The sequence below is a fragment of the Triticum aestivum genome, chromosome 2B (assembly GCF_018294505.1).
Source record: "Triticum aestivum cultivar Chinese Spring chromosome 2B, IWGSC CS RefSeq v2.1, whole genome shotgun sequence".
Classification (NCBI taxonomy): domain Eukaryota; kingdom Viridiplantae; phylum Streptophyta; class Magnoliopsida; order Poales; family Poaceae; genus Triticum; species Triticum aestivum.
In genome coordinates, this window is record NC_057798.1 from 774,151,542 (window position 1) to 774,221,252 (window position 69,711).

At 45.4% G+C, this 69,711-nt stretch overlaps 5 protein-coding genes and 1 long non-coding RNA gene across 24 annotated transcripts; 3 read left to right on the top strand and 3 right to left on the bottom strand.

Moving 5' to 3' along the window:
• The first annotated feature begins 9,430 nt into the window (after window positions 1-9,430).
• Window positions 9,431-12,412, top strand: LOC123042650 (uncharacterized). Its single transcript, XM_044465065.1, has 7 exons — window positions 9,431-9,574; window positions 9,981-10,266; window positions 10,981-11,161; window positions 11,266-11,485; window positions 11,644-11,780; window positions 11,884-11,919; window positions 12,254-12,412. The coding sequence occupies exons 1-7, from the start codon at window positions 9,502-9,504 to the stop codon at window positions 12,335-12,337; spliced, it is 1,017 nt and encodes a 338-aa protein (XP_044321000.1). The 5' UTR covers window positions 9,431-9,501; the 3' UTR covers window positions 12,338-12,412.
• Window positions 12,413-13,651: 1,239 nt separating this feature from the next.
• LOC123047302 (probable disease resistance protein At1g61300) lies at window positions 13,652-18,236 on the top strand. Of its 2 annotated transcripts, XM_044470816.1 has the most exons (3): window positions 13,652-13,784; window positions 14,294-14,423; window positions 15,097-18,236. In XM_044470816.1, the coding sequence occupies exon 3, from the start codon at window positions 15,101-15,103 to the stop codon at window positions 17,885-17,887; it is 2,787 nt and encodes a 928-aa protein (XP_044326751.1). In that variant the 5' UTR covers window positions 13,652-13,784; window positions 14,294-14,423; window positions 15,097-15,100; the 3' UTR covers window positions 17,888-18,236. The 2 variants fall into 2 exon arrangements, with proteins under 2 accessions (XP_044326751.1, XP_044326752.1); XM_044470817.1 differs by having other exon boundaries at window positions 13,697-14,423.
• A 9,119-nt stretch (window positions 18,237-27,355) lies between these two features.
• Window positions 27,356-29,637, bottom strand: LOC123042651 (50S ribosomal protein HLP, mitochondrial). The gene is made up of 4 exons (XM_044465066.1): window positions 29,415-29,637; window positions 29,207-29,271; window positions 28,506-28,609; window positions 27,356-28,000 (listed from the first exon to the last, which is right to left on the bottom strand). The coding sequence occupies exons 2-4, from the start codon at window positions 29,238-29,240 to the stop codon at window positions 27,626-27,628; spliced, it is 513 nt and encodes a 170-aa protein (XP_044321001.1). The 5' UTR covers window positions 29,241-29,271; window positions 29,415-29,637; the 3' UTR covers window positions 27,356-27,625.
• Window positions 29,638-29,737: 100 nt separating this feature from the next.
• LOC123047304 (OVARIAN TUMOR DOMAIN-containing deubiquitinating enzyme 7) lies at window positions 29,738-34,180 on the top strand. Of its 3 annotated transcripts, none has more exons than XM_044470818.1 (12): window positions 29,738-29,908; window positions 30,003-30,109; window positions 30,204-30,279; window positions 30,452-30,601; window positions 30,789-30,853; window positions 31,015-31,099; window positions 31,243-31,392; window positions 31,501-31,641; window positions 31,749-31,866; window positions 32,923-33,065; window positions 33,186-33,283; window positions 33,666-34,180. In XM_044470818.1, exons 1-12 carry the CDS (start codon window positions 29,840-29,842, stop codon window positions 33,799-33,801), a joined length of 1,338 nt encoding a protein of 445 aa, XP_044326753.1. In that variant the 5' UTR covers window positions 29,738-29,839; the 3' UTR covers window positions 33,802-34,180. The 3 variants fall into 3 exon arrangements, with proteins under 3 accessions (XP_044326753.1, XP_044326754.1, XP_044326755.1); XM_044470819.1 differs by having other exon boundaries at window positions 32,941-33,065; window positions 33,666-34,122; XM_044470820.1 differs by having other exon boundaries at window positions 29,755-29,908; window positions 30,197-30,279.
• A 1,024-nt stretch (window positions 34,181-35,204) lies between these two features.
• Window positions 35,205-39,052, bottom strand: LOC123047305 (calreticulin). 4 transcript variants are annotated; one of them, XM_044470824.1, is made up of 14 exons: window positions 38,831-39,052; window positions 38,053-38,160; window positions 37,755-37,947; window positions 37,419-37,677; window positions 37,284-37,340; window positions 37,002-37,049; window positions 36,832-36,918; window positions 36,688-36,745; window positions 36,506-36,573; window positions 36,329-36,424; window positions 36,189-36,236; window positions 35,717-35,755; window positions 35,555-35,626; window positions 35,205-35,453 (listed from the first exon to the last, which is right to left on the bottom strand). In XM_044470824.1, the coding sequence occupies exons 1-14, from the start codon at window positions 38,931-38,933 to the stop codon at window positions 35,442-35,444; spliced, it is 1,248 nt and encodes a 415-aa protein (XP_044326759.1). In that variant the 5' UTR covers window positions 38,934-39,052; the 3' UTR covers window positions 35,205-35,441. The 4 variants fall into 4 exon arrangements, with proteins under 4 accessions (XP_044326759.1, XP_044326756.1, XP_044326760.1 ...); XM_044470821.1 differs by having other exon boundaries at window positions 36,506-36,745; XM_044470825.1 differs by lacking the exons at window positions 37,002-37,049; window positions 37,284-37,340.
• A 7,572-nt stretch (window positions 39,053-46,624) lies between these two features.
• Window positions 46,625-52,713, bottom strand: LOC123047306 (uncharacterized). 13 transcript variants are annotated; one of them, XR_006422922.1, is made up of 9 exons: window positions 52,408-52,712; window positions 51,989-52,169; window positions 50,431-51,882; window positions 50,171-50,226; window positions 49,355-50,092; window positions 48,811-48,977; window positions 48,672-48,744; window positions 47,605-47,864; window positions 46,625-47,067 (listed from the first exon to the last, which is right to left on the bottom strand). It is a non-coding gene; the product is annotated as an uncharacterized lncRNA (long non-coding RNA). The 13 variants fall into 13 exon arrangements; XR_006422925.1 differs by having other exon boundaries at window positions 50,431-50,896; window positions 52,408-52,710; XR_006422919.1 differs by having other exon boundaries at window positions 50,431-52,169; window positions 52,408-52,713.
• Window positions 52,714-69,711: the final 16,998 nt, after the last annotated feature.

Below are 69,711 nucleotides of genomic sequence, written 5' to 3' on the forward strand. Positions count from 1 at the left end.
TGTGAATTTTGTTCATGAGTTTGGGAGGTTGAATTTCGAGGCTCACAATCTAGTGAATCATACTTTACATTTAGGGTAGGCCGTCATATTTGAGATTAGGCCTACGATCGTTTTTTTTTTTGTCTCTGTAAACATCAAACATCGTGATAATTTAATAAAACTTTGCGAGATTGTGTTAAGAATAAGTTGATAAATAAGGATGGCAATTTTACCCATGGGTACGGGTACCCGCGGATACCGTACCCCCATGGGCAAGATATGTGCACAACTTTATACCCACGGGTAGTACCCATACCCTACCCATTAACTAATGGGTAGGGCACGGGTATTGCCTTGTACCCGTGGATATACCCATACCCTACCCATTTATATTGACCTTACCCGTGAAGTGTGTTGTGAGCTTGTAAAACCTATTTTAAAGTTGTCACCAATTGCCAATTCGAATTGAGATAATTGTTATGCCCTCATCTATCTTTTATTGAGTTGAGAACTTGAGATAAATATTTTTTCTGTTAAATGTGTCATCGATGAATATAAAATTGTGAATAATTTGTGTACTATTTGATCTACCCATTGGGTACCCAATGGGTATGGGTACCCTCGGGTATGGGTACGGGTAAAGTTTCATACCCATGGATACGGGTATGGGTAGAACTTTGTACCTGTTGACTACACGGGTATGGATATGGTATTGCTCTACCCGCCCCATACCCCACCCATTGCCATCCTTATCTTTACCTAATAATAAAGAGAATTGGGTTTCTGCCGTCCGTCATTAGTACTTTTGCATAAAAGCCCTTAAGTTTATACGAATCAACCCGCAGACCAAGGTCAACCCGGAGCGATAGAAAAAAACACTCCCAATCGCACCTCCACCTCCAGCGCGCCGCCACCCCCTGCCGCGAGCCGCCCCCCCCCCCCCCCCCCCCCCCCCCCCCCCCCCGCGCCACCGCTGCAGCCCGCCACCACCGCCTACCCCGCTGGAGACACTCGAGGCCGCGGCCGTTGCCGGCTCCCACACCCGCGGGCCTCCGTCTCCCTTGCCGCCGCCGCCGCCGCCCCGCTTGTCCAGCGGGCCGGCCCCGTCCATGGGGCTACCCGTGCCCCCCACGCCTGCGCGCGCCTCTTCTTCCCTTCCCTCGCGAACGACGCCGCGTCCTGCAGCTCCACGAATACGTCCTCCTCCCTGACCGACTTCTCTGAGCCTGATGCGATCCCGGTGGTAGCCGCGCCTTGCGAGAGCCCCGCCGCTGCTCGGCCCGGTACCCTTCTGTGGCGGGCGCCTGTCGTCGGAGCTCTGGTCGTCGGTTCCAGAGTCGGGCGGTTCCACACGGGGGGCGCTTGTCCCGCTGTGCCACCAATCACTTAATTCGGCTCTCTCGAGCTGCCCGGCTCCGGCGGCGACGATGATGGCGGCGCCTAGGCCACAGCAGCCACATGGGATGAAACTAGCAGAGATGAAGAGGCGGCGGTCGTTGGGAGGAAAAAGGTTGCCGGGAAGCTGGAGGGCGTGCACCAGCTGCGGCTGCTGGACAACCGCTACGTTCAGTACAGGTTGCTGAACGCCCGGGGGCATAGGCGGCCAAGGAAGATGGAGAGGGGCTGGTGGAGGAGAAAGGTAGTAGAATGTTGTCGCCATTATTCCAACCCACATCATTGGATCAGAGATGCGAGTCGGGTTCGTAGGTGGGGGATGGCAGTGACTGGATGACTCGTGGCCGTGTGTGGTGTGCGTGGCTGGCATGTGGAGGCTCTGTCCGGGCAGCGTGGTTTGCGACGTGGTACATAGGCAGGCGGCGAAGCATACTGGCCGGCTGCGTGCGTGTCCCAAGTCGTCTGTGGCGTGCCATCCTTGGCTTCGTGCGGGAGGTTAAGGAGATGGAAGATTAATATGGGCCAATGTGAGAGGCAGAGAGAGCAAGTGGAAGACCACTTAAATCAAATTCTGGTGGCCAGCATTAGCTCCAGAATTAGTTCAGGGTATCAATTCTTTTCCAATGATTATTTTTGTTTTTTAGGTACCAAGTACCTAAATAAACATTAGCTCAGGGTATGGAGTAAATTGAAAGGATTCTCGCCCGCAATTTTTCTAAAGGATTCTAATACACAATATGCATTCAAGTTCCTCGAGGGTATGTCCACCTCAACTATGGGGAGGCACTCGAAGGGATGAGCCCCTGCTCTGGGGAGAGAGTAGAGGGCATGTTGGGCGCTGCTGCTGGAGGGGATTACGACGTGGGCTTGCTGGAGCTGCTGCTGGCTATTCCTGCTAGAGAGAGAGAGAGAGAACAGAGAAGGAGAGAAGGAGAGATGGATAATCTGTAGTTGTTTCGCTCATTGCCATGCCGCAAGTTTCCGACATTGCCGTGCCTGCACATCGTCGACTTCGTCGGAAATCCGTGTGCACGTACTCCACCATCTGCCGGAACTTCTTCTGACCTGAGGTACATACTACAGTCTCATCAATTTGCATCTGTCATCAACTACTAATTGATTATGTATGTTCTTTAGTATATGCTTTGTAAGCTCTGAATAAGTCGATGCCTAAAAGGGTCACGATATTGCTTTTCCATGCCCTTCAGTTTTCTCAATTTAGTTGGCTACCTGAATTTCCACTATGTTAATTCTTTCATGTGCAATTTCTCAGTGGTGTTCATGTAATTACCATGCAGCCTTTATTAGCAGTGCCTAACATTTGATTGATGTGCTTACATAGAACTGGAACTGTTTTGGATTTTGTATGGTTGCAGATAACAAGCCAGTGAGCGCTGATGATTCAGTTAGAACCTGCATTTTCTTGACCTCTTTCCTTGTCTGATAAATTAACATGGGACTTTTCTAATGCGATTTATAAAGTTTTATCAATCTGGTGAGCATATGAGGCTGCATTACTGGGTTTATGCTCAGAAGTTAGACTGCTTGCTGATTAATTCGCGTCAAATAGTAGCAGTTTTCTAATCCAAGTTCATTTGATTTTGTAGGGCAGGGGGAGATCCAATACCAAGATTTATGATTTGACATGAGTGAGTATATTGTTCTGACTTTATGATCCATGTGTTTTGTACAAATATTTCTCATGTTCAACCGGTAATGAGCATATGCTCTTTTCTGATGTTGCATTAATCAATGTTTCGAAACTGATGTATCTGTGATAAAAATATTGAAGTAATGGATATGTCGATAATTTGCTATCAAGCAAAAGAGGTAGATTCATAAGATGATGGTGGTTATAAGGTGTTGTATATTTGTTTTTTTAGTTGAGATTTCATTTCTTTCAATTATTTTTAAGGTATATAGTTTGTATGACTTTGCACAATACAAGATATTTTTTTTGCTATGTGGTCCTCGGTGTCACCTTTGTAAGGATTGCTTCATTTGTAGATATCTACGGCAAAATCGAAGTCGTCAAATCGGAAGTGATGGGTGAAACTTTGTTCTCTGGGCACCAATGTCTAACACTCTTGCCTGATAATGTTATGTGCCGGGATGAGAGCAAACGAGAGATGGCAGGATGTGTGTGCCTAATGAAGAAGGATCTTTGTGCAACACGCCTGATTTCGCTGGACACAAACGGCGCTCACTAAGGAACATATGTTTGTAACCATACGTGTTTGAGATTTGCTTTGGGTGTTGTGTTAGGATTTGTATCCCGGATGTTTTGTTAGGATGTGTATTCCGTTGCAACGCACGGGCATTGTCCTAGTTGATAAATCTTTACCTCTTTATCTTTACCTAATAATAAAGAGAATTGGGTTTCTGTCGTCCGTCATATAAATTGCCCCTGAAGTTGTCCCTATTTACCCACCATGCCACCGGTAAGTAAAGAAAACGATTTTTTTTTTATGTAAAATCACCGTCAAATTTGGTTCTTATAGGACCGTCAATACAAATATATAACAGTTGTAGGAAGCCAGCGCAGTGCCTAAGGCCAAAGCCGTCCGCACGCGACACCAGGGTTCGATCCCCTGGTAGTACCCTTTTTCTCCCCTTTTCTGCAATATACAGGCGGTAATGGGCCGGCCCATACTGACGTCCCTGTTTTTCTTTTGCTTTTTCCTTTCTTATTTTTTTCTGTTTTTCTTTCTTTAAATTACTCTGGGATTGCCAAAAAAACAAATTTCAAGAAAGTTACGAGTACTGAAAAAATATGTAGATACATCATAAAATGTTTGTGAATTCAGAAAACATTTGAGAAATCATAAAAATTTCATGATTTAAAAACAAAACTGTTCGCATATTTAAAAAATTTACGATTTAAAAAATAATAAAATAAAAATTCTTGATTTTTAAAATATGCGTGTATTCAAAACATATTTGGGAATTTGAAAACAATGTCCATGAAATTTTAGAAAATGTACACAAAAATTAAAACTAATTCTTAAATAATGAACAAAATAAACCATCGCTTAGGCAGAGGTTTTATTAGGGGATCTGTAAAGTTTTATTAGGGGATCATAAAATGTTCATGATTAAAAAAATTGTTCGCATATTATAGACAAACATGATTTAAAAAACAATGAAATAAAAAATGTTCATAACTTTTAAAAATATAATCGTATATTCAACACATATTCGGGAATTTGAAAACAATGTCCATGAAATTTTAGAAAATGTTCAGAAAAATTAAAACCGGTTCTTAAGTAACGAACAAAACAAACAATCGCTTAGGTAGAGGTTTTATTAGGAGATCTGTAGAGGTCGTTTTATGATTTTATTTAGTCCCTCACGCCTCGGGTAAAAAAAAAAATTCGTGTTCTCTACAGCGCCGAGCCCAAAAAAATTGACACATCTTGCTATGGTTAGTTTTGTTTTTCTCCCCTTTTCTGCAATATACAGGCGGTAATGGGCCGGCCCATACTGACGTCCCTGTTTTTCTTTTGCTTTTTCCTTTCTTATTTTTTTCTGTTTTTCTTTCTTTAAATTACTCTGGGATTGCCAAAAAAACAAATTTCAAGAAAGTTACGAGTACTGAAAAAATATATAGATACATCATAAAATGTTTGTGAATTCAGAAAACATTTGAGAAATCATAAAAATTTCATGATTTAAAAACAAAACTGTTCGCATATTTAAAAAAATTACGATTTAAAAAATAATAAAATAAAAATTCTTGATTTTTAAAATATGCGTGTATTCAAAACATATTTGGGAATTTGAAAACAATGTCCATGAAATTTTAGAAAATGTACACAAAAATTAAAACTAATTCTTAAGTAACGAACAAAATAAACCATCGCTTAGGCAGATGTTTTATTAGGGGATCTGTAAAGTTTTATTAGGGGATCATAAAATGTTCATGATTAAAAAATTGTTCGCATATTATAGACAAACATGATTTAAAAAACAATGAAATAAAAAATGTTCATAACTTTTAAAAATATAATCGTATATTCAACACATATTCGGGAATTTGAAAACAATGTCCATGAAATTTTAGAAAATGTTCAGAAAAATTAAAACCGGTTCTTAAGTAACGAACAAAACAAACAATCGCTTAGGTAGAGGTTTTATTAGGAGATCTGTAGAGGTCGTTTTATGATTTTATTTAGTCCCTCACGCCTCGGGTAAAAAAAGATTTTTCGTGTTCTCTACAGCGCCGAGCCCAAAAAAATTGACACATCTTGCTATGGTTAGTTTTGTTTTTCTCCCCTTTTCTGCAATATACAGGCGGTAATGGGCCGGCCCATACTGACGTCCCTGTTTTTCTTTTGCTTTTTCCTTTCTTATTTTTTTCTGTTTTTCTTTCTTTAAATTACTCTGGGATTGCCAAAAAAACAAATTTCAAGAAAGTTACGAGTACTGAAAAAATATATAGATACATCATAAAATGTTTGTGAATTCAGAAAACATTTGAGAAATCATAAAAATTTCATGATTTAAAAACAAAACTGTTCGCATATTTAAAAAAATTACGATTTAAAAAATAATAAAATAAAAATTCTTGATTTTTAAAATATGCGTGTATTCAAAACATATTTGGGAATTTGAAAACAATGTCCATGAAATTTTAGAAAATGTACACAAAAATTAAAACTAATTCTTAAGTAACGAACAAAATAAACCATCGCTTAGGCAGATGTTTTATTAGGGGATTTGTAAAGTTTTATTAGGGGATCATAAAATGTTCATGATTAAAAAAATTGTTCGCATATTATAGACAAACATGATTTAAAAAACAATGAAATAAAAAATGTTCATAACTTTTAAAAATATAATCGTATATTCAACACATATTCGGGAATTTGAAAACAATGTCCATGAAATTTTAGAAAATGTTCAGAAAAATTAAAACCGGTTCTTAAGTAACGAACAAAACAAACAATCGCTTAGGTAGAGGTTTTATTAGGAGATCTGTAGAGGTCGTTTTATGATTTTATTTAGTCCCTCACGCCTCGGGTAAAAAAAGATTTTTCGTGTTCTCTACAGCGCCGAGCCCAAAAAAATTGACACATCTTGCTATGGTTAGTTTTGTTTTTCTCCCCTTTTCTGCAATATACAGGCGGTAATGGGCCGGCCCATACTGACGTCCCTGTTTTTCTTTTGCTTTTTCCTTTCTTATTTTTTTCTGTTTTTCTTTCTTTAAATTACTCTGGGATTGCCAAAAAAACAAATTTCAAGAAAGTTACGAGTACTGAAAAAATATATAGATACATCATAAAATGTTTGTGAATTCAGAAAACATTTGAGAAATCATAAAAATTTCATGATTTAAAAACAAAACTGTTCGCATATTTAAAAAATTACGATTTAAAAAATAATAAAATAAAAATTCTTGATTTTTAAAATATGCGTGTATTCAAAACATATTTGGGAATTTGAAAACAATGTCCATGAAATTTTCGAAAATGTACACAAAAATTAAAACTAATTCTTAAGTAACGAACAAAATAAACCATCGCTTAGGCAGATGTTTTATTAGGGGATTTGTAAAGTTTTATTAGGGGATCATAAAATGTTCATGATTAAAAAAATTGTTCGCATATTATAGACAAACATGATTTAAAAAACAATGAAATAAAAAATGTTCATAACTTTTAAAAATATAATCGTATATTCAACACATATTCGGGAATTTGAAAACAATGTCCATGAAATTTTAGAAAATGTTCAGAAAAATTAAAACCGGTTCTTAAGTAACGAACAAAACAAACAATCGCTTAGGTAGAGGTTTTATTAGGAGATCTGTAGAGGTCGTTTTATGATTTTATTTAGTCCCTCACGCCTCGGGTAAAAAAAGATTTTTCGTGTTCTCTACAGCGCCGAGCCCAAAAAAATTGACACATCTTGCTATGGTTAGTTTTGTTTTTCTCCCCTTTTCTGCAATATACAGGCGGTAATGGGCCGGCCCATACTGACGTCCCTGTTTTTCTTTTGCTTTTTCCTTTCTTATTTTTTTCTGTTTTTCTTTCTTTAAATTACTCTGGGATTGCCAAAAAAACAAATTTCAAGAAAGTTACGAGTACTGAAAAAATATATAGATACATCATAAAATGTTTGTGAATTCAGAAAACATTTGAGAAATCATAAAAATTTCATGATTTAAAAACAAAACTGTTCGCATATTTAAAAAAATTACGATTTAAAAAATAATAAAATAAAAATTCTTGATTTTTAAAATATGCGTGTATTCAAAACATATTTGGGAATTTGAAAACAATGTCCATGAAATTTTAGAAAATGTACACAAAAATTAAAACTAATTCTTAAGTAACGAACAAAATAAACCATCGCTTAGGCAGATGTTTTATTAGGGGATTTGTAAAGTTTTATTAGGGGATCATAAAATGTTCATGATTAAAAAAATTGTTCGCATATTATAGACAAACATGATTTAAAAAACAATGAAATAAAAAATGTTCATAACTTTTAAAAATATAATCGTATATTCAACACATATTCGGGAATTTGAAAACAATGTCCATGAAATTTTAGAAAATGTTCAGAAAAATTAAAACCGGTTCTTAAGTAACGAACAAAACAAACAATCGCTTCGGTAGAGGTTTTATTAGGAGATCTGTAGAGGTCGTTTTATGATTTTATTTAGTCCCTCACGCCTCGGGTAAAAAAAGATTTTTCGTGTTCTCTACAGCGCCGAGCCCAAAAAAATTGACACATCTTGCTATGGTTAGTTTTGTTTTTCTCCCCTTTTCTACAATATACAGGCGGTAATGGGCCGGCCCATACTGACGTCCCTGTTTTTCTTTTGCTTTTTCCTTTCTTATTTTTTTCTGTTTTTCTTTCTTTAAATTACTCTGGGATTGCCAAAAAAACAAATTTCAAGAAAGTTACGAGTACTGAAAAAATATATAGATACATCATAAAATGTTTGTGAATTCAGAAAACATTTGAGAAATCATAAAAATTTCATGATTTAAAAACAAAACTGTTCGCATATTTAAAAAAATTATGATTTAAAAAATAATAAAATAAAAATTCTTGATTTTTAAAATATGCGTGTATTCAAAACATATTTGGGAATTTGAAAACAATGTCCATGAAATTTTAGAAAATGTACACAAAAATTAAAACTAATTCTTAAGTAACGAACAAAATAAACCATCGCTTAGGCAGATGTTTTATTAGGGGATCTGTAAAGTTTTATTAGGGGATCATAAAATGTTCATGATTAAAAAAATTGTTCGCATATTATAGACAAACATGATTTAAAAAACAATGAAATAAAAAATGTTCATAACTTTTAAAAATATAATCGTATATTCAACACATATTCAGGAATTTGAAAACAATGTCCATGAAATTTTAGAAAATGTTCAGAAAAATTAAAACCGGTTCTTAAGTAACGAACAAAACAAACAATCGCTTAGGTAGAGGTTTTATTAGGAGATCTGTAGAGGTCGTTTTATGATTTTATTTAGTCCCTCACGCCTCGGGTAAAAAAAGATTTTTCGTGTTCTCTACAGCGCCGAGCCCAAAAAAATTGACACATCTTGCTATGGTTAGTTTTTGTAAACTATATGGAAATGACTAAATGTCTGTTTTGCCTCCATACACAACTATTCTCGTACCAAAGTTCTACTGGTTTTGGAAAACATCGCTACGCTAGGTCAATGTGAGATACATCATGTATCAGTCTAGCTCAGGCAGTTGTCCAACAATGTAGTTTGCTCAACGAAAAAAATATTTTTCGTTGTGGCACCTTAGAAAATTAAGTCATGATGAGACCATCACATTTTCTGTTTTTGAAATGACTTTTTAAATGTCCGTTCTCATCATAACATCACTCAGACATAGTTTGTGAAATGACATATTGAAAATCCTTATCTCATCCTTGCATTTGATTTAAATTTTTTTTTATCTCTATCATATCTATATAATCTAATTGTTTTTCTTCCGTTGCAACGCACGGGCATATTTGCTGGTAAATAGAATAACGGAAACCATAAGACTAACTAATCCCTCCCGGCCGGCCCCCAACCCCAAGCCGCCCCCGGCTCAAGGACGCACCGATCGAACAGGGGGATGCAGCGGCAGTGATGATCTATGGCGCAGGCGCAGCCCGTGCCGGCGAACTCCCCCGGGTCCGGAGACGCCGCGACCCGCCGTCGCCTCCACCGTATGGCTAGGCTACCCCCCTCTATTCGAAATCAGTCCGTCGTATTTGTCGACAGGTCGACCGGCGGAAGAAATTCCTCTGTTTTTTTTTTTTTTTTGCTGGGTAGCGAGGGAGTGTTCGTGTAGAAATTCCTCTGTTTTCTTTTGGGGGGGAGGGGAAGAAATTCCTCTGTATTTTAGTTGGGTTGGTTCATTCATGCCGCGAGTTACCGGAACCTTTCTACTTAGCCTCTAGGAACTAGGACAGGTTCAGGAAGTTCCTCTGTATGTTAGTTGGATGGATTCATTCATGTCGCAAGTTGCCCGAATATTTCTACTTACCCTCTGGGAACTAGAGGTCTGGGAGGGAGCGTTCTGTATTTTACCATCCATTCATTTTTCTGAGACAAGTTGTTATTTCAATTCAGGCACGAGGAGGAGGAGCATCTTGCTGAACCTGCATCATCATCATCTGCACAAACTCGGCACACCGTCCTTGAATGAGTCGCTCAGCGCTTCGGTGTCGGAGGCAGTAGCTCCTGGTTCACCTATTTTGTCCCGGCTACCGCGTGACTGGGGGCTCCAATTCTACATCATGGTGGATCTTTCAGGATCTTTCCACACGTATCCTCATTTGGGCGGGCCATTCAAGAGCTTGCAGGAAGCTGACAATGCTATTGATCGCCATCTGCATGACCGCCGGGTCACCAAAATGTAAGGTTTCTCGACTTCATTCTGGTTCGTATCTCCCTTCTTTCGTGCACATACACATGCTTCTAGGATGTAGGCCACAGAAGATAATCACATTTGTCAAGGAATGTAATGAATGGCCCTAAGCTGGACTACTGAAAAGCTCACAAGTTGATTGTAGGAAAATACCAGGCTGGATTAGTTAGTTAATTAAATTTCGTGGCCACTCAAAGTTAACAGAGCTTCTTCTTTTTTTACTGTCAGTGAGAGAGTTGTTGGTGGTGTTTTATCTGTGAGGTTAGTTTCCTGTGCATAGCTGAAAATTAGCAAAGTGCACTTTTGTACAATTGGTTAGCATTGAGCCAGGCACACTCAAACAGGTCTGTTTCCTCATACTAAACAACAATGATTACAGCCATGACGTTAAGTCACATTAACTAGTCAAAACAGTGTGGTAAGAGCTCACTGAGTTGGGGATAGGGATGCCTTTCTTTCAGGCACAACTAAGTTTATTGATTCAGAGCTTATAGGCATGTAACCAATCCAGTTGTGTTTGTTTTTTGTACCATGAGTTATGCTATAAAGGTAACTTGGGAGCTGTTTGATCCCTTCCTATCCAAGAAAGTTCCATGGAAACTAGTTCACCTGTAACATTGGCAGAGTACTTACATAACATGCCTTGTTTTTTCCAGTACTGAGAAAGTGCAACATACCAACCAATGCTCTGATCTAAACTAGGTGCCCGGAGCAAGGCAGCGCTTCTCGACTGGATAAGGTCGTACAACAATGTCTTTACTGGCCTGATGGCAGAAGGAAGAAGCGTTCAAAATCTCATGTGGTTGAGCAAAGCCATAATCGGATGTGCCTATTGGCTCAAGCTTTAGTAGACAAGTATAACGAGAATCACAATCTTTTGGGGGTCTGCTCACTATCACTCTCTACTTGCTTTTTCTGTCCTGCTACCAGGGTTGCACTATGTCTTTTTGCTCATGTTGCTCATCTGAGTCATGCTTCTCATTTTAGGATCTTGCAAATGAGCTCAAAGACGTTGTGCAATATCAATCAATTTGTGAGAACCGCGTGTGGTACTATCATCTCAATATCACTACAAGGGCTAAAGGAGCTGATGGTGTCCCCCATGGCGTCGACGATCTATTCTTCGCGGAAATTAAACGTGTGCGACAGGGACAACATGAAGAATTGGTGGTCAGCTGTTTCTGCATGCTCAAACCGACTGATAACGGTATTCCATATATATTCACATCTGAAATTAAGAATTGCTTAATGCAATTTGTGGGTTAAACTTGGATTTGCATTTATAACATCTCAAACCGGTTCATGCACTCTTGCTTCTACTGGCTTGTTACTCGTCAGTTAACTCTCTCCTTGTGTTTAATAAAGGTTGCTGCTATGGTTGTACCAACAACGGATCTCCTGATATGAAGCACCCCAGCAGCACTGACAAATACATTGCTGGTCACTTGAAAGTGTATCTGCCATTTGGATGCCGTAGGGAGTTTAGCGACACCGATGATGAGGTATGATATGGTTTATTTCGTGGCGAGCCTAGCATTATTTTTGTTGCTCCAATTGCTAATTACATGTGTTTATTCCCCCCCCCCCCCCCCCCCTCCTCTACAGGAGGAAGCTGAGGCTAAGCTAAGAGATATGTATGAGGTACGGCATGTCTTGCGCTGCATTCTACCATTCGTAGCATCAACTCTGATTCTAATACCTCCGTCCTGGTTTATTGGTCTCTTTCGTATTTAGTGTCAAATTTTGACCATAGATTTAACTAATAAAATGTCAATGCATGTCATAAAAACATATACCATGAGAAACTATGTTCAAATACGAATCCACCAATATAATTTTTGGTGACATGCATTAACATTTTGTTAGTTAAATTTATGGTCAAATTTGACACAAAATATGAAGGGGACCAATAAACCAAGACGGAGGTAGTATATACTTATCGCAATTTGCCTGCTCGTGTATCTGTTCTCTTCAGGGCCTTGATGAACCAGATTTTCTAGAGAAGCTCTTCACATTCCCCACTTATGTAACTCTGAGGAAAGACAGGAAGGGAACCTGAAGCCGAAAGACCGGACTCGAGGGCGTCAGAGCAAAACGGCATTGCGCATTTTATTTATCTTCTGGTGGTTCAATTATAGTAATGTTGTAAGGCCCCCTTCAATGTTTTAGAGTTTGAGGATGCCCTAATTATAGCATGCTACAGTTAAATGAGCAATTTGTAGCTTGTGCTTGCTTTTTGTTTTACACAAATCTGTTTACAAGGAGTTGTGAATAAAACTGAGGTTTTCACAGCTGTCAAAATTGAAACATGCATCAGCTTCAGAGTACCAGTCCTATCTTTTATGACACCGGTGAAATAATTTCTGCTGCATTACACCTGTTTACCCTACTGAACCACCCAAGCAACTTGTTTTAGAGATCCATCTCAAAAGCTTAGAGATCATTTTCCAAGAATATCTGGACCTCAGCGTACATCCAAGATAAACAAGTACATCGAAGGTGTATTTGCTGAAACCAGAGCAGGAACGTGTGTTGCCACCACTCTCTACTTGGAAAACATCTGTAACTAGATAAGCAAGTACCTCAAGAAAATTAACAGCCTCCTCTGGCACATTATACAACCCAGCATGATTCATGGGCTTACACCCATTTCGGTAGTCCCTGAACCCGAAACCCGACAATACCCGGTAAAATAAGTTTTTTTTTTAAATGCACTGATCCATCGCCCAAGCGGCCCAAAGCCACATCGCCCGAGCCCCCAGAGTTGAGGCCCTCGAGTCCAACTCCAAACCAACCCCTCGCAGCCTCGCTCGGTCGCTCGATTCTCAAGTCTCTCTCCCTCCCGCACAGGCTGAACCATGTACTATTGTATTGTGCTGAAATTTGCTCAAGTTATGCTACTGAAATATGCTTCTTTTGCTTATGAAATGCTATTCTTTGTTGCTACTATGTTTACTTAAATATGTCGATTTTCCTGTGGGTTCCCCATGGGTTTAGAAGACCCAAAGGGTTTAGGGGACGGGCAAAAAGTTATCCGTGCGCACGGGGACGGGGACGGGTTTACAATTTTCTCGTGGGGATAGGTTTGGGCAGGCAAAACCCGGTGGGTTTCGTCCCCGTTGCCATCTTGAATTCTACTCCATACTTTTCTTGGCGATTTCAACGCGGACAAACAAACGCGCGTACAGGTGGACCGGTTTACTGGTCCAAGGTACTCGTTTTCAATTGTGTTTGGCAATTAACAACGACGAAGATAGATTTCATTAGGTAGGTTCCGCTGATAGTGAATGGAGCACAATAATACAACCACTCTCTTGTTGACTGTTCAAGGATAAGGGGTTGTTTTTTTTTTTTTTGCTACAACCACTCTTGTTGACTAGAATACTTAAGCATCCCTCTAGATTGCTGGGAGGCCAATCGCAACTGCTGCCATCTCCTTGGTGACCAGAGCTTCATCAGCATCTGAAGAGATAAAGAACCGACTCCCCCAGCTTACCCAGAACAAGGTACTGATTGATGCCAATTCTTCTTCCTCACTTACCTCATCCATACCTGCAAAAACCGTTTTCTTTGACGTCTTCCAAACCAGAGTGCAAAACTGCAAATGTTTTTCCTAAAAAGTTCATGATTTACATATCGATGTGAGAGGACGCACTTGCTTCGTTCCTGCAGCAGACAACAAAATTTTAGTGAGATAGATACCGCATGTTCCCCAAGAACTCGGCTATCCATTCATTTTGGCCAGAAGGTATTTGCCCTTTTTTTCTAAAGAACATTCTGTATTTTTATGAGGTAAAAGCAACTAGAGGTAAGATACAAATTCAAGGCCTCTTTGATTCAAAGGATTTTCATAGGAATATTAGGATTTGTTTTTTCTTTATCGGTTGTTTGATTCGTATGATTGAAAGAAGAGGGGGTGGGGGGAGAGAACCACTCTTGTTGACTAGACTACACAGCACGCACGCATCCCTCTTGAGTGCTGAATTCTCCACTCCTCTTCTTACATCCGGCGCAGGTAGACGATTAACACGCTCGTTTTTGCTGGGAGGTCAATCGCAACTGCTGTCATCTCCTTGGCGGCCATAGCTTTGCCACAAATCTGAAGGCGCGGAGGAGATAGAAGAACCGACTCCCAGCTTCCTAAGGTATTGATGCTGATTCCTCTTTCTCACTTACTTCATCCATACCTTGCCAATATTGTTTTATTTTGATGTCTTCCAAACCAGAGTGCAAAACTGTAAATGTTGTCCCAAAAGTTCATGATTCATATATCGATACGATATGTCCTTCTACGTACGCGACAGGACACACTTGCTTCATTCCTGCAGCAGACAACACAATTTTAGCGAGATAGACACTGTATGGTCTCCAAGTACTTGGCTATCCTTTAACTTTGACCAGTACATATTTCAACAGGAAATACAGGGGACTAAAATACTTAGGATTTTTTCTATCGGCTGTTTCATTCTTATGATTGAATCCTACAGTAATTTTTCATACGGACTTCGTTGCACTATATTTCATCAAAAAAATTGCATCCACTCAAATCTCTTGGAAGGAATCCTCTGTTTTTCCTATGGAGCAATCAAACAAATAGAAACCATACAGGATTCGAATGGGCTTGACAATGCATTTTTCTTATTCCTACATTTTTAGAATCATGCAAATCAAAAGGATGATTTTACCGAGTCTCGATACTTCAAAGTAAACTTACTTAAATCTGCAAGATATATTGCTGAATTGCTTTTTGTTCAATTTCCATAAATAAATATAGTCGTAGCTCCGTTATCGATTACACCTTCATTTACTTGTTTGCAGCTACATGGCTCAGAATGGCATACTCACCCCGATCGCTACCCTCGTTGTAAATGAGTTATGGGAGCCGATCAAGAAGCATATTGGCTACTGTCTGAAGCCTAAAACCAATGTCAAGAATCTAGCCAAAGCTGCTGATGAATTGAGGAACTCCATACATACCATCGAGGAGACCATTCAGTTAGGTGAACGCGAAGGCAAGAGACCGAAGGTACAAGTAACAAAGTGGACAGAGAGTGCTCAGTCTATTGAAGCTGAAGCTTGCAGCATCAGCAATAAGTACCAGGCAAGGACCATACATATCTTTCGCTGCTCCTGGAGTTGTTGGTCTAACTATAAAATTAGCAAATCTGCTGCAAAAGTTAAAGCTGATATTGAAGATATTAACAAGAGATCACTTCAAAAGGATGATATATTAAGTTTGCTCCCACCAGTTGGTTTGGAGTTGCCTTTACCAGCAAACATCGTAGGCCAAGAACACTACAGAAACAAGGTTTTCGGTTGCATTGAGGAAGGCCCTACCGACATCATTGGCATATGTGGCATGGGAGGGTCAGGAAAAACTACTCTCCTTAAACAAATCAACAACTATTATAGCTCTGAAAGGCCTGTATTTGATCATGTCATGTTTATTGAAGTTGGCAAGCAGCTAAACTTGATGGCAGTTCAGCAGAGCATTGCATCTGGACTAGGACTGTTGTTAACAAATGATGGAGATGCAACACACAGAGCTAGAGCTATTTTCAACTTTTTAAAGGAAAAGAAATTCCTATTGCTGATTGATGATCTTTGGGAAATGCTGGACCTAGTGAAAGTTGGTATACCACATGGTTCGAAGAAGTGTTGCCTTCAAAATAGTCAGACTGTGGTGATCACAACACGATCTTTGGATGTCTGTGGTAGAATGCAAATTTTTGAAAACGTTATACAGTTGAAATGCTTGAATTCTGATCATTCGTGGCAGCTGTTTAAAGAGGTTGTTGGTGAAAGAAAGACGGAAGATGCTCGAATTAGGGGATGTGCCAAGAAGATTGCTGCAAAATGTGGAGGTCTTCCACTAGCAATTAAGATAACTGGGCAGGCTATGGCTTCCAAGGTAGCTTCAGAAGAATGGGAATACAGTTTGATGTTAGTAGAAGATTCAGTTTTCCATGAGGTTTCTGGTTCAGATAACGAACTCTTTCCTATACTGAAAATTAGTTATGATAGCTTGCAAAGTGATGTGATTAGAATGTGCTTTCTACTATTTGCGGGGACTACCGCACAACATCCAGATGATGATTGGGATTCTATTGGTTTAATTCACATTTGGATGGGGCATGGACTGCTAGGTGAGGATGATGATATTGAAAGAACTTACTTGATTGGATATTCTATTATTGAAATTTTGAAAAGATCGTTCTTGCTTGAATCCTCTGGCAGAGGGGAGAAACGTGTGAAAATGCACCATGTTGTTCAAGATCTAGCCTTGTGGATTGTAGCGACAAAACAGAACGGGATGCGTAAAGAGAAGTGGCTGGTGGACCAAAGAGAACACACCCAACCAGACGTTTGGAGCACCGCTGATAGAATCTTCCTATATGGTGATGATATTAAGACAATTCCTAGTTCTTGCAGCTGCCCTGACCTGTTAACATTAATGATAGCAAACAGTGAGCATATTTCTGAGTTCCCAGCTGGTTTTTTCTCTGCCATGAAATCACTCAATTATTTGGATCTTTCTGGAATACAGATCCAAGAAATACCATCAGAAATAGGAGCATTAACGAGCTTGCAGTTCCTTACTCTTTCTCGGACACCAATACAATCATTGCCAGAGGAGCTGGGGCAGTTGGAAGATCTAAGGTACTTACAATTGCAGAGCACCTTCCGTCTCAGAAATATACCAAATGGTTTGCTAGCTAGACTGAAGATGTTAAGGCGGTTAGATTTATATCGATGTCATGATTTGACAATTGATTACTCAGCACGATATATCGAAGAACTCAAAAGTTTAACTAGGCTACGGGATATTAGTTTTACAGTACAAGATTCAGACTCAATGTGGAAGATCTGTAACTTGCCCAGAGCCTTTGTAAGCGGCCTCTGCATTAGAGCTCTTGAAGGCTTGCAATCTCTTCAGATATCACCACTGCTCCTTGCAAGTAGCAAGGCTAGATACATGAAAGCTCTGTCACTGGAACACATCAATCTTTTGGAGGACATAGTGATAGGTCAGACAGATATAGACCCAGGTTGGTGCTTGCCAAGGCTAGAAACACTACTTCTATATAGTCTGGTAGCACTTCAGAGGGTTGAGTTTAAAGGTATTGAACCCAACACTTGCCTTTCAGGCCTCAGGAGAATATCCATCTCACATTGCCACAAGTTGATATCCATCACATGGATCACATGGCTGCCTTGCCTCGAAAGTGTATACTTGGGTGACTGTGACTCGATAGTTGAGCTGGTGGGTAAAGATGAAGAAGCTGTGCTATCTGCCACAAGGTCCTTCCCTCGACTCAAGTCCATGGCGTTACCTAATCTGAAGAACCTACATAGCATCTGTGATGGCAGAATCACCTTCCCATCATTGATGCGCTTGCTCGTTTATGGATGCCCCATGCTAATGAAGCTGCCACAGAACTTAGTGGGCGCCGAGAGTTCACCGCTGATATTTGGCGAGCGAAAATGGTGGGAAAGTTTAGAATGGGAGGATGCTAGCTCACAGTCCTCTCTCCTTCCTTTCTTCAGAGAAGTGCCTGCAGGATTCAGAGGAAGCCAACCAGAAGTGTTCAGGGCTTTACGTGCTTAGTTCTTTCAGTGGAAATCGAGACGTCGATCATGAGCCCTTCATCTTTCTTTCTTTTTGCTTTTGAGATGTTGTACTGATCAATTTGATACTGAAAGAGAACATGCCTTCTATTGCTCCATATATTCGTTGTACCATGTTTCGTTCCACACTTGTATATGTCAATTATATGTCCTGTTTTTACTTTTATTTTGAGATAAAACAGAGGTTTGGTTTTGGTACATATGAAGATTGCAAAGTTGAGTGACGCCTTAACAAAAAGAGTGGCATAACTTCACAAAGTAGAGAAATATAAAGTGAAAGGAGTATTTATGTTCTTGAACTGACTTGAACACTGAACTATAATCTTACATCGAACATGAAACTATTTAACCTGAACCTTATCTCGGTTGATTTATGTTTAGGCTGACTTAGTGTTATGACCGGCCGGACCTACAGCCGTAGGAGGCCCACCGGGCAAGCTTAGCCCGCAAGTTATCTTAGTTTTATTTCACGTTATGGTTATATAAACAGATTGTAAGACTATTTTGAGATTTAAGCAATAAGACTATTCTATTGCCCGGCTCCCAAAGGAGCCGAAAACCCTAAGCCCTAGTCGCCACTTGCCTTTGCCGCCGCCGCCGCCATCGCAAGGACGGCGCCTCGCCGCCGGCCGCCGCGCTCCAGCCCACGCCCGCCTCCCTCCTTCCCATACCACCTACGCCCCAGACCCGGTACGGCTCTAGGTTCTACCAATTTGGTATCCAGAGACTCCGGTTCGATCATGTCTTCCCCATCACCCATGCCGCCGCTGCCCTCCGGCACCACCGCCTCGCTGTCCCCTCCCCCCCCCATGACCACCGACGGGCCCCCGACACTGCTGAGGCCGAGCACCACCGCGGGGGCCCCAACGCCGCCGACCCCAACACCGCCGGCCCCAACGTCGCCAGCCCCCGTCACCCCCGCGCCACCGCCGATCGCCATCTTCATGCCAGAGCAGATGACCACCACGTTGCAGCATCTTCTGACGGCAGTCCAGGGCCTCCATCTGCACATGGCAGGGCCCTACGCACCATCACCGGCTGCGCCGATCGCCGCCTACGGCCACCCCGTGCTGCCGTGGCCATCACAGGGCGCTGCCGCAGGCAGCGGCCTCCCGCTGCTACCGTTTCAGGCGGGCCACCCCAGCGGGCCGCCATCGCTGCTGTTGCAGCCTCATCAGCACCCCACAGCGGGCCCTCTTTGGCCGTAGTGGCCCACTACGGCAACCGCAACACTCGTCGCGCCCGTCCACACTCCACCGCCGATGATGCAACCACCGGCACCACCCCTGCCCAGCTCGGGGGCGCCCTCGCAGGCCGGCCTGCCCATCAATCAGGTCCGGTTCCCGCCCTCTCCGTCGCCAATACCAGCATGGGCGGCTGGGTCTTCTCCATCGCCGGTCTACACCGCGGCTTCCGAACAGCCGACCCCGTTCCCGCAGTTTGGCGGCCTTCCGGCACCGCAGGTCGCTACCCGGAGTACTCCGACCAGGCGCCACCGGCCGCCCTGCTCCGCTCCTTCGAGCCAGTTCGACACGGCGCTCCGGCGCAGACACCGTCGCGGTAATACCAAAATCGACTTCGCCACCTATGACGGCATGGAGGACCCCCTCAACTGGCTCAACCAGTGCGACCAGTTCTTTCACGGGCAGCGCACCCTCACATCGGAGCGTACCTGGCTCGCCTCCTACCACCTCCACGGTGCGGCACAGACATGGTATTACGCCCTCGAGCAGGACGAGGGCGGCAATGCCCCCTTGGGAGCGCTTCCGCGAGCTCTGCCTCCTTCGCTTTGGGCCCCCGGTCCGCGGGAGCCGCTTGGCGGAGCTCGGTCGCCTTCCCTTCACCTCCACAGTGCAGGACTTCGCCGACCGCTTCCTGGCCCTGGCGTGCCATGCTTCAGGCGTGATGGCGCATCAGCGGGTCGACCTCTTCATCGGTGGCCTTCCGGATCACATCCGCATGGACGTGGAGCTTCGCGGACCTCGGGATCTCCAGACGGCCATGTACTACGCCCGCGCCTTCGAGTGTCGCGCGCAGGCTATGCAGCAGGCAACGCCAGCTCGAGGAGGCCGACAGGCCGCCCGGCAGGCCCCGGCGCCGGGCCGTCCACCCTTGGCCGCTCCGACGAGTACCACCCCGGCCGCGACGCGGCCCTTTCGTCGGCTCTCTTGCGGAGTAGATGGAGCGGCGGCGCCAGGGCCTCTGCTTTAACTGCGACGAGCCCTATACGCCGAGCCATGTCTGCCCGCACCTCTTCTACTTGGAGACGGCCGACTACATCGAGGAGGGCACCCTGGCCGACACGGCCGACACACTGCCACCCCCAGCGGCTGCGGAGGCCGCACCCGCCGCCGCCCCAGCGACGACACTCGTGGTCTCTCTCCATGCGCTCGCTGGCATCCGCGGTGAGAGGACCGTGCTTTTGCCGGTGATGATCCATGGCGAGCGCTTGGTGGCCTTGGTGGATACAGGCTCCACCCATAACTTCCTGCCCGAGGCTACCATGCGTCGCTTAGGGCTTCAGCCGACGGGCGGGGAGCAGCTTCGGGTCACGGTGGCCAACGGCGATCGTCTCCGGTGCCATGGGCTCGCACGGAACATGCCCATCACCATCAGCGACGAACACTTCTCCATCACATGTGCGGGCATTGATTTGGGCTGTTTCGACTTCATCCTTTGCGTCGACTTTCTACGGGCCCTCGGTCCCATCCTTTGGGACTTCGACGCTCTGAAGATGACATTCTGGCGGTTGGGACGCCGCATCCGGTGGGACGGCGTTGGGGGCACCTCCCAGGTGGCGCCGCAGCTCCAGCTGGCCACGGCTACCTCCGAGGCCGAGCACCCACTGTTGGATCACCTTCTGCAGCAGCACGGCGACCTCTTCACCGAGCCACAGGGCCTTCCACCAGCCCGGGCATATGATCACCATATTCACCTTCTGCCGGGCTCGGCACCGGTGGCCGTTCGTCGCTACCGCTACCCGCAGCTATAGAAGGACGAGTTGGAGCGGCAGTGCGCACTGATGCTCGCCGCGGGCATCATCCGGATCTCCACCTCGCCGTTCACCGCGCCGGTCCTCCTCGTCCGCAAGTCAGACGGCACGTGGCGCTTCTGCATCGACTACCATGCCCTTAATGCTCTCACACTTAAGGACAAGTTTCCAATTCCGGTGGTTGATGAGCTCTTGGACGAGCTACATGGGGCGCGTTTCTTCACCAAGCTCGATCTCCGGTCAGGCTACCACCAGGTGCGCATGCACCCGGACGACATCGCCAAGACGGTGTTTCGGACTCACCATGGCCACTTCGAGTTCTTGGAGATGCCCTTCGGCCTTTCCAACGCCCCGGCGACCTTCCAGGCTCTGATGAACGACGTCCTTCGGCCCTACCTACGTCGGTTTGTACTCGTTTTCTTTGATGACATTCTTATCTACAGCGCATCTTGGGCGGAGCACCTTCAGCACGTCGCCATCGTCTTCAACGAGCTTCGGGCGCACCATCTTCATCTTAAGCGCTCGAAGTGCTCGTTCGGGACATCGTCGGTCGCCTACCTCGGCCACGTCATCTCGGCCGATGGGGTTGCCATGGATGCCGACAAGGTGGCGGCCGTCGCAGCCTGGCCGACGCCGCAATCGCCGCGGGCTCTTCGCGGTTTTCTGGGCCTTACGGGCTACTGCCGGGAGTTTATCCGGGAGTTCGGCCTCATCGCATCGCCCCTCACGCGTTTGCTGCATCGTGATGCTTTTGCTTGGGACGACGAGGCGACGACGGCATTCGAGGCCCTCAAGGGGGCCCTCATGATGGGGCCCGTTCTTCAGATGCCAGATTTTGACCGCCCATTTGTGGTGGACTGCGACGCCTTCGGTGCGGGGTTCGACGCCGTGCTTCATCAGGGCGAGGGACCTCTCGCCTTCTTCAGCAGGCCTTTCGCTCTACGCCATCTTAAGCTCGCGGCATATGAGCGCGAGCTCATTGGATTGGTGCAGGCGGTGCGCCACTGGCGGCCCTATCTGTGGGGTCGGTCTTTCCAGATTCGCACGGACCACTACAGCCTCAAGTTTTTGCTGGACCAGAGGCTCTCGACCGTGCCGCAGCACCAGTGGATCAGCAAGCTCTTCTGCTTCGACTTCTCCGTCGACTATCGCCCCGATCGTCTTAACACCGTGGCCGACGCCTTGTCTCGCCGCGACGCCGACCACGACGCCACTGTCGTCGACGCAGAGGGGACGGTGATATGCATCCGCTCTGTGCTGACCTTCGGCCTCTTCACCGACATTCGCTGGGCGACAGCGACCGCGGCCGACGCCCTTCTCCTTCAGCAGCAGCTGGCTGCGGGCGACTTGGAGGAGCCTTGGCGCTTCACCGATGGCCTGCTCCTCCACGGGCGCCGGGTCTTTGTGCCGGCGCATGACGATCTCCGTCACCAGGTGCTGTTGTTGGCCCACTCGACGGGCCATGAGGGTGTGCAGAAAACTCTTCATCGTCTCCGCGCCGACTTCTACATCCCTGGTGATCGGGCCCTGGTCCGTGACTGGGTTCGGTCTTGTGTGACGTGCCAGCGCAACAAGACAGAGACGCTACGGCCGGCTGGTCTGCTCCAGCCCTTGGAGGTGTCATCTCAGGTCTGGGCGGATATCTCCATGGACTTCATCGAGGGCCTCCCTAAGGTGGGCGGCAAATCGGTCATTCTCACGATGGTCGACCGCTTCTCCAAGTATGCTCACTTCATTACGCTCGGTCACCCCTACACGACGGCGTACGTGGCCCGGGCCTTCTTCGACGGGATCGTCCGCCTCCACGGGTTTCCCTCTTTGATCGTCAATGATCGGGACCCCGTGTTTACGGGGCATGTGTGGCGCGACCTCTTCAGGATGGCGGGCGTGAAGCTCCGCCTGAGCACAGCCTTCCACCCTCAAAAGGATGGCCAGTCCGAGGTCGTCAACAAGTTGATTGCCATGTATTTGCGTTGTGTCACAGGTGATCGTCCTCGTGCATGGGTGGATTGGCTCTCTGGAGTACTGCTACAACACCTCCTATCACTCCGCCCTCCGCGCCACGCCTTTTGAGGTAGTCTATGGCCGCCCGCCTCCGCCGATTCTTCTGGTTGATCCGTCCATAGCTCGGACCGAGGCGGCCGGGGACCTTCTGCGGAGCCGCGACGAGATGCTCGCGGAGGTCCGACAACGCCTCCTTCAGGCCCATCAGTTGGCCAAACACTGCTACGACGGTCATCATCGTGAGGCGGAGTTCGCGGTGGGCGATTGGGTGTGGCTGTGTCTTCTTCACCGCTCAACGCAGTCACTAGACCCCCACGCGAAGAAGAAGCTGGGTCCTCGCTATGTCGGGCCCTTTGCTATACTGGAGCGCATTGGGAAGGTGGCTTACCGCCTTCAGCTTTCGATGGGCGCTCGCATCCACGACGTCTTCCATGTGGGGCTACTCAAGCCCTTCCGTGGAGAGCCACCCGCGGGCCCTCCCGCGCTTCCCCCGACTGCCGACGGACGTCTTCTTCCTGGACCGGAGAAGGTCTTGCAGGCCCAGCTACGTCGAGGCGTGTGGTACATGCTGATTCACTGGGCTGGACTTCTGGCAGAGGACGCCACTTGGGAGCAGCGCGAGGAGTTCCATCAACACTATCCAGAGTTTCAACTCGAGGACGAGCTGTTTGCGCAGGCGGGGAGAGATGTTATGACCGGCTAGACCTACAGCCGTAGGAGGCCCACCGGGCAAGCTTAGCCCGCAAGTTATCTTAGTTTTATTTCACGTTATGGTTATATAAACAGATTGTAATACTATTTTGAGATTTAAGCAATAAGACTATTCTATTGCCCGGCTCCCAGAGGAGCCGGAAACCCTAAACCCTAGCCGCCACTTGCCTTAGCCGCCGCCACCGTGGTCGCAAGGACGGCGCGAGGCGCCGTCCGGCCGCCGCACTCCAGCCCACGCCCGCCTCCCTCCTTCCCATACCACCTACGCCCCAGACCCAGTAGGGCTCTAGGTTCTACCACTTAGGTCCACAGGCACCCATGGCCTTTGGCCCTTTGGCATTGATTTCCATTTGAGTTTTTTTAAGAAAAATGCATTAGCCCGGTGTTAAACTAATGATGCCCTACAAAGGGGTCGCCTATTCTTCCATCAAATATTCTGCTTTTTCCCGGGTACTCGGGTTCAAATACCCATGGATTTTTTTGTTTCTTTATTGGCTTCATATAATTCTGAAAACACAAGTTTTCTTGAAGCCTCTTGCTCATATCTCTCATCAAAGGGTGCTATTCTATAATGTTTCTTTAGCAGATCCCCCGCTAATCCGAGCGAGCTTTCAAATATTTGTCCCACATTCATTCGGGAGGGTACTCCTAAGGGATTGAAGACCATATCATCGGGTGTTCCATCTTGCAAATAGGGCATATCTTGCCTCGGCAAACTTTTGGAAATGATCCCTTTATTCCCATGTCTTCCGGTATTATCAAAATGTTCTTTAACCAAACTTGGATGACGCTCACATGGTAACTATATCATCAAAATCACCTACCCGTGCAAAAGCAGAATGGCAGCCCCTTTTGGTTGAGAGACTGTCCTAAATTACTTCCTTCCTAAGTGCTTAGTATAAGGCCTAGGCATCTTGCAATCTGCGCAGAGCAAAAACAATTAAGCTCTGGAATGGCTCATGGTCTCAGGCAGATCTCGGGACTTTTTATATATACCTCCCAATTGCTCACCTTTACTAAATCTACAGATATTTCAGTTAGTGATGCAGTGGATCGAGATGTCATATCTGACCTTTTTCACTTACCTCTGTCAGTCAGTGGAAGCCTCTATGAAGAATTTCGGTAGTCTGCTCATGGTAAGGTGTTCGAGATGGATCTGCTCCTCTGTGCCCTCGAAGAGGCGCTGCGACACCGGCTGCCGCATTCCCCCCGCCGGATGGCCGCCTGCTCGATGCTTTCCCGGCCATCACGCTCAAGCAGCACTCCGATGTGCGACGTCGCTGACCTGTCAAGGCCGCCGCGTCTGTGGCACGCGACCCGCGAGCATTAGCGTGCTGCGTGTTTGTCTCGGGCGGCGGTGTGATTGAGACGGCGACGAGCAAGCCGGCAAGGGGTGGTTGCGGGCTTGCGGCGGCGATTGCTGCGGTCGGCGGGCGACTCGGGGCGAACGGACGAGCAGCCAGGGTGCTCCTATCCCTATGTGGCCGCTTGTAGCGAACAACGGAAGCAACTAATTAAAGAGCGCTCCTTCGGGAGCCTGATCAGCGCGCGTTCACAGCCATTCGCCATGTGTTGCGCTTTGGATGCTCCTTCAGGATTTTGTTTTTTTATTTTATGCACGCGTTTTCGGCTTTTTAAAAGATTTTTTTCGGGTTTTTTTGACTTCTTGGTTTTTACCGGTCTTCTCTAGCTTTTCGACAAAAAAATCGAAAAAAAAATTTGCGCAAAAAAAACATTTTTTTCGCGAGAGTCACGATTTTGTTTTCGCGAGAGGCACGGGCGTGCCTCTTTTGGAAAGGGAAAAAACACGTTTTCTGTTTTTTTTTTCTTTCGCGAGAGGCACGGTTTTGCTTCCGCCAGAGACATGTTGTGCTTTCGCGAGAGGCATGGGCGTGCCTCTTTCGGAAAGGGAAAAAACCGTGTTTTCTGTTGTTTTTTTTACTTTCGCGAGAGGCACGGTTTTGCTTCCGCCAGAGGCACGGTTGTGCTTTCGCGAGAGGCACGGGCGTGCCTCTTTCGGAAAGGAAAAAAACGTGTTTTTTTTCTTTCATGAGAGGCACGGTTTTGCTTCCGCCAGAGGCACGGTTGTGCTTTCGCGAGAGGCACGGGCGTGCCTCTTTCGGAAAGGGAAAAAAACGTGTTTTCTGATTTTTTTTTTTCTTTCGCAAGAGGCACGGTTTTGTTTCCGACAGAGGCACAGTTGTGCTTTGGCGAGAGGCACGGACGTGCCTCTTTCGAAAAAGGAAAAAAACACGTTTTCTGTTTTTTTTTTTCTTTCGTGAGAGGCATGGTTTTGTTTCCGCGAGAGGCACGATTGTGATTTCGTCAGAGGCACGGGCGTGCCTATTTCGGAAAGGGAAAAAAACCCAAGTTTCCGGTTCGGTTTTTTCGTCGGTTTTTTTATCCGGTTTTTTCGTGAAAAAAAAGTTCATCAAAACCTATCAACATGGGATCTAGTTTTGAAGATCTCAACGCGAGGAATCCAATGACGAAAGCGGTTCAAGATTTGGACGCACGGTTTAAGAGATAAAACATTTTGAATAAACGGATCTACGAAAAAAGGGAAACTCCCAGATTGCGACAAGTGGTGCACATGCAGCGCGCCACTTGTCGCAACCTGGGAAAGTTGGAGTGATCTCTGAAAGGAGTACTCCTTAATTAGTGATTTCGGCGAACAGCAGGCCCGCCTCACCTGCAGCACTTCTACATGGGCTTACACGTGGTGTGGCTTTACCTCAAAAGAAATAAAATTGGGTGTGGCTTATTAAGTGATACAATTTCTTCTGTCTCAGGAAAAAAACTAAAAAAAGAAGATGATCTCTCTGAAAAAAAAATTAAAAAGGTGATACAATTCTCCCAAAAAAATAAGATGCACAATTTTCTTTACATATCTCAAAATATATGTCCTTACTAATTTTATGGTAAAAATGTTTATGTGATGGGAGAAACAATATTTGCATCTCCACAAAAAAGAACATTCATGTATATTAAAATAAATATTCATGTATTTCAGAAAAAAAACATTCATATATTTCTACAAAAAATGTACATAAATATTCATGTGTTGCAAAAAAACAGTTTGTATATAACAAAAATAAGATGTACATGCATTCTTACAAAAATGCTCGTGTATTTCATATAAATGTTCTTCTATGTTAAAAGAAAATATTGGTATGTCTTAAGTGAGGTGTTCATGTTTTTTTTTAAATGTGCCAGTGTTCCACACAAAAAAACTGTACATTTCATAAAGAAATATTCATGTGTTTACCCCCAAGTAGTGATTTTACAGAAGATTAATTGAAAAAATAACTAAATAGTTTGAAGTGAAAAGAAGAAAAATGTATGTATATCATAGAAAAATTGTCTATGTATTTACAAAAAAAATAAGGTGGATATAATCCAAACGTTTTTACATCGTAACAGAAGAACATGGAAATATTACGATCACAAAATAATGTTAAGATGCCATGCAGTGTAATTAGTAATTACTGAACATAGAAGAACCGATTGAGCACTCACTACAGCTTCACCGGTGCATATTCTCCTTTTGGAATAGATATTTTTGAAAACACAAATGACCACAGAAAAGATGAAATACACTAACAGCAAGAGACAACCAAAACATCCCATGAACCTTGGAGATGCCCATTTCATTATGCGAAACTAAAAGCGAGATAAAACGACGCTGATAGATATCTCAAACTACGTTAGAATATAAGGATATTATGTGGAGATTAAGTATATTTTGTGGGGTAAAAAATACTCCACTCTTCATGTAGTGAGATGTTTGGTCAGGTCCTGTAACGAGCAAAGTACACATATCCTTGTCTGGTTTGTCAACAACACACTTCGGTTCCATCGAAGAACAGAGATTATTGGCAAACAGAAATAACCAAAGCAAAGGTGGAATAGAGTAGCAATAGAGAACCAAAACATCTCAGGTAAAATCCTGGAGATGTCCATTTCATTCTGCGGAACTAATAGCTAGATACAGGTCAGCAGATAGATATCTCAAACTATGTGCTCGGCCAGTGCCAGGATCTTGAGATGCTTCTTCTTCCTGAGCTCATGGGGGACAGGACCAAAGACGCGGGTGCCAATCAGCTCGCCCTTGTTGTTCACAATGACGATTGCATTGTCATCGAACTGGACCTCGCTGCCATCGCTGCGTCCCTTCTTCATGGCAGCACGGACAACCACCCCATAGACCACGTCTCCTTTCTTGACCTTACCACGAGGCTGCGCTTCCTTGACAGAGCCGATGATCATGTCCCCGAGCCTCGCTCCTTTCTTCCCCCTAAGGGACTGTATGCACATAACCCGCTTGGCTCCGGAGTTGTCGACCACCTTGAGGTTTGTTCTCATCTGGATGAATGTTCTGATTTGCTGAAACCAGAGCAGGAATGCGTGTTACCACTTGGAAAACATCTGTGGCTAGATAAACAAGTACCTCAAGAAAATTATGCATACTCAGTTCAAGCAATTACCCTGTTAGTTTTGCATCATTTCAAACTCTTACATTATGGCCCTCTTCCAGTTTAGAGAAAACGGAGCAAAGAAAAATGCTTAGAGAATGCCTCATGAAAAGAACTCCAAAGAATGGAGTTCAGCAAGTCACAGATATCTAGCTTGTAACCCCATTGTAGACAATTAAGGCAACCAAAGAAAAATCCCAGATATTGGCAGCAATAGTAACACAAGCTATTCAACGATTTAACAAACTACCTAGGTAATACCGGATCATCGATATCATCGGAGCAATAGAAGATATACACATTGTATGGAACTTTTGAGTGCTCACGACAAAAAGTTACCACGTGACTTAAAAAGGTCATGTTGGTTCTTATGACTGACAAAACAAGCATTTGTGGTTTGAAGGAAGCATCAATACCTGGCAGAGGGCATCAGAACGGGATGGTCTTGCCACCGTTTCAATAGATGAGGTAGCGCCCCCGTACAGATTGTTTCCAAGGCTTCCCATCATAGCACGCCCAACTACATAGACCAAGAAAAGTGTTTGCGTCATGTTATTTTGCTAAGCATCACAAACCAAAAGCAACTGGTCACATTTCAAAGGAACCCTGAGAAAAGATTTGACTAGAGATACAGGCTTCCCTGATACTCCCACCTGATCATTTTCTTATGGAGAGGTGTTTAAGCATTTAAGTTATAGAGTTAGCCATAATCACCATATGATGACATCCCTATAAGCATTTAAGTTATAGTTGTTTAATCTTTTTTTTAGGCAAACACATAGTCTGAAGTTTGGAGTGGCTAAGGCTCAAGTAGCAGACCATTCAGACCGAGGTTTAACTAGCAGTCATGATTTTTCTCCAAGGTATTAACATACCATGTTCTTCTCGCACCAATGCCACCAATCACAGATTGCATGCGAGCAATTTCGATCTTTGCAAAGATTAATACAACTGATAACACAAAAACATGACATGTGGCGAAGATGCATGTTCGATCGAATTCCATATAAACTGACTATTATCTGCTACAATATCAAGTAACTGCTAGGAATGTCAAGTTTGGACCGCCTAAGGTGGTCAAGTAGCAAGACTTTGAGAAGGCTCAGAAGTTGGGTACCTGACGAACACTTTGACCTGAGGAGTGCTGCCATTTTGCGTTGCCCTCCTCTCTCCTACGCTTTCCTGCAGAAGAAAATGGCTCGAATTTTACAGCAACACCGCCACGGATCAATGCGCCTAGCATCAGGGCCGGTGGAACCAAATCTGGCGCGCGCAGAAAGGAATCGAAACGAACGGCAAACCAGGCAGGGCTAGGGATTCCTTACACCAAAAGGGCTCAGGCAACCGGACGGATCTCCGCTCCGCGCTGGTCCGGTGGAAGGGAGCGGGGGAGGAGGACGGCGCCGTCGAGGAAGGGGAGCTCGAGGCGGCCGCTCCGGTGGAAGGACGAGGAGGGGGAGAGAAGGCTGGGTTTCTGCCGGCGGCGCGCGACCTAATCTCCAACGGCCTGGGTGAAACGGTAGCAGGGCCCGGCCCGGCCCAGCCCGACACGTCAGGCCTCTGTAAACACTTCGGGTCTCCGGCCAATATTTATTTAAGCCCATGAGCCGGCCCGGGCCGATCTTTTCCTCCTCCGATCCCCCCCCCCCCCCCTCTCTCTGTCGTCTCCGGCGGACTTCAGTAGCCCCCACCTCCCGCCGGCCGCCGCAACCGCCGATTCCTCAGGCAGGCTCCGCCGAAGCAGTCCCCCATGGCCCAGGGCAAGAAGAAGAAGGCGGCGGCGTCCAAGCCCCGCAAGCCGAAGCAGCGCGACGCAGCGGTAACGACCGATGCGTCGCCTCCGATTACTGTGTCGATTTCCCGGGGCCGGAGGATTCAGGCCGCTTCTTTTCTTTTTTCTTTTTGCTCTGCAGGAGAAGAAGATCGGGAAGAAGGCTGACATGTCGGAGTTCAGGGCGCAGCTGGGCTCCTTCGGGCTCAAGATAGTCGAGGTCACCGCCGACGGCAACTGCTTCTTCAGGTTTTCTTCAGATTCTTTGCTCCTCTTGATAAAAAAAAAGATGGCTGCTGCGGCTGTCTCTTTGAGTTATATGACTACTCATGGTAGTCTGCAGGGCGATGGGCGACCAGCTGGAGGGCGACGAGGGGCAGCACATCAAGTACCGGGAGATGGTCGTGCACTACATCCTGGTATATATATATGCAGTCAGACGAACTCTTTGTGTACTGTAGCAAGTAACTACTTCCAAATTGCAATGCCAGTTAGGATTTCACGGTGGGGTAATTAGGCGTGACGCGGAATCGCTGAAGGTGCGCAGGGCTATGACACTTTGTGATGATCCTTGTTGCGTCCAACTTGCAGGAACACCGCGAGGAGTTCGAGCCCTTCATCGAGGACGAGGTGCCGTTCGATGACTACTGCGACTCCATGATGAAGGACGGCACTTGGGCCGGCAATATGGAGTTGCAGGCGGGGTCTCTTGTCACGGGAAGAAACATCTGCATCCACATGGTAATTAATTTTCAGTGCAAGATTGCCTTTCTGATCCCTGTGATTTATTTATGCAATAGAACCTTTTATAGTTTGTAAGATCAGTAGTATGCCACTTTTTATGCACTTCGATTCGATGCTATTTGATGCAGGATTTTCATGATATGACTTTTGATTCACAGCTGTGTCATTACTGTTTGTTTTACAGCTTAACTCGCCGCGGTGGTACATAAACAACTTCTCTGGCCGTGAAGCTAGCAATATGGTTCATTTGTAAGTTAACATATTATTATGTGATTGAGCTGTAACTAAACTGTTATTATTGTTCGTAGTGGACATAGTTCTCATATTATGTGATTGAGCTGTAACTAAACTGTTATTATTGTTCGTAGTGGACATAGTTCTCATGTTACATCTAATTTGTGTGAATTTAGATCTTATCATCACGGTGAGCACTACAATAGTGTCAGGCTTACTGAAGATCCATGCCAAGGTCCTGCAATGCCAGTTGTTATCAAGGTCTTTTACTGTGAAAATTGTTAACAGTTCTGTTCTATTCTGTTCTGTTCTGGGAGAACAATGGACTACTGTTGTCTTTGGGGACCACTGACTATGCTTTTACTTACTGTGGTCGATTTATGTTTTTTATTATTAAATTGCAGACAGATTCCAATGTAGCCAGCACCAGCAACAATGCTCAAACGAAAGCGAAAGACTCAAAGAAATCTTCAAACAGATCAGCCTATGATGATACATCAGTTAAAATGGTCATGGCTGGAACTGGCTGTTCTAATGTTGCTGCTGTTCAACATGTATGAATTGCATGGTTAACTTTGAATATTGCACTGCATGTGTGCACTTGATTTACGTTGATTGTTAACAGTCATTATCTTTGGACGGCATTAATAATTCTTTTGCAGGTTTTGGGTGAAATGGATGGCGATGTCGATTCTGCTATTGAGTACATGATAGCCGAGCGACATGTGGCGGCCTATGATGATACATCGGTTAAACTGGTCATGGCTGGCACTGGATGTTCTAGTGTTGCTGCAGTTGAACATGTATGAATTTTATGATTAATTGCCATTATTGCATTGCATTTGTGCATTTGCTTTCTGTGATTGTTAGCAATCATCATCTTTGGACGTCATTAGTAATTGTCTTGCAGGTTTTGGGTCAATTGGATGGCGATGTTGATTCTGCTATTGCGTACATGATAGCCGAGCGATTTGCAATGAGTTCTGATAATGTGGACGGAGATCCTTATATGGACTATGCATGCAACGGTGAGCCTTGAACTACTCTTATATGGCCTCTGTCTTCACAACAGTTTTACATCGTAATGCCACTATCTAACCCATTTGTGATCTTGATGTGGATCACCATATTGGACTTGGGGTGGCTTCTAGTAATTGATATCCCCATCTTTACAAAAGACTTAGAACTGATGACATTTACTATAAAAAATCGCTATTTTGGTTACAAGTGCAGTTTTTAGAGTGAAGTCCTGTTCCAGTATTCTTAGCTTTTTGCCAAAAAAAAAATCCAGTGTTATTGGTCCGGTTCACTTAATGTTGTAAGCATTTCTCATTCACACCTGAAATTTCCAAAGGTTTTAATACTGTAGAAAGCTGATTGGTGCTATAGCAATCTAGATGTTCTGGGTGTGTGCTACACGTAACGATCTGCTGCTTATTATGAAGAAAACACTCCTTTCTAGAATCATTGTGAACACAATACTGTCAAAAGATGGTTGGGAATGCTCAATCATTCACTGGTTTTTGCCAAAATATAGGCTACTTTGCTGTTCTGCATGCATTTTTCATATGTTAGTTAACATTCATATAATTGGTGGGTCTGTACTAGAGTTGTATGTGATAACCAGAAATGTTGCGCTATAGACTTTTTGTGGGTACAAATTGCTATTTTTTGGTGAATTTCTGGTTGTTGTGATGGCAAGGTAATAGATCTTTCGGTGATATCTGAGGACTGTAGTGTAGACCTTGAATAAATACTTATAAAAGTCAACACTTTTAGGCTTTTAGCTTCTATCTGAGTTGCCATCCTTGTTCGACTAAGGTTTGGTTCTCTAAATTGGTTTCGAGCTGTTAAGGAACTAATATATTTTACAGGGTCTGATTAAGTGTCAGTAAATAGTAAGGTGAAGGAAAATTTTAGTGTACTAGGTACATTAGTGTCAAGTCCCCAGAAATCTCCCATGTAGGAATTGTAGGATTTGTTCTTTTATCGCATTGGGAGGTTCTGAATTCCTGAATTAACTAATTCAGGAACAGTTGGATACTGACTCGTTCATTTACTGTGCATATTTCCTGGATGATCAGAGTTTGTATATTCCGTAGGAGATGAGCTTAAGCTTAGCACATCCCAGAACGAGGACCCAACGGTTGAGCACAAGGAGGAAGAAGAGAGTTGTTCTAGTAAAGACGAAGCGGCTCAGAAATCCAAAAATCCACATGCTAAGAATGTAACTACCATGTGGACATGTCTTGACTAATATTCCCAATGTTAAATTGCCTTAAAAAATTCTTCAACTATGTTTATTGGATAATAATGCGAATTACCCCTTCCTTGTGCTTTTTTACAGGAAAACTCAAAAACCAAGGAGTGCTCTTGTGGATCTGCAAAGAAGCACAAGGCTTCTTGTAGTTTAGCCACGGCTGTACCGTCGAAAGAACCTCCAAAGTATGACTTCTGAATGTTCCCATCCTCTCTTAGTCTTCTAACTACTTGTGAGCTTCTTTTCTGTTTCTTCCATGGCAAACATTCTTCTGATAATTTCTGCTAGAAAAACAAAAAACATCTCCAGGGTCCTTGCATGCCGCGTGTCCACTTGTTCTATGCTGATTATGAAGTCCAAACAGTAGTTTGATGAAAAGAAAAGGCTCTTAGAACACATTTTCATGTATTGAGTAGCGCCAATATTCATCTGTCAAGCACTCTTTAGATCACATTTTCATGGTTACCATCAGTTACACATTTACGTCCAACAAACAAAGCCCTTTTGAGAGATTATCAGTAAGTATAAACCTGCTAATGCCCGCCTATGTTTGCTTGACGCCATCAGGAACAAAGGCGGCGGCCAAGCGAAGGTCCAGAAAGGGAAGGCGAAGCAAAAGAAGAAAGAACCAGTCCAGGCAGCGCCCGTAAAGGAACGCAAGTCTGCAGTGCCTCTACCAGACCTAGGGGCCCTGTGCATATAAAAACTCGTCAATGTCGAGCACACTCTATTGAGTCATAGGTTGCGAAGAGATGCTTGTGCTCGCCTTGCCATGCCTGAAGCGCGAGGCGTGGGCCGACGGGGTTGCGATGATTCCTCTCGCTCGATCGGTATCATCGGGCGAATGCCAGCCATTGCTGACTGACATTTTGCTCTTGTGATCCTAGATCCTAGCAGTAGGAGGATGTATAGTGGCGACGATGATGTCTGCTAATGGGCGCGGCATTCACATGGGCACATTTTATACGACGCTGATTTCCATTGGTTGTGATCAGTGAGTATGCATTATCGTCATTGTGATTCAGTTGTGATCAGTGCTATACTGATGCGGACGAAAGAGGCATAAATAGCCCTTTGATCTTCGGAAGTGTTGCTCTAATCCCAAGCACAAATGCACAAACTGTAAATTCCACACACACAAAAAAAAGGATTAAAGATCAAAAAAACAATCCTAATATTTTTGTGGATGAACATCAACAAATATTCTGACATTTCTAGGTGACTTTAGTTTTTACAGGATGTTTGAACATATGTTGTTGTCCATCCAAAAAATCATATGTAGTATTTGTGAACCAACCCATCGGAGTTCAAATCTTGGTGCGCACATTTATTTCTGGATATATTTCAGGATTTCCGGCGATACGCATTCGGCGGGAGGAGACGTTCCCGTCGACGACACGGCGACTTTGTAAATTTCAAGATGATATGCCGGCTCGTTCTTTCGGAGGTGCTCATAGGGGTAGGGTGTGCGTGTGTGTGTTCATAGGGGTGAGTGTATGCACGTGTTCAAAAAAGAAAGTTGCGTAGTATTTTATCGAATTTTACATGATGTTAGAAATTTTACATGAATCATTTTGTTTATTGAGTGTAATTGACTTCATGGCAAACTTCCATTAACTTACATTTGCTCCGAATTAGCATCACTTGATGCTCTAGAGCAAAGTTTACCACCAGAGGACCACGCGGCTTGAGCAAAATTTGCATCATCAAGTTTTCTTTATACATCTACTAGAGCAAATCTGGAGTAAAAATATTTGCATGTACATCATCTATTGAAGTATTTAAGGAGGCCTTTTTGCCATCTCATGATGTAAAAATGTGATCCCGAGCTATTCACATCATCTATTAGAGATATAACACAGTGTAATTTATCAATGACCTGGCTCGGTTGCTCCTGGTTATATCTCAAGTCGCTCAAGCGTCGTGTGTCCAGTGAGAAATGTGGAACATCAATCGGGTTTGCTACTTATCATCGTGGCGTGGTGCATCTACATAGCGCAAAACATACTCTCAAGTCTGAACATGATGCCAGGCCGCAACAGAGAGTTAGACCAAGCACCAACTTGACGTCTCAGTCGTAGCATGTACGCAGTGCCAAAGGATGCAGACAGACAAGTGCACGATTTTTTTTTTATTTTTTGCTCGTTTAACGACTATAAAGTTCCCTTCCGGTAAAAATTGGACTACAAAAGCGCTACAAAGATCCCACGGTGATGTTGTTCTTCTACACACAGTAACTAACTTGTCAAGTTTCTGATCACAAAAAGGGGAACATCATAATGAGAGACAACTAATAAATCCTGGAAGGCAGGCGGCCTCCTCAAATCCTTCCTCGCCATCCATCTAGAGCTCATCCTGCAAAAGCAAATCGCAAGGCAAGGCAGGGTGAGCAAACAAGAACAGGAGAAGAACAGATTATAAAACGGAAAACGCATGAATGGAAGGGGGCAACTTACGTGCTTCTCGTCGTCAGACTCCGCATCAGACCCAGCCTTGTCATCCTTGTCCTCGTCGTCGGCTTCCTCATCCTGTCAACAAAGACCAGATAAGTTTAGGTCTGGCTGATCAAGAATGTTCTGAAAGGTAATAACATTAGGATTCTTCAGGCCAAAGCTTACATCCAAGTCATCATCGTCCTCACCAGCCTTGGAAGCATCCTGGTAACAAACAGGTAACATTGTTAGTCAATAACAATGCTCGACAAACCAGACAACAAATAATAGTAATAATAATAGCAATTAAGGGCAGAGATTTCCAGCTAGGTGTTGACGGGCGTAACACAGCACAGATATATACCAGAAACAGATGATACTGTCAATTAACGCATGTATCTAGCTAGAGGCATCCGTTTGAGCATCAACTAATTCCAGACCGAGCGAGTATACTGTTCAAATTTAATTGCTTCTGCAAGACCAACAGGAAACTATGGCATAATGCACCGAAGAAAGAGAGAAGGGAAAATGCCCTGTAAACTGATGCACAGATTGATATGCAGCGATAAACAGGGTAACAAAACAGAGCAAATCACACTTTAGCTGATACCCATGCAGCAACTAACCAGGCAAACATTAATACGGCCAGGGAATTTACCTCCTCTTCCTTCTTCTTTTCAGCAGCGTCGAAAGCAGCCTTCTCAGCCTGCAAGTTGCAAGATTCAGCGTCGTTAGTACATGATGGATCAACAATCAAATGTCTATGTGATAGATGATGCTACGTAAAATGTAACATACCTCCTTATGCTTGGCCCAGGTCTCTTCGGCAAATGTCTTGGCCAAAGCAGCATCGTCGGTGATGAGAATGTTGTCAAACAAAGTTCCTGACTTAACCTGCAGACATAAGAAAAGGAATGAATATTTGTTCCGTCTTCCTGACAGATTTGACAGAGTTACTTGGCAATCAGAACCTACCTGCCACAGCTCAATTCCGATGTACTTCAGGCTGTTGAAAGCATAGATGTAAGGATCATCCTTGAAGTCTGTGAAGCACAATAAAGATATATGAGCATTAGTCATATAATTCAGTACCCAAAACATTTCATAACCAGATATTAAATCTGAGACACTAGGTCCTGTTCCAGGTAAAAATATACCTGGGTTGGCAATCATAGGTGCCTTCCATTTGCCCTGGTAGTTAGGGTTCTTGATTTTCTGGCATATGAAACACAGTTTATTAGACATCGCAATATGCATTGCTAATTAACGTGTTTCTGAATAGACAGAAAAAACAGGCATACCTTTTGCTTCCATGGGCCCTTGTACTCTGGGTTGGGGATGGTTGGGGCAGTCCATTCACCATCTTCCTCATCATCCCAATCCTCAGGCTGAAGTAATCACAGCAAGGAATGTTAAAACACATTGTTGTACATCATATCAGATACAATGAAATATCAAGCTACACTTCTACCTTCTTAGCATCAGGATCGGTGACCTCCCTGGGAATATCATCGTAGCCCTGAAAATGACCAACTATGAGTCATATACTCAAATATATTGCACAAAAAGAAGATATGGGGATTGTTTCTAACTGCACCGTACAAGGCACAAAAAAAGGAGCTACTAGAGAACACAAATAAATCTACATCTGACTGAGAAGTGGCCAGTGGCATTAATACAAAGCGCTAGTAATGATCACTCATTATTCATCAATTCATGCTATTATCGATATGGTAGAAGGAAAGAAAACTACCTCTGGCTTGACATCCTCAGGGTCAGGAATGTACTCCTTGTCATCCCAGTCCTCTGGCTGCAATCACAAAACACATCAGCTTCTGGCACTTGAAAAGAGCAAGCACCAAAAGTATAAGCAGATTCGACAATGTACCTTCTTAGCTTCTGGGTCCTTGATTTCCTTGGGAGGAAGAATATCCCAGTGCTCGTAGATGCTTCCAGTTTGCTTCTCTTCGTTGTCAATGAGAATGCTGTATGTAGCATCAGGGCGGATGATCAAAGTGTACACGTGCGACAGCTGATCAGTCTCGCAAGGCACGTCCTTCTTGATCAAATGGTTCTTGCCATCCTTGGTAAGGATAGTGTGAACCTTCTTGGTGCTGTACCCACAGATATCTGGTCCAAACATAATGCTGCAGGACAGAAGTACAAGTTCAGTAAACTAAGCAGAGGGAGGCACATCAGCACAAGAACAGAAGGCAACAGCTACCTGTAGGGCGTGTCACCACCGAATTTCTTCTGGTCAACATCACCTCCAAGCAACTTGACGTAACCACCACCGCAGTCAAGCTTCTGCTCATGCTTCACCGTGAACTGCAGCACGAGTGTCTTGTCCTTGTTGCTGAACTCAGGGTACTCCGCCGAAATGGCGTAGAACCTGTAGTCCTCTGAGGTTTGGATACCTACATCAAGATTCAAGAATCAAGGTTTCATCAGTAAACCGTAAGAAAGAAATTATCAAGTCAAAGTTTCCTTGAATGATGTGGAGAGGACTTTGGGTAATTCACCTTTGTCCTCAGCATCTCCGTGCCATTTTCCAGATGTGTGGTTCCATTCACCAGCCATGTTCTCGTCCTTCTTCCACTCAGACTTGACCCACCGGCTTTCCCAACCATCTGATCAGGCAATAAAAATCCGTCAAGAATGCTTAAATTAGCTCAAACTAGCAGGATAAATATAAGAATAGGATTTAACTGCCCAGGTTCTGTAGAGTGCTGACATGAGCTGACAGAGCAATGCCGTTTATACTATGTCCTATTTATAGATCCGACAGATACTATATGAAACTGGGACGATCTATCATGACAACACTCGAACTGAAATGGTGTGAATGACATAAACTTAACAGCGTCTACAATTCACATGTGGACCACGAAAGATCTTAAACCCTGAACCTAGATTGGTTTCGTTTCGCCAGTACTAAAACCCGCATGATTATACACCAGCTACGCGCACGAGCAACGGCTATGAGATCAGACCTGTCACCGCATTCACGTCATAGAAGAACAGACTAGTCCAACCTAGCGTCAGATTCAGATCCTCCAGATCACAGCAGCAACTACCCGAAAATGGAGAAGGAAGCGCAAACTCGCAGACAATTCAACATGAAGCAGCACAGCACTAGTAGATCCCTAACAACCAGCAGCGAGGACCGAAATGCGGCCAAGCCCCCGCAGATCACGGATCGGAACAAGCCAACGCCAGCAGCTCAACCACCACTACGTAGCTCGACACAGCACTCGAGATCGGAATCGGGTCGGGGGTAGCGGCGGGCGGCGAGCTCACCTTCGAACTTCTCCTGGAAGAAGACGTCGGCGGAGACCGCGGCGACGGAGGCGAGCGCGAGCAGGGCGAGGACGGCGCAGGAGGGCCCACGGCGGATCGCCATCTCGTGCGGCGGCGCTCACACCCACCAGTCGTCGAGAGCTCGTGGAAGCTTTTCCCCGATCCGATCGGAACCCCTTCCCTTGCCCTATCGGTTTCGCCGGGGCGCTGCTTAATAGGGGCCCCGAGGCTGACGCACGGGTGCCACGCTGGCACCGCTGGCCTGCGGTCACTGGCCAATGGCGGGCGCCGGCTCGGGGCGTGAGCCAGTGGGAGCGCGCCACGCGGACGTTTCGACGTGTTTGGGGCGCTCGGGACGTGGAGGGCCGCGGGCCCTGCTGGCCTACCGACCCAGCCCGAGGTTCTTTGGGGGGTTTGGCCGGCCATTTTGGCGAGTCGCTGCTGCGCGTGCGTGCGGGCGGGCGGCGGTGGGCTGGAAATGGTAAAATGCGGGGTTTCTTGGGCCAGATGCGAATATGCGGGGCGATCCAGGTCGTGCCAGGGCGTGGGCGGGCGGATAGGATGGGTTGGGGAATCCGATGGGTTGGTGATCGGTGCGTCACCGGGTCGTGTAGGGTGGGGCCACATGTCAGTGGGTAGGGCGAAAGCAAAATCATAGATCTGGGATGGATAGCCTGACAATGGTAAAATGATACAGAGTTTACTGTTGCGTTTTGGTTGTTTAGGCCCCGTTTGATAGCTCAGTAATTTTTGCAGTATTCTCATTTCTGAGAATACTGCAGTTTTTCAGATTACCCTGGTTTTAATTGCAACGAGGTGTTTGACTGCCCCTACAACAGTTCTTTTAAAACTGTAGTATTGAGTAAACTGTAGTTTTTCTCTGTACAAAAAAAAACTCCAGACCTTTTTAAAAAAAAACAGAGCAGCGTTGTTATCTTCTTTCCTTCTGTGCTAACAAGTCGCTCGATCTAAAAAAGACACATCGCCTGGCGAGTAAACCGGCGACGCCATGCTGCAGGTGGACTTTCCCAAAATATACAAGATATCGTTTCGTCGTCTGTGCATGCTCCTCAGTTCATATGGACGTGAATGCCTACCTAGACTAGCATAATGAGGTCATACCGAACAGGGAGATTAATATATTAATGATCTAAAGTTTTTAAAAATTTGGACCTCTAAAACTTTGGGGTTGTTGTGCCATCCCACACCACAGTCGCAGAGGAGCTCAGCAGAGGTGATTGCCATAGGCAGCTGACCAAATGGACCTCCGAAATCAATCTGCGGTGGTGCAAAAGGACCACCCATGCATACAATATATGCCGAACGCAGTTGACATAAGTACACCCCACAAAACAAAATTATCAAAATTTGCATACTATAGGTATTCTGAAAAAACCAAGAGTAGTCAGCAAAATCACGCTTAAATACTTACCAGTCTTTGAAAGGGATGGCTGATTATACTCTTGTAACCTGACCATATCCTCCTCTTTTTTCTTCCGATAAGATTCACGCCTCTGGGCGTTGAACTGCTCCCTTGTTTTGCCAACGTTTTTTTTCTTCATTAAATACAGCTACTGTTGCATGCTGCTCAAAAGTTTTGTCATCTGCATTACGTTAAGCATAAAAACCACAAAGCTCATTAAGCTCATCTGGGAGATGTCGATTTGGAAGCTGTATAAGCATGCCTGTGAATACCTTGAGTATCATCTTGTAGCTTAGTCGTACCATCCTTATTATTCTCAGAATACGACGGAATCCCGTCGTTTGAAGGTTCCCGCCCTACATCTTAACAATCAACAAAATATACGGTATGCACGAAACATTAGCAGCAATCTTGACACAGTCTTATACCTGCATGTAAGGGTATGAAGTTTGCATTGTAGTCTCCAACATTTATCCCGCCCGTAAGGACTACAACACATAATGCATTCTGCCACTTTCAGAAATGGACGTGAAGCAACATTTATAACCAATCTCCGGACAGTATTATACCTGATTCCGTCGAGTAGACGTTATCAACAATTTCAGCTACGGGTATGATGCTCGCATTGTGTTCTGCATCACTTCTCCCGCTTGTAAGACCTAGGAGACATTATGCATACTGTCATATATTCAGGTCTCGCAACTAAATGAAAACATGGTAGACTGCATCATACCTGTAGTTACGTCATCTTCAGGTTGATGTTCGCCAACCGTGCTTTTTGAATTCCCCATATGCAACTACTGAATGACAAGAATCATGGAGACAGAAATGGTAGTTATTTGATGATCTTCACCAGCATGGTAATTTCTTCTATATCATTGACATTCTGCAAGGGTTATTGTTCTACATATATACTGCAACCTGTTGCTAGCATATACTGTAATTGTATTTTATTCTACATAAATACTGCAATGACACTTTCATCTACATCTTCTACATCTCTGTACTTTCTTAGAATGCAAGTGTTTTTGTTCTATATTCAGTTCAGCACAAGTGGAAACATACTCTAGGGTCCTGTATGGTTTGTGTTTTCTTTTTTGCCATATTTATACAAGTGCAGGATGCAGGATACCCCTTGGTAAAATTTTTTTGCCAATTGCCATATGTAAAGATGTGTACTTGAGTCTAGTTTTAACATGGAAAAAAACCTATACTGTGTAGAACAGAAATCAATCTCGCAGGCGGATCCATCCCTGTGAAAGCACTTGCCATGGTTGTATGACATGCGACGGATGTATGGGCTGTGACATGTATGAGATGCGATTGTATGGCATTTGAGATGTATGACATGCGACGGATGTATGGGTTTGTATACCTATTTTTTGGATCGAGGACGTGTTCTGGCTGGATCCTAGACGTGTCCGGTTATCCTCGGCCAGGATCGGCACCGGATCCTGGATCAAGGGCGAGGAGTTCAGCGCGGCGGCGAAGTGATGGAGGGCGGCGGCGACCTGATCCAGGACCCGCGCCGGATCGTCGAGGTGTTCAGCGCGGCGGCGAAGTGATGGAGGGACGCGGCGACCTTGTCCAGGATCGACGCGGATGGAGGACCGCGAGTGAAGCGGGGCGGCGACCTCGACCAGGATGGAGGGCGGCGAGGATGGAGGGCAGCGACTGAAGCGCGGCGGCGCAGGGATGTAGGGCGGCCACGAAGGGAGGCCTCGCTCGAGAACAGGACTCGTCGCTGGTTAACCGTCGTAGGTTTTTTTTGTCGCAGGTTAACCTTCGTACTTCTTTTGAGGGTCGCATGTGGATAGGTGCGGGTTCGGGCCTTAGGAGGAGGTTTTTTCGGTTTGTGATGTCTTAGTCAGAGGTGGGAGGAGGTACCAAAATAAACCGTGGGAGGTGGGACTAAAAAAAACCTGGAAGCGAGACTATCAACTGCTCCCTTAGAAGTAGAGATTAGCGCAACAGAAAGAGCACACAACCGGCCAGCTGCGCATGTTTTTGCATTGCTACCATAATGACTAGCTAGATGCGACTGCCTAAGGGCTAGTCAACAAAGTTTACATTATTATGTGTTGTAGCCAAACACATGCTCTGTATTCTGAATACTCCGAAAAACTCTGTTAAATGAAAACCATTGTTTTGGGTACCTACCGGCTAAATTACTGCAGTTTTTGATACTTTGGTTTTTCTGATACTTTACTATTAAACATAGCCTTAACCTAATTGATTGATTTTTTTAAGACAGTTCAGACGCAAGCGCTCATATACACGTGCATACACTCACCCTATGACGCACACACGCACACCCTACTCTTACGAGCACCTCCCAAAGACTAAGCCGTCATATCATCTTCAAATTTACAAAGTCGCTGTAGGCACCTCGTCGTCGACGGGAACGTCTCCTCCCACTGAATGTGCATCGCCCGAAATCCTGAAATCAATCCAGGAATAAATGCGAGCACCAGGATTTGAACCCTGGTGGGTTTTTTTTCAGGTGGAAATATTGTATTACTCAAGCCATCAAAGAGTTACAATGAGCGGTGACTAGCTCCAGCATTGTCGGGGGGCTTGAACCAATCCAAGTCATGGTTCTTCCCTCGGTACGAGCAAAGTTTGCTAGACTATCACTAACCTGATTTTGAGTTCGGTTTACATGAGTAATACAACTTTCACGGAGAGATAAGAGATATCTAATCTCTTTGACTAATGAAGCATAAATAGACCTATCTTTCTCTTGCTCTTGGATCAACTTTATAGCAACAAGTGAATCAATCTCAATGGCCACTGGACGATCACTTCGCTAGATCACTAGAGATAACCCTTCCATTCAAGCACACAACTCTGCCTCCAAAGCTTCACGACACGAGTAGAGTGTTCTACATGTTGAAAAGATTATGCCTCCCAAAGGGTCCCCACTAGTAGAAAACAGGGTATACGTTCGGGCCAGATAAGCTCATTAGTCCCGGTTCAGTCACGAACCAGGACCCATGGGGGCACTAGTACCGGTTCGTGTCTCAAACCGGGACTAAAGGCATTAGTCCCGGTTCAAATGAGCCCTTTAGTCCCGGTTTAAGACACGAACCGGGACTAAAGGGCCCATTTTCAACACCCCCCATTGCCTTTTTAGTTTTGTAAAAAGCAAAAGAAAATGATAAAAACTTAAAAAATTAAAATACTTCGAGATGTAGTTATGGTACTACATCTACTAGTTAGGAAAATTAAAAACTTAAATTTGAACATGTTTTAAAAAAAGTGTTATGAAAACGTAAAACGGCCATATCTTTTGCATACGATGTTAAAAAAACCCGCACAATGTATCAAAAAATCAGCACGAAAATGCGCATCCGGTTTTGACTGCCTACGGCTTGTTTGCAATTTTTTAGAATCTTCAAATTCTAAAAGGAAAAAAGTTATGCTCAAATTTCTTTTTTTTTTAAATTTTCGTTAAATCTGGTCAAACTACTTATTCAAGTTTTTTTGAATTTTGGTCAAATCTAGTCAAACTATGCTCAAACTATAGTCAAACTTATTATTCAAGAAATATTAGTGTTACTAAATAATAATTATTTTTTAGAATAATAGTTTCAAACTCAAACAGTGAAACGTGTGACTTCATGCTCAAGCTAAACTCCTGAGGGTTAATAGGATTGACATCTTACTATTGTCAGGAAAACAACAAGTGCAGACTTGGAAACGAGGGGGGATAGAACCCGGAGGTTAAGCGTGCTCAGGCTGGAGTAGTGAGAGGATGGGTGTCCAGCCGAAAAGTTAGATGATTTGAAATGATGAGGAGTGCTTAGAGGTTAGAGCTTAAATTGAGCAGTGATGAGGGGGATGAGGCGTGATTAAAGATTAAATTGTAAAATAATTCAGAAATTTAAAAATCCTGAAAAAAAATTAAAAAATTAAAAAAATAAAATTGTAAACCAACCGGGACTAAAGGTGGAGCTCCAGACAGCGGCCACGTGGAGGGGCTTTAGTCCCGGTTCGTATAAGAACCGGGACTAAAGAGGGGCCTTTAGTGACGACCCTTTAGTCCCGGTTCTAGACCCGGGACTAAAGGCCCTCACGAACCGGCATGAATGGGCCTTTTTCTACTAGCGCCCATAACACCATACCTGCTCCTGCCCTGCCAGCATCAAAAGATCCGTCCGTGTTTAACCCTGGTTGGCTGGGATATCACAATCCTCCTAACCATCTAACTACATGTTGGTTCGCACCTAATCGATTAATTAAGAGGTAATATCACCAGGGGTAATAAAACTTGCGCTTGATGGTCAGTTTGGTGCTAAAATTTTAAAAATACGGCTTTGTGGCCATCCAACTTGCGTTTTCCTGCAAATACGGTCGCTTCGATCGTACGTATCCCGCACTTGCGGGGCACGCCAGTGTGGCTAGGCCCACTGTCAGTGACGGGAACAGCTTGTGCCACGGGCGCTTTTTATTTGCGTAAGCACCGCTAACTCTGTATTTAATTATAGAGAAATGAGAATAAAAACGGGGCGTGAGGAATTCAAACTCCGGACCTAATATATAACGAGCGCACTGGCTACCACTGCATCAACTGACATGTTCGTGCATGTACACATCAATCAATGTTACTAGTAGACTGCCCGTGCGTTGCCACGGGCTTTTGAAATAGTTTGTAAGAGTTACATGTTAACTTTCTAAGGCCTTGCCTTGCCGTAGATCCAGACCCCCGCCACTGATGCCACCCCGCCTAGGTCGCCGCCTGCCGCCGCGCTGCCCCATCGCGTTCGCCTCCGCTCCGGCTACCCCGACCCCCGCCCGCCTCCTCTCCGGCCGCCTCCGTCTTCGGTCCATCCTCCGCCCGGCCCCGCTCCGTCCGCCCGGCCCCGCTCCGTCCGCCTCCTCTTCGGCCCTGCTCTGTCCGCCTGTCTCTCCGGTCCGCCCGCCGCCCCGCTCCGTCCGCTTCCGTCCCGCGCCGCACGCCGCCGCCCCGCTCCGTCCGCCTCCGCCCCGCGCCGCACGTCGCCGCCCCGCTCCCCGCTTGGCCGCCGCCCGCTCCCCGATGGCGTCGAAGAAGACGCTGAAGGGAAAGTCCGGTTTCTTCGGCATGAGGGCGAAGCCTCCGGGAACTTCGGACTGGAGTTCTCCGACGCCGGGCAGCGTTGGTGGCTCGGCATGTATCCCACCGCCCATGAGGCTGCTCGTTCCTATGGTGGCGGTGTGGCGTGCCGGACGGGCGTAGACGGACCTAAACTTCCCGAAGGTCGAGTCCCAGCCGGTGGCGGAGTGGCTCGTGCCGCAGGGCATCCGGATGGAGGAGATGCCGGCTAAGAATGCGAAGAAGAGACAGGCGGTGTCGCTCCCGGCGAGAGCGACGAGGCGGCGATGGCTTGGTTTGCGTGATTTGCAATTTGCTGCGAAGCCATCTCTAATGAAATGCTATTTGCTACATTTTTAAATAGGAAAATTATTTCGATCAGCCAGCCGTAACTCAACAGACCAATCTATAATGAAATGCTATTTGCTATACTTTTTAAATAGAAAAATTATTCCGATCAGCCAGTCATAACTCAACAGACCAATCCGAACCCACATTTTCTAAAGTAAAGAAATTATTTCCCTTGATAGATCAAGATGCCAAAGTGTCATTTGCCTGACTGCTATGTTCCTACACACGCAGAGCAAATTATTTTTCAAATCAAGGAATTAAGAAAAGGAAGAATATCATGATGTTCGTGGCACTTGCCAGGTCTGCCATGCTACCATGGCATCGTCTTTTTAGTCTCTACCCATATGCCGAGTTGAGAAATAATCTTGAGATATACCCACTGCTAACACACTCACGTACATAATGGCCCTTGGCTGATTGATTTGGACTTTATTCCAACTGTGATGCAATCGTGACACCTGCTCGCCCCGTCCGCTCGCCCATCACGGTAATTGCCTACTCGCCGCTGGTGCCAACCACTCGACCTCGCCACCGCCGCTCGCCACTCAGTCTCCACCGGCTGCCCATTGCCTCTTGCGACACCCGCGCGCTCGCTCAGCCCAATGCTGTTGATTGGAATGTGGGACTGAAGGTAATCCATGGACAGGTTTTAGTTCTGCTTGCATCAAACTTTGGTACTTGTCAATCCATCTAACGCACAAAAAAATGGACTCTCAGACAGAAAAGTGATCTAACTCTATTGATGAGCACAACAATACATACCATCCCATCATGATGTTGCCATCTCTCACACTTGATGATTACATCTTGTTATTCCTAACATGTACACCATCGGGTGATTGCTTTATTAGAAATATATTTACACAATATGATCAGAGCAACATCAAGGAGTCGGACGCTGGTGCACAGATTCTCCTCAGATTCCACATGCAACCCTTGTAGAGCTAAAAATTCTTTAATCAAATAATTTAAGAATGCATCCATTATGCATTCGACATTAAAGTTATCGTGTGTGACAGACACCGGGAACAAAGACAATGATGGGATCCCACCAAATCCCATTTTTTATTTTAGAATATGGTTGTCCTACCAACAAGGTTTCTTCCTCCTCACTCTCCCTCATTCCCTCTCTCGAACACTCTTCCTCCCTCTCCCGGTCACCCCCCTCTCTCTGGATCACTCTCGGTCTCCATGTTGTCTTTTCAACAAGGCTCGAACGGTTCAGTAGCTGCCTTGTGAGCTGGTCATCATTGTTGCTGATTGCACTTGTGCCGATGATGAGGAAAACCACCAAGGGTTGTTGATTCTCTTGATCTCCTCCCCGAGGTCACTGTGGTCCCTGATTGGAGTGTTGTTCATTAACGTCACAACTGCGCCAAGTCCTTCCTGTATAGGAAAAAAACAGTGTCACACAAAAGGGGCATATCGTCAACTTACGACAGAGTGAAAAAAAGAACAGGTACTCGAGGAAGAACAAATGGTGAAATAAAAAATCACCATTAACCACTACGTGAGATACCATCATTACCTGAACAACTTTTTTCAGTAACATAATAGTTGATAAGAAAAATATGCCGCACAGCATGAAACGCAAAACATATATTTATTGACGCAAGATATACTACAGTGAAATTTTATCCAGAAATTTAAATTATCCCAGTAAGCAAATGCATTTAGAATGGTATTTCAATTAATCACATAAATGCAGGAAGAATCTGGAAAATGGAGAATCATAGAAATGCATGTAATTTTTCTGAAAAAATACCACCATCGACTTATATGTATAATCATTTAATTGATGTGCCTATTTCTCTAGCAATTTTGTGCAAAGTATCAACAAGCTAGCAAAAGTGAAGTAAACTAACAAAAGTACGTGCGATATTTTGTTGTATTAATTAAAACTCACAAGATGCAAGCTAGGACCTGAGCATGATGAACCGGGAGGGGGAAAGGTATAGTAAGATTGGCTGATCAGCCAAGGGCGCATAACAGGGTTCACAGCAATTGTTAGGAGGGCCGGAGGCAGGCAAGGACTCATCGTCTAGCTCCAGCGAGCCGCACAGAACAAGGTTGGCGGCATGATCAGCTCGCTTGTTTGTCTTGGTGCGTCCAGATCTCTCCTCCCTCCTCTCCTTCGCACTGAACTCCTTTCTGCTTTGCTCCCCCGAAACTCTTTAGGTAAACTTCAAGTAGCATGAGAGTTTAGTAGAACAAAAAATCTATATATCTGAAGAAATGATAGTACAAGCAGAATAGCAGACTAAACTGAATGGGAAAGTGTTGGTCATGTAACTATTGCCATTTCCAATAGATGTACAATGCACAAAGTGGCATCATCTTCAATTTATTTAGCTATCTATAATTGGATTAGCAAGTATGTATACAATCAAATTCAACATGAAAAATTCAGTAGAACCTGAAAAATTCATTAACCCACAGCAAATTTGTAAACCAAAATTAAGAGTAGTGACAATGAATGAAATATCTAAGATGATGTGGGAATATAAAACAAGAATTTAGCCAGAAGACTAATTGTACTCACAGGTCACAACAAGGCAAAAGTAAAACAATAGCTATATGCGAAAATCATAAACTTCATGGATTTGCAATAAATAAATAATCAGTGAGAGGCGGTACATGATCGAAAAATATATAAATAATTTAGAGAAAAATATCTAAATATTTAAACATAGGAAGACAGATATAAGGCATTAAGTAGGTTACATGTCTCTAGTTCTGTAACCTTGTGGCTTCCATGGTGCCAAACATGTTTTATGGTTATTGCATCATGCATGAAACAGAAGGACAACGCCGAGTGAATTTTTCCAATGTGAACCGACATTTTCCTAAGAGTAAAGTTTCTAGAAAATAAAGTAATGCATCGGATCAAATATATAGTCAAGATACATGCAGAAACAACATCCATTAATGAAAAGGCCCAACGTATTGTCCTACTCCAGACTTACAAGATACTGGAGTGAGATCCTCACCTCTCTCTACACAACGTACACCAACTCTAGAAGCATCAGCCTCAGCCTCTCCTCCTTGTAAACCAAAGCAACCCTGCAAGCAAACCAAATCAGTAATAAAAACTGAACCAAATCAAGCCAAGAAGCAAGAGATTTCCACCTATCACGTGTGTGCTCTAGCTATTTTGAGCAAAACCGCATGGCAGCAAGCCCCTCAAGCAGCTCTGCCGGGTAAGGTCTGATGAGCGAGCAGCTAAACACAGCTCCATCTTTGATGTCTCTCTCTTCTTAATTTGGTGTCTCTCCTCAGCTGGCCTGACCAACAACCTAGGATGGGGAGGGGAGGAAACGAAATGACATATGCATTGTAGTCCAATATCAAGGCCTTGATGCAACACCAAGAAGTAGAGATATCTCTTTCATCAAATTATGTCTTATAATTTTATAAACCTTCTCAAGGAAAAACGTAGGTTAAATTTTTAGAAAATTTCACTTCTACATCCTCCCCCCCCCCCCCCCCAACACACACACACAAATGGTAGTTATTCTTTAATTTGCAGTCCCTCCATCCAAAAATAAGTGTCTTAACTCTAGTACAATTTTATACTAAAGTTAGTACAAAGTTGAGCACTTATTTTGGGATGGATGGAGTAGTATTTATGAGTGAAACTGCCTTGAAATGCAACATATCGACACATTTATACCAGTTGTGCGATGTGCCCTGTTAGTTTGCCATTCCATAGTCCATTCCCAGGATGATCCATTAACCTAGAGAGAGAACACCAATTTCAATTAAGAAAAAAGCAAAACATAAGGTTGTAATGTAATGAAGATCTCAGCTGTACGATAAAAAAGAGAGAAGCTATTGTATCTAATCAGAAGCAGCAACACATGTCATGGAATATACTTATATTATATACAGAATTCGATTTCAGAACACCCAAGTAGTCTGTTACCATATTCACAATGCTCTGTCAATGGTAAAACATTGCTAGTGCCTGCAAAAAAGTGTAAAAACAAAATGATGGAACATTATAAAATAACAATTAATAATTGATGTCAACAACATCTACTTTGCCAAGCTGCAGATGCCCTCTAACTTCCTAATGATTGAAATCCCACAAATATTCCTTCAAGTCAGAAACGGCTATATAACTTGACTCGTGGAGACATCACCAGATTTTTCTTCCGTTCTTGCCTCCAAAAGGATTAGTATGTAATACATTAGAGTAAATGGATAGGTGCAAATCATCTCCTAAATTGAAAACCTGCATAGGTGCAATGTTGAGACGGGATAGCCTCTGACTATGAGATGCTAAGCATGCCTTGGCATCTGGACTGAACTTCTGAACTTCTGTGAATCAACTTAGAGCTTCCTCTGATTTTTGTTGTTGCAAACTGCACTAAAGAGCTTTTTGAATCGCGTGGTCGATCAAAAGGCCCTGGAAAAAAATCCCAAACAATATCAATAGATTGATGTGCAGATGTGAACATAGTTGAAGGGGCGGGGGAAGACGAACCAGCGGTAGTCTTCTCTTTGTGATCATTTGCGTAGCCACCTTCTTGACCTCATCTTCTGTGAGCATCCCATCAATGTTCAGCAACAATTCATTTAATCGACTCAACAAAGCGTAATAAAGTTCAGATACATGGTCAAGGAGAAGAAATCAAACAGTATTCAGATATGCTTTTTTTGGCGGGGTAGTATTCAGATATGCTGATTCATGTCATTAATGAAATGTTGCTTGCTGATCACACAAATGAGTTAATTAGTCAGTACCTTTGAAGCACTCAGTTTGCTGTATGGACATAGCATCCATGAATCCGAGCTCATCTACCTGAGAAATCAGAGGCGCCATTCCATGGCAGCGAAGCCCACCTGCACAAATGGCTTTGCATCAGTGAACAGAACAAGAAGCCAGCTAATGGAAACAGACATGCTTAGAAGTTGCATGGATGGGATCGGGGACAAATTTGTGGCTGAGGGTGTGCGGCTTCATCAGCGGCGTCAGCCCAGGCGTGTGGCCATGGTCACAGTAGATGCCCGCGGCGTGCCGGCCCTGACCCTGGGTCTGGCCGGAGAAGCACGTCCTCCTCCTCTAGCATCCATATCCCCTGGTACCCATATGACGGCGACGACCACAGCTGGATCCCGGAAGACACCCGCACATGGCCACCGACGGTCTGTTGCGGTGGCGGCCTCCCATCATTTTCAGGTTTTGTCCGGTGAGACAAAATAGTGGCCACTGTTGGCGCACAAAACAGGAATTACACACGCAAGCATAAATAAAGTGATGGTCAGACCAGCAAAATTCACAGCAACATGGGCTTATCTGATGCATATATCTCAAACAATCCAGCACAAGTATATTTCCTCAGGCTCATTATCAAATGATATGTTGCACAGGCAAGTCCACATAACCCAGAGGCAACATATACTACAGGCAAGTCACATAACCCAGGTCTGCAGCTAAATTTCAGGGAGAAGAAATTATCAAAAGACAACATAGGATAAATGTTACATGCTATATACCTACAGCCTAGTTAAACTTTCATCAAACACCTTGAAGGCATAGAACCAACAAAGATGATATTTTGGGGGGATTAAATAAAAAGAGATGAATGGAAAAGAGAGCAGAGAGGCAAATCAGGAGATAGAGAGAGCAACGAGCAGATTAGCTGGCTCGAGGAGCTATGGTCGTTTCTTGATGTGTCCGTTATCAGCTCCACCAGTCATGCCCATGTCCGATCCCCACCAATCATGCCCATGTACGATCCGTGCTGGCGAGGCGGCTCGTCTCCACGACGGCCGCGATCGCCATGGAGATCGCCATGAGGACGCGGCCTGCGCCCATCCGCTGCAGCTGCGACGGCTCCCCGCAGCCGCCGCCCGAGGAGATGGAGAACTTGCTCAGCGCGGGAACGATGACCCAGCCGTAGAGGAGCACCTAGGTGAGCACGCAGAGCACCTCAAAGGAGAGTTCCTCCGGCCCCATGCCCTTGCCGCCCAGCTGCTCGTTCTGCCTGCTGCCGACCCGTCTCCTCTGCATCTCCCTATGCAGTTTGCCCACTCTCCTTCCTCTGCCTCCGCCCACCGCTTCCTCTGCCTCGCCATCCCCATCTTCTTGCCCCGCCTCCTGGCCTCCAACTTCTCTGCATCGCCGCGGCCACTGCTAGACGCCGAACGCCGACCACCACCTCGGCGGAGGTGCCTTTGCTGCTGCTCACCTCACTGTTGTTGCCATGGACATGGGGCTCGGACGATTGACCCAGAAATACTTGGAGATGGTGCAGCCGTATGGCTGATGCATCTATTCACATAAACATAGAATACTCACCGTGTGCCCCGGATGAACATCAACATGTCCTCGCCGGCTACCACCCGCACGCATCGACCACGCGCCCTGCTGCGAGCGGCCTTGCGCTGTCGCCTGCCGCGCCTTCTGGTAGACCCACAGCCCGTCGGTCGCCGTCACCGTCGGATATACATGTGGAGCACCAGCAAGGACGAGGGCGGGGCTGCAAGAGGAAGAGGAGGCATCACCGTCGGAGATAGAGATGGCTAGGGTTAGCCACGGGTCCGCACATGGGGCCAGAACAGCGAGGCGGCTGCATATGTTGGAAATAGGAGATCTCGTCGGAGTCAGTAGCGCCATGGGGGCACCAATCGACGGCGGAGGCGGCCGGTAGTGGACGCCGGCAGCGATGCACGCGCACAAAAGAGAGTTATTGGGAAAAGGGAGAGAGGCCGGCGAACCAGAAATAGAGAGGGATGTCGATCTCAGAGGTCGATGGCGGCGATCTTGGACCTCGACCGCAACGCGATCATGCCCTGCCCCGCCCTCGGGTTCCGCAAGGCGGCGGCGTCCCACGAGTTGGGCGCCTCGGAGGTCGGCGGAGGAGGAAGACGGTGCGGCGGCGGCTCCTCCCGGACCTCGGTGGCGGCGGCTCCCCTCGGATCTCGGCGATGGCGAAGGGCTGTCGCGACCTGGGAAACAGATCGAGGGGAGCCCCGTCGATCCTGCGTGCGATTTGTTTGTGTTGCTGGTTAATTTTCGCCGGTTTGTTCTCAGTGGTTTATTTTCGATCGTGTCAGTTAATTGCGACGGAAGGTTGGGCGTGTGCGGCACTCAATCATGGGGTTTTCTTTGGTTTTTCACGGCTGAGTGGGAGGTGGGAGCAAGTACCAAAGAAGTATCAAAAAAGACCGGGTGAGGTGGGACGAAAATAAAACCCGGAACACGACCTACCAACTGAGACATTAGAAGTAGAGATAACGGAAGTAGGTCTTTTTTTAGTCCTTTTTTCCCGGGTTTCAGAATAAATCTTAGCTTTTTTAACCAAAAAATTTCAATTGAAAAAAATGTGTCTAGATATATAATGCTTAAACCACAACGTACAAAACTTTTTCACAAGCGGCGTTTTCTTACATTCCTTTTCTGGAAGGGGCCAAAAAAATCCGGGTTTAAGAATATCTTAGAAATTCCAGTTTTTTGCCTAAAATTTCAAAATGAATTTTGAATTCAAATATTTTAACGTCTGATATATTTAATTTTTTTGCAGGTATAATATATTTAATTCAACAAAAAGTTTATTAAGTTATCGGAAATTTGGTCTAGGAGAAAAAAATCTATACGAGAAATTGTCGTGGCCAAAATATAAAACTCAGTATTTCTCTTTATATGAACTAACAGGTACTTGGCGTAGTGGTTATCTCCCATGCTTCCACGTTTAAGGTCTAAAGATTGACGTTTAAATTCTTGGTTGCAGTTGACGTTTAGGCCAATGTCACAACGGATTATATAGTAGTAAAAGAGGTTAATATGGGCACAAGGTAGACATATGACACTAGTTTATGTTTCTACCTTCAATGCTCTACCTTTGTACATGTGCTAAGACTGCCATGCAGGCAAAAAGTCTAATGCGGCAAGGTAATTAAGAGGAGAGGGATGGGGTTGATGACCCAGGAAGAAACAATGTCAAGCGCTTGAACCTAGACAGAACACTTAAATCAAGGAAATTCACCAATGGGAGAGACAGTGGCAGGGAGGTGCTCGGCAACGGAGGCAGGGGCGGGGAGGGCGGGCTCGGGCTAGGGCAGTGACGGTCCTGGGCGGGCTCGGGCGGCGGCGGTGAGGTCGAGGGCGGCGATGGTGAGGTCGAGGGCGGCTTCGGGCGGCGGCGGTGAGGCTGAGGGCGGCCTCGGGCGGCAGCGGTGAGGATGAGCGCGGCCTCGGGGGGAGACGGTGAGGTTGCGGGCGTCGACGCCGGCAGGAGACGGCGGCGAAGTGGGGCGACAGCGAATTGGGGAGACGGCGGCGAGGTGGGGCGAGGGATTTGGGGGGGAGAAGTGATGGCCGGGGAGAGGGAAACCGCTGGTTAAGTGAAACATAACGGTAGCGTGTTACTGTAAACGCGCTATAGCTAAGTAAGCTATAGCGCGTTTCAGTAAACGCGCTACTGCTATGCCTTCCTCCTTTCTTTTCCTTCTTTATTTATTTTTCTTTACATTTTTTTCTCCTTTTTCTATTTCTTTCATTTTCATTTACTTTTCTATTTATTTTTCATTTTATTTTCTTTTCGTTAGCAGTAGTTATTTACACCTAAACTCGCTGCTACAACAATATTAGCGGCAGCGCGGTTTTCGAAAGACCGCTACTGCTATGTGTAGCCTATCGGCTTAGTAGTGGAAATTTTAGTAGTAGCGCTTTTATAATGAGACGCGCTACTGCTATATATGTATCTGCAGCGCGCTTACTCTGCATGCGCTATTGCTGTGTAGCAGTAGCGCACTTTTTTAACAAGCGCTACTACTAAAGTTTTGTGTATAAGGTTTTTCCTAATAGTGTTTATATAGGTTTTATACTAGCAACATACACATACATTGAAACTATATGAGACAATAATATTTCATCATCATAACCGCACTCTTGAAGGGGCGGCGCCCACTCTGGACGTCTCCATCACCGCGCTCTTGAAGCGGTGGAGCCCACTATGGACGTCCTTAGGCATTGTAAACGTCGAGGCACACATACTAGAGGACGATGAGAAACACATGATGGAGCACGATTTCTTCTTGGCTAGGCGCGACAAATTCGTCATCGCCGCCCACAAGTCGCTCAACGCCTTCACCAAGGGCACCGACCCCGTCCTCGTCCCGGTCACTAAGTTGACCTTCCGCGTGGAGGGACAAACGACCAACATCGTGAGGGATTTCCTCAACTGCGAGGCGAACTGGTGCGACCGTTCCCAAGTCTTGGCCGGAGTTCTTCCCACCCGGCGATAAGCGTCGTCCAGGAGCTCCGCATTGCAGCTGTGGACAACATCAGCGGGGAACCAATGCTTTTCGACAGGATAAACTACAAAGCAAAGTGGGCTAATTACGATACTCAGATGTACTCGATCAACCTCCACTCCTTACCGTCGGGCACATTTCGTGTGCTAGATCTCACCAACTGTGGTGAGCTCGCGCCGGGGTTATCGTCGGCAGTCTTCCTGCATCTGTGTAAGCTACACTTGCGGCACTGCGAGCTGCTAATTGAAGGACACCAGAGCTTCGTCGACTTCCCCTCACTCCCTGGAGTCCGTACTACTGTAGGATGACTGGGTCTAGCCGATCTTGGAAGGAGATGTTCCGCCACCGCCACCAATGCGCTCTCTCGACTGGAAGGTGTTGCCTCAAGGAGGAGGGAACTCTCCAGATCTTTGCCCACCAGGCTGCAGCGCTTCGAGTTCAAAGATGTCCTCTGCAACATTGTGCTCAACCCACCACCACATGACCTACTGCGTGTCGACATCACCCTGATGCAGTACAGGGTCGGTCTAAACATGATTGAGACCCGAGGGAAATTAAAATAATAGTTTTATACCAAACATTTATACTTATTCAATTTCATTTTTATTGTATTGTAGTGTTGGCGAGTATAATTTCTATTAGTTAGTTAACATAGTTAACAATATAACAGTGTCTTTTGTGTGGAACCACATAACAATATCGTTAAATATTAGTGTAATTCATTGTTATTAGTTCTAATGTATTTTAGTGAAACTTTACTTCATCTAAATTTAAATTGCGTGCTTCAATGAAATTAATCTTTCAATTTACTTTTTGTCAATTAACTATACGATGCATATGTATATTTTGTGTGTATGTGTTCTTGTATGTTATAATATCAGTAACTATCATGGTAGAGATCTCTAAAGCGTATTGCCTAATTCATATCTTAGTAATTGTTTCTAGTGTTTTATTAGGTAACATATTTATAGAATATTCTACATTATAAATTGAACTGTTTGTGAATGTGCTCCAAGCTCTTTACATGTCATTGTAATAACATCGATTATCAACGAGCATAATATGTCATAGACTCAATTTTGCATACATATAATTCATTTATTTTTCAGGCTTGTCTCGATGCTTGACTTCTTCTAGTGTATACATGGGCTCCTGCCATTTTCTGAAATATGAAGTTTTGATGTAACTAAACATAGAAATCTAGTTAACATAGATTTTTGTGCAACTTTTCGCAGATCTATGGGAGATACACTAGTCTACTCACTAAAAAATGTGTCGCCTATGAAATTTGGTTGTTCCTAAATGGTAACATTATTTGTTAGTTGTGTGGACTAGCTCACACAAATTTTCGATTTTAATCTTTTTAGTTTGTACTGCAATAATCTTTTAGACTTAGTGATAATAGTATATTTGGGGCCCTGCCCCGTCAAGGCCCAGGGCAGTTGCCCTCTTTGCCCGGCCTATGGACCGACCGTGATCAAGTACCGTCGCAAACAGGAAAGAGACGCAACTGCCGCTCACCAGAATTTTTGGGGCTACCTCCAAGGCTTTACGCATGCCAAGAAGTTCAACTTGAGGAACCGCCTTCTGGAGGGGATCACCGTCACCAACCAGGGCATTCTCCTTCTGGTGCTCCGCAATATTGAGTGCCTCGAGCTCAGTATGGTCTTCTCACCGACCGGAAAAAAAGTAGCGGTGTTGATCGCAGACCTGCTTAGCTGCTGCCCCACGCTTCACGATCTCTGGGTGAATATCACAACTTCTAAGGAAGATTATTTGAGAGGACCCGAATACAACCGCTTATTCCTGGAAAGGAAGTTATGCGGGTTCCCGCCGTTCTAAGGGCCCTAGAACATGGCAGACAGTGTTTACAGGAGAGGACTTCTGAGAGCCTGTCTACAGTTCCAAGTGCCTCAAAATGCAGTCGGCGGTGGCGGCCGGAGAGCGCCATTACTTTGACGAGCTTTCTGAGCTACATGGACTCAGTTTTCGCGAGTTTGAGTGCTTGCACAACTCTCTCAAAAGGGTTGCCCTACAGTTCTGGCAGGGTGAGAAGAGCTACCGGCTAAGCTAGCCAGTGTTACTGATTACTACCTCCGTTCGGGTATACAAGTCCGGTTAGCCAGCCCACGTCGTACGCAATTACAAGGCCGGATGCTTTAATTGCCCTGCTGGCTCGCGAGAAGATTGGCTGAGCACGCTGCATGCAGGCAGGGGAGAGAATTACTCTGCTGCATGCCGGCTATTCACTGGGTGCATGCATGTAGGGTGCAGCCTTTGGGGGAAGACCAAAGCATCACGCGCAAGTGTCTTGGTCCTGCTGTACTGGCTCTCCGGCCCTCTAAACCGGGACGGAGGTAGTAGTAAATAGCGTCAATCTTTAAGAACCAATCCAAGTGCGCAGATCCGTTTTTTTTTTGGAATATTGAATGCAATTTTTTTTAAACCTCAGTGTTTAGTGAAATCCAAACACTTTTCACTTTTGCGAATTGGCTTTTCCAAAACTGAAACATTTTTGAAAAGCAGGAACATTTTTCAAAATCATGAACACTTTTTTCTTAAAACAGGGACATTTTCTAAAATTCCAAAACAAAATTGGGCAAATGCAAACATTTTTTAACTCTCAACAAAAATCTGAAAACACAGACATTTTTCTGAATTTTGTTTATCAATTTTTGAAACAGGGACATTTTTTAAAACATCAAAAGAATGAAAACATAAAAAAAATAAAGTTTGTGAACAATTTTTAAACGAATTAATTTTGAAATCCCAAATATTTTTTAGAAGTAGTGAATTTTTTTAGCAGAATTATTCCGAACATTTTCTTGGAAAAACACAAGCAATGTTTGTAATATGTGAACATTTTTTAAGAATGCAAACATTTTTCGAATTTATGAAAAAAAGTTGAAAACACGAACAATTTTTAATTTTGATCATTTTTCAGAATCAATAACTTTTTTAAATAAAATAACATGAAAAATGAACAATGTTTTAATTAATAGACAATTTCTAAAAAATGTGAATATTTTTTGAATTTGTGAACAAAATTTTAGAACACAAACTTTTTTAATTTTGATCATTTTTTAAAAGCCCGAACATTTTTTTGAAATTTCTAGAATTTTTTCTGAAAATAAAATAAATTTGAAAAACAAAAAAAATATAGAAAAGAAACATAAAAAACAAAGATAAAAAGAAAGAGAAACAAACAAAAGAGTACGCTGTGTAAGCTACTGGCCGGCCCATCGCGTCGCCTCAATCGGCGCTCGCCTGTGCGCACCAGCAGGTACCGGCACTTTGACGCGACGTCCATCAAATACTCCCTCCGTCCCATAATATAAGAGTGTCAAAAACGCTCTTATATTATGAAATGGAGGGAGTAGAATTTTTTCATATGTTGCTCAATAAAAAAACAAGTTGCTACAGCAAGCTGTGACTTCGGATGATTTTTTTTTTTTTTTGAGAACCACGCAGTTACTACTACGTGATGGTTACACACTCAGATATCATCAGTGGTCTGAGTTCATCTGGGACCTCAGCAATGCGGCGTTGGTCTCCCTGGGTTCTAGCCAGCGCTGCAAGCCTGTGTGCTAGTTCGTTGTTCCCTCTTCTGGTCACATTGACCTGATGGTTGGCGAACCTCGCTAGCAGCCTATCGATCTCTGTCATGATGGGAAAGCAGGTCGACATGCACTTCGGTCTTTTCTGTATCTGTCGTCCGACGATCGGACGATGGCACAGTCGACCTCCACCTCGATTGGACCATATAGAATATGTTGGTCAGTTCCACCAAACCTTCCCGAACAGCAAGGGCTTCAGCCTCTTCCACACTCATGCATGTGGCCGCTTGCCTACTGACTGAGATGAGCAGAAAACCTCTACAGTCACGGGCCACAGCGCCGATCCAGATTCCGCTATGAAGGCTGCCTCTGTGTTTATTTTCACAATACCTGGGGGTGGGGGAGTCCATTTGGGATGTTCAGAAACTGTCGGCTTCTCGGGGGCGGCAGCATGCAGCGACCAACCTTCTTTATCCCCATGGCCGTCTGAGCCCATCGTTGTTTCCCAGATTTCCTCATCGTATTTTAGCAGAAACTGCACCGATCTCGACACCGTTTCCTTCCCGTTTCCATGGACAGTATTGTTACGCAAGTTCCAGGACTGCCACATGATTAGGAGGATACGGTTTCTGACATGTTCTGCCTGGGGGATAAGCAACATCTGTAACCAATCATCACCTGTCATACAGAAGGTATCCTCTGTGTGAATCTGCCAAAAGTTCCTCATGGTAAAACGGAGCGCCCTGCTCCTGGTGCAAGCAATAACCGCATGATACTCATCTTCTACCCCATTTCCACAAATCTCACAAGTGTTTTCTTTCACAATAGTTCTCCTGAAGGTATTATGTTTGGTTGCTAGGGATCTCGTAGCCACTCTCCACGCAGAGATTCTAATTTTTTCCGGGATTTTGGCCTTCCAGATAACATCCCAAATACTCGTATCTCCCGGATCATTGGAGGAGTTTGAAGCCAGAGAGTTGTTCCTCCGCTTTATTCCGTCTGCCAGCTTATACGCACTTTTAACTGTGAACCTGCCCGAGGATTCATAGTGCCAAGCCACGAGTGAATTGCAAGAAACCACCGTATTTGGGGCTTATCTTGAAGAAAACAACCTGGTCACTAATTATTTGCAAAAGCCACCGCGGATTCAGTAAACGTTTTGCAGATTGCATTGAACATGTCATTTGGCACGGTTGAGGGCGTTTCCGACGGGTGGGGCCCAAAATGTGTGACGTGGCCTAACGGACACGCGGACGGTGCCGTTTGCGCGTACATCTGGTCGAGCCGGACAGACCGACCGACCGCGCTCGACCAGACCAGATCTGCCCCCTCCTCTCCCTCCAGCTCCAATCCATGGCGACGACGAAACCTGGCAGAGTGGACGGCGGCGGGGGAGTTGCTGCCGGTAGGGATGCTCCGAGCGGCGGTGGTGGAGATCCACCGGAGTTCTGCGGGAGCTCCAATCCCTCGAGCACGCTGCCTCTTCCCCAACCGCCGTCGCCGCCGAAGTCGTTGGAATACGCGGCGGCTACTGTTGGGGAACGTAGCAGAAATTCAAAATTTTCTACGCATCACCAAGATCAATCTATGGAGTAATCTAGCAACGAGGGGAAGGAGAGTGCATCTACATACCCTTGTAGATCGCTAAGCGGAAGCGTTCAAGAGAACGGGGTTGAGGGAGTCGTACTCGTCGTGATCCAAATCACCGGAGATCCTAGTGCCGAACGGACGGCACCTCCGCGTTCAACACACATGCAGCCCGGTGACGTTTCCCATGCCTTGATCCAGCAAGGAGAGAGGGAGAGGTTGGGGAAGACTCCGTCCAGCAGCAGCACAATGGCGTGGTGGTGGTGGAGGAGCGTGGCACTCCAGCAGGCCTTCGCCAAGCACCGCGAGAGATGAGGAGGGAGAGAGGTAGGGCTACGCTAGGGAGAGGATTAACTCTTATGTTTGCAGCCCCCAATACCTCAAGTATATATAGGGGAAGGGGTGGGGCTGCGCCCCCATCTAGGGTTCCCTCCCTAGGGGTGGCGGCAGCCCCAAAACCCATCTAGGGTGCGGCCAAGGGGGGAAGAGGGGGAAACTTGCCCCCCAAGCAAGGTGGAGGCGCCCCCTCCCCAAACCCTAGGCGCCTTGGGCCCTGGTGGGGGGGGGGGGGGAGGGGGCGCACCAGCCCACCTGGGGCTTGTCCCCTCCCACACTTGGCCCATGCAGCCCTCTGGGGCCGGTGGCCCCACCTGATGGACCCCCGGGACCCTCCCGGTGGTCCCGGTACATTACCGATAACACCCGAAACTTTTCCGGTGACCAAAACAGGACTTCCCATATATAAATCTTTACCTCCGGACCATTTCGGAACTCCTCGTGACGTCCGGGATCTCATCCGAGACACCAAACAACATTCAGTAACCACGTATATCTATTCCCTCTAACCCTAGCATCATCGAACCTTAAGTGTGTAGACCCTACGGGTTTGGGAACCATGCAGACATGACCGAGACGTTCTCCGGTCAATAACCAACAGTGGGATCTGGATACCCATGTTGGCTCCCACATGTTCCACGATGATCTCATCGAATGAACCACGATGTCGAGGATTCAATCAATCCCGTGTTCAATTCCCTTTGTCTAGCGGTATAGTACTTGCCCGAGGTTCGATTGTCGGTATGTCGATACCTTGTTCAATCTCGTTACCGGCAAGTCTTTTTACTCGTTCCGTAACACATCATCCCGTGATCAACCCCTTGGTCACATTGTGCACATTATGACGATGTCCTACCGAGTGGGCCCAGAGATACCTCTCCGTCACACCGAGTGACAAATCCCAGTCTCGATTCGTGCCAACCCAACATACACTTTCGGAGATACCCGTAGTGCACCTTTATAGCCACCCAGTTACGTTGTGACGTTTGGTACACCCAAAGCATTCCTACGGTATCCGGGAGTTGCACAATCTCATGGTCTAAGGAAATGATACTTGACATTCGAAAAGCTTTAGCATACGAACTACACGATCTTTGTGCTAGGCTTAGGATTGGGTCTTGTCCATCACATCATTGTCCTAATGATGTGATCCCGTTATCAATGACATCCAATGTCCATGGTCAGGAAACCGTAACCATCTATTGATTAACGAGCTAGTCAACTAGAGGCTTACTAGGGACATGGTGTTGTCTATTTACCCACACATGTATCTGAGTTTCCTATCAATACAATTATAGCATGGATAGTAAACGATTATCATGAACAAGGAAATATAATAATAATAACTAATTTATTATTGCTTCTAGAGCATATTTCCAACAGTCTCCCACTTGCACTAGAGTCAATAATCTAGTTCACATCGCCATGTGATTAACACTAATAGGTCACATCACCATGTGACCAACATCCAAAGAGTTTACTAGTGTCACTAAACTAGTTCACATCATCATGTGATTAAGACTCAATGAGTTCTGTGGTTTGATCATGTTTTGCTTGTGAGAGAGGTTTTAGTCAACGGATCTGTAACATTCAGATCCATATGTACTTCGCAAATCTCTAGGTCATATTGTAAATGCTGCTTCCACGCTCCACTTGGAGCTATTCCAAATGGTTGCTCCACTATACGTATCCAGTTTGCTACTCAGAGTCATTCGGATATGTGTTAAAGCTTGCATCGATGTAACCCTTTACGCCGAACTCTTTATCACCTCCACAATCGAGAAACATGTCCTTATTTACTCCAAGGACAATTTTGACCGCTGTCCAATGATCCACTCCTGGATCATTCTTGTGCCCCTTGACTGACTCATGGCAAGGCACACTTCCAGTGCGGTACATAGCAGAGCATACTATAGAGCCTACGTTTGAAGCATAGGGGACGACCTTCGTCCTTTCTCTCTCTTCTGCCGTGGTCGAGTTTTAAGTCTTAACTTCATACCTTACAACTCAGGCAAGAACTCCTTCTTTGACTGATCCATCTTGAACGCCTTCAAGATCATGTCAAGGTATGTGCTCATTTGAAAGTACCATTTAGCGGTTTTTGATCTATCCTCATAGATCTTGATGCTCAATGTTCAAGCAGCTTAATCCAGGTTTTCTATTGAAAAACACCTTTCAAACAACCCTATATGCTTTCCAGAAATTCTACATAATTTCCGATCAACAATATGTCAACAACATATACTCATCAGAAATGCTATAGTGCTCCCTCTCACTTCTTTGGAAATACAAGTTTCTCATAAACTTTGTATAAACCCAAAATCTTTGATCATCTCATCAAAGCGTATATTCCAACTCCGAGATGCTTACTCCAGTCCTTAGAAGGATTGCTGGAGCTTTGCATACTTGTTAGCATCTTTGAGGATTGACAAAACCTTCTGGTTGTATCACATACAACCTTTCCTTAAGAATAACGTCGAGGAAACAATGTTTTGACATCCTATCTGCAAGATTTCATAAATCATGCAGTAATTGCTAATATAATTCCAACAGACTCTTAGCATCGCTACGAATGAGAAAGTCTCATCGCAGTCAACTCCTTGAACTTGTCGGAAAACATCTTAATGACAAGTCGAGCACTCTTAATGGTGACACTTACCATCATTGTCCGTCTTCCTTTTAAAATCCATGTGTACTCAACAGCCTTATGACCATCAAGCAGTTCTTCCAAAGTCTACACTTTGTTTTCATTCATGGATCCTCTCTCGGATTTTATGGCCTTGAGCCATTTGTCGGAATCCGGGCCCACCATCGCTTCTCCATAGCTCGTAGGTTCATTGTTGTCTAGCAACATGACCTCCAAGACAGGATTACCGTACCACTCCGAAGCAGTACGCGTCCTTGTCGACCTACGAGGTTCGGTAGTGACTTGATCCGAAGCATCATGATCACTATTATCAGCTTCCACTTCAATTGGTGTAGGTGCCACATGAACAATTTCCTGTGCCCTGCTACACACTAGTTGAAGTGATGGTTCATTAACCTCATCAAGTCTCCACCATCCTCCCACTCAATTCTTTCGAGACAAACTTTTCCTCGAGAAAGGACCCGATTCAAGAAACAATCCCTATTGCTTTCGGATCTGAATTAGGAGGAATACCCAACTGTTTTGGGTGTCCTATGAAGATGCATTTTATCCGCTTTGGGTTCGAGCTTATCAACCTGAAACTTTTCACATAAGCGTCGCAGCCCCAAACTTTTAAGAAACGACAACTTAGGTTTCTCCAAACCATAGTTCAAACGGTGTCGTCTCAACGGAATTACGTGGTGCCCTATTAAAGTGAGTGCAGTTGTCTCTAATGCCTAACCCATGAACGATAGTGGTAATTTGATAAGAGACATCATGGTACGCACCATATCCAATAGGGTGCAACTATGATGTTCGGACACACCATCACACTATGGTGTTCCAGGCGGTATTAATTGTGAAACAATTTCCACAATGTCTTAATTGCGTGCCAAAGCTCGTAACTCAGATACTCATCTCTATGATCATATCATAGACATTTTATCCTCTTGTCACGACGATCTTCAACTTCACTCTGAAATTACTTGAACCATTCAATAATTCAGACTTGCGTTTCATCAAGTAAATACACTCAGTATCTACTCAAATCATCCGTGAAGTAAGAACATAACGATATCCACTGCGTGCCTCAGCACTCATTGGACTGCACACATCAAAATGTATTACTTCCAACAAGTTGCTTTCTTGTTCCATTTTACTGAAAACGAGACTTTCAGTCATCTTGCCCATGTGGTATGATTTGCATGTCTCAAGTGATTCAAAATCAAGTGAGTCCAAAAGATCCATCTGCATGGAGTTTCTTCATGCGTATACACCAATAGACATGGTTCACATGTCTCAAACTTTTCAAAAACGAGTGAGTCCAAAGATCCATCAACATGGAGCTTCTTCATGCGTTTTATACCATTATGACTTACATGGCAGTGCCACAAGTAAGTGGTACTATCATTACTATCTTATATCTTTTTGGAATGAACATGTGTATCACTACGATCGAGATTCAATAAACCATTCATTTTAGGTGCAAGACCATTGAAGGTATTATTCAAATAAACAGAGTAACCATTATTCTCCTTAAATGAATAACCGTATTGCGATAGACATAATCCAATCATGTCTATGCTCAACGCAAACACCAAATAACAATTATTTAGGTTTAACGCCAATCTCGATGGTAGAGGGAGCGTGCGATGCTTGATCACATCAACCTTGGAAACACTTCCAACACATATTGTCAGCTCACCTTTAGCTAGTCTTCGTTTATTCCGTAGCTTTTATTTTGAGTTACTAACACTTAGCAACCGAACCGGTATCTTAATACCCCGGTGCTACTAGGAGTACTAGTAAAGTACACATTTAATACAATGTATATCCAATATACTTCTGTCAACCTTGCCAGCCTTCTCATCTACCAAGTATCTAGGGTAGTTCTGCTTCAGTGACCGTTCCCTCATTACAGAAGCACTTAGTCTCGGGTTTGGGTTCAGCCCTGGGTTTCTTCATTGGAGCAGCAAGTGATTTGCCGTTTCATGAAGTACCCCTTGTTGCCCTTGCCCTTCTCGAAACTAGTGGTTTTACTAACCATCAACAATTGATGCTCCTACTTGATTTCTACTTTCACGGTGTCGAACATCGCGAATAGCTCAAGGATCATCATATCTATCCCTGTTATGTTATAGTTCATCATGAAGCTCTAGTAGCTTGGTGGCAATGTCTTTGGAGAAACATCACTATCTCATCTGGAAGATTAACTCCCACTCGATTCAAGTGATTGTTGTACCCAGACAATCTGATTACAAGCTCAACGATTGAGCTTTTCTCCCTTAGTTTATAGGCCAAGAAGCTCGTCGGAGGTCTTATACCTCTGACGTGGGCACGAGCCTGAAATCCCAATTTCAGAACTTGAAACATCTCATATGTTCCGCGACATTTCAAAATGTCTTCGGTGCCTCATTTCTAAACCATTTAACATTTCCCACTGAACTATCATGTAGTCATCAAAACGTGTGTGTCAGATGTTCGCAACATCCACAAACTACATTCGAGGTTCAGCACACCGAGCGGTGCATTAAGGACATAAGCCTTCTACGCAGCAATGAGGACAATCCTCAGTTTTCGGACCCAGTCTGCATAATTGCTACTATCAACTTTCAACTAAATTTTCTCTAGGAACATATCTAAAACAGTAGAACTAAAACGCAAGCTTACGACATAATTTGCAAAGACCTTTTAACTATGTTCAGGATAATTAAGTTCATCTTATGAACTCCCACTCAGACAGACATCCCTCTAGTCATCTAAGTGATACATGATCCGAGTCAACTAGGCCGTGTCCGATCATCACGTGAGACAGACTAGTCATCATCGGTGAACATCTTCATGTTGATCGTATCTACCATACGACTCATGCTCGACCTTTCGGTCTCTTGTGTTCCGAAGCCATGTCTGTACATGCTAGGCTCGTCAAGTCAACCTAAGTGTTTCGCGTGTGTAAATCTGGCTTACACCCGTTGTATGTGAACGTTAGAATCTATCACACCCGATCATCACGTGGTGCTTCGAAACAACGAACTTTCGCAACGGTGCACAGTTAGGGGGAACACTTTCTTGAAATTTTAATGAGGGATCATCTTATTTACTACCGTCGTTCTAAGCAAATAAGATGCATAAACATGATAAACATCACATGCAATCAAAAAGTGACATGATATGGCCAATATCATTTTGCTCCTTTTGATCTCCATCTTCGGGGCTCCATGATCATCATCGTCACCGGCATGACACCATGATCTCCATCATCATGATCTCCATCATCGTGTCTCCTTGAAGTTTTCTCGCCAACTATTACTTCTACTACTATGGCTAACGGTTTAGCAATAAAGTAAAGTAATTACATGGCGTTGTTCAATGAAACGCAGGTCATACAATAAATTAAGACAACTCCTATGGCTCCTGCCGGTTGTCATACTCATCGACATGCAAGTCGTGATTCCTATTACAAGAACATGATCAATCTCATACATCACATATCATTCATCACATTCTTTTGGCCATATCACATCACATAGCATACCCTACAAAAACAAGTTAGACGTCCTCTAATTCTTGTTTGCATGTTTTACGTGGCTGCTATGGGTTTCTAGCAAGAATGTTTCTTACATACGCAAAAACCACAACGTGATATGCCAATTGCTATTTACCCTTCATAAGGACCCTTTTCATCGAATCCGATCTGACTAAAGTGGGAGAGACTGGCACCCGCTAGCCACCTTATGCAACAAGTGCATGTTAGTCGGTGGAACCTGTCTCACGTAAGTGTACGTGTAAGGTCGGTCCAGGCCGCTTCATCCCACAATACCGTCGAAAAAAGATTGGACTAGTAACGGTAAGCATATTGAACAAAATCAACACCCACAACTACTTTGTGTTCTACTCGTGCATAGAATCTACGCAATAGACCTAGCTCATGATGCCACTGTTGGGGAACGTAGCAGAAATTCAAAATTTTCTATGCATCACCAAGATCAATCTATGGAGTAATCTAGCAACGAGGGGAAGGAGAGTGCATCTACATACCCTTGTAGATCGCTAAGCGGAAGCGTTCAAGAGAACGGGGTTGAGGGAGTCGTACTCGTCGTGATCCAAATCACCGGAGATCCTAGTGCCGAACGGACGGCACCTCCGCATTCAACACACATGCAGCCCAGTGACGTCTCCCATGCCTTGATCCAGCAAGGAGAGAGGGAGAGGTTGGGGAAGACTCCGTCCAGCAGCAGCACAACGGCGTGGTGGTGGTGGAGGAGCGTGGCACTCCAGCAGGGCTTCGCCAAGCACCGCGAGAGATGATGTAACGCCCGGGTGGTTATGCTACAGTAATCGTCCCGGTTCGGTTAAATAACCTCTCGTTAATTCGGACCCGTCCTAAAACAAAATTTAAAACTAAAACAAATGATAACGAGTTCCGAAAATAAGTTCTAAAATGTTCCGGGGTTTTCTAAAATAACTAACCTAATATTGGTGGGGTGCAATAATTTTTACAAAATGCCAGAGCATTTTAAATAAACCAATAACAGAAAAGGAAAATAATAAATGAAAAGCAAAATAAAAGAGAGGGGGATAACCCCCCCCTGGCCCAGCCAGCCGGCCCCCTCCCCACTCCCCCTTTTGGCCCATTCCCCTCCCCCCCCATGGGCCGGCCCACCGGCCCAGCCGCCGGCCGCATAACCCCCCCACCCCTGCGGATAACCCTAGCCACCGACCGCACTCCCCCCCCCCCCGCGCCCCCTCGCCCCTCTCCTCTCCCCGATCGGATCGGGGGCGGAGACCACCCCCCCGACCGGACCACCCCGCCGCGCCACTCCCACCTCGCCGCCGACCCCCGCCGCCCACCGCGGCCCCGGGCCTCCCCTCCTCCTCCGACGCCGCCCGGAGGCTCCCCTCCCTCCCCTCCGTCGCCCCCCCGAGCCCGCGCGGCCTCCGCCGCCGCGGCTCGGCCTCGCCGCCCCGTCGCCGGCGCGCTCCCCCGACCCCCTCCCCAACGGTCTTCCCCGCCCCCCATCGAGCCCACCGGCCGAGCCCCTGCCTCCCCCTGTGAGGCTCCCCTCTCGCCCCCTCTCTTCCCCCTCCCCCGTCGGCGACGGTTCCGGCCTCCGCGCCGCACCGACGCCCCCCTCCGGCTCCCTCCCGCTCGTCGCCGTGGCCCCCGACCGGCCCCGTCGCCGGCTCGGCCCCCCCGCGGCTGCGCACCGACGCGCCACACCCCCCCCCCCGATCCCTCTCCTTCCTCCCCCCTGCCGGATCCGGCCGCCGTGGCCCCGAACGGCCCGGCCACCGCGTGGCTCCCTCTTCCCCCTTCCTCCCCTCCGACGGCGACCCCCTCGCCGGCGCCCTAGCGGCGCCCCCGAGCCCCTCGCTCCCCCCCCCGTTCGGCGCCTCGCCGCCCCCCCCCCGACCGAGGCCTCGTTCCCCCCCCCCCCCGCGCACGACGCTCGGCCCCGGCCCGAGCCCCCACCCCGTTCGCCCTCCCCGACTCGCCGGCGTCGCTCGCCGCCGGCGGCCGCGTCGTGGCCTCGGCCGCGCCGGCCCCGTGCCTCGGGCGCCCCCGATCCGCCCCTGGGTCGCGCCCCGACCGGCCCTGGTTCGTGCCCGATTCGGGCAACGCCCGCGTCGCCCGCACCCACCGCCCGTTTGGCCTCAGGCCACTGACGTGGGGGCCCCCACCCCCACCCCCAAATAAAAAAAAACAAAAACAAAGAACGTTTTAAATAAAAACAGAAGCTAAAATGGAAATAGAAATGAATTAAATTAATTAGCTAATAATTAATTAATTAATTAATTAAGCAATTAATTAATCTAGTTAATTCCGGATTAATTAACCCTAATCATTAGTTAAATTAATTGGGTAATTAATTAAACTAATTAATTCTGAATTAATTAACACTAATCATTAATTAACTTAATTAACTAAGGTTAGTTAAACTTTGATTAGGTTAATAAGTTAATAGTGAATGACATGCGGGACCCACCTGTCCGGGTTGACTTAGTCAACCCTGTTGACTGATGATGTCAGCATGACATCATGCTGATGTCATAAATGCAATTTCGAAATTAATTAAATAATTAATTAAATTCCTGAAATTAATAAAATCTTTTAAAAATCATATCTTTTAATCCGTAATCCGGATTAAAATATTTTCAACATGAAAGTTGCTCAGAACGACGAGACGATTCCGGATACGCAGTCCGTTCGTCCACCACACCCCCCTAACCTATCGAACCCGCAACTTTCCCCCTCCGGCTCCTCTGCCCGAAAACACGAAACACCGGGAATACTTTCCCGGATGATTCCCCCTTGACCAGTACCACCTTATACCACGTTAGGGCACGCTTAGCATCGCTTCTTGACATGTCATGCATCGATATGCATCTGTTTACTTGGTATTCATTGTTTCTTCCCCCTCTTCTCTCCGGTAGACTACGAGACCGACGCTGCTGCTGCCCAGTTCGACTACGGAGTTGACGACCCCTCTCTCTTGCCAGAGCAACCAGGCAAGCCCCCCCCCCTTGATCACCAGATATCGCCTATTCTCCTCTATACTGCTTGCATTAGAGTAGTGTAGCATGTTACTGCTTTCGTTAATCCTATTCTGATGCATAGCCTGACATTGTCGCTACATCTGTTGATACCTTACCTGCAAT

Bases quoted from the DNA above. Each gene is read 5' to 3' on its own strand.
- LOC123042650 (XM_044465065.1), top strand. From the start codon at position 9,502: ATGGCGCAGGCGCAGCCCGTGCCGGCGAACTCCCCCGGGTCCGGAGAC. The intron at 9,575-9,980 runs GTATGGCTAGGC...ATTTCAATTCAG, and splicing joins GACCCGCCGTCGCCTCCACC to GCACGAGGAGGAGGAGCATC. The intron at 11,781-11,883 runs GTATGATATGGT...CCTCCTCTACAG, and splicing joins TTAGCGACACCGATGATGAG to GAGGAAGCTGAGGCTAAGCT.
- LOC123047304 (XM_044470818.1), top strand. From the start codon at position 29,840: ATGGCCCAGGGCAAGAAGAAGAAGGCGGCGGCGTCCAAGCCCCGCAAG. The intron at 30,854-31,014 runs GTAAGTTAACAT...GTGTGAATTTAG, and splicing joins GCTAGCAATATGGTTCATTT to ATCTTATCATCACGGTGAGC. The intron at 33,284-33,665 runs GTATGACTTCTG...TGACGCCATCAG, and splicing joins CCGTCGAAAGAACCTCCAAA to GAACAAAGGCGGCGGCCAAG.
- LOC123042651 (XM_044465066.1), bottom strand. From the start codon at position 29,240: ATGGCAGCACTCCTCAGGTCAAAGTGTTCGTCAG. The intron at 28,610-29,206 runs GTACCCAACTTC...TGGTCTATGTAG, and splicing joins CAGGTCAAAGTGTTCGTCAG to TTGGGCGTGCTATGATGGGA. The intron at 28,001-28,505 runs GTATTGATGCTT...CTCTGGTTTCAG, and splicing joins GTTCTGATGCCCTCTGCCAG to CAAATCAGAACATTCATCCA.
- LOC123047305 (XM_044470821.1), bottom strand. From the start codon at position 38,933: ATGGCGATCCGCCGTGGGCCCTCCTGCGCCGTCCTCGCCCTGCTCGCG. The intron at 36,237-36,328 runs GTATGTTACATT...TGCAACTTGCAG, and splicing joins CCTGGGCCAAGCATAAGGAG to GCTGAGAAGGCTGCTTTCGA. The intron at 35,756-36,188 runs GTAAATTCCCTG...GTTTGTTACCAG, and splicing joins AAAAGAAGAAGGAAGAGGAG to GATGCTTCCAAGGCTGGTGA.
- LOC123047302 (XM_044470816.1), top strand. From the start codon at position 15,101: ATGGCTCAGAATGGCATACTCACCCCGATCGCTACCCTCGTTGTAAAT.